This window comes from Arachis ipaensis, chromosome B7 (assembly GCF_059453495.1).
Source record: "Arachis ipaensis isolate K30076 ecotype BB chromosome B7, ASM5945349v1, whole genome shotgun sequence".
Lineage (NCBI taxonomy): Eukaryota > Viridiplantae > Streptophyta > Magnoliopsida > Fabales > Fabaceae > Arachis > Arachis ipaensis.
Genome location: NC_142442.1, coordinates 81,143,215 through 81,215,303, shown reverse-complemented (window position 1 = coordinate 81,215,303; position 72,089 = coordinate 81,143,215). Strand labels below are relative to the sequence as shown.

Below are 72,089 nucleotides of genomic sequence, written 5' to 3'. Positions count from 1 at the left end.
ATCTCAGTTCCTCCCGAATGGTGTTGATCAAGAGAGTTGTGAAGGATAGAGCCCCATTTCTAATGCCCATGATTCCCCTTCCGAGGCTCACACAAGCATTCAACAGATTCAAACCCCCTTTCGGAGTGAATGAATCTCAATCAACCCAGAGGATATCCTATAGCTACCCAAGCGGATTGAGAAGAAGAAGAAGTTCATTAATCCATTAGAATCACAATAGAGCTCCTCCCCCTAATGAATTGGGGTTTAGTGAATCATAGCTCTAAGAACACTCGCATGAAATTTAAATTGCGTGAAAGTAAATCAAGCTCAATATGAACGGAAATGTAAAATTGGCAGAAAGGTAGAAGTGCAGGAAATTGAAATTGCATAAAAGTAAATTTGAATTCAGTACAAACTTAAAGAAGAAAGTGCAAAAAGTAAAATGGGTACAAAAGAGAAATTCTACACTAAGCTCTCTGGAGTCTCTAATCCTCTAAGAGAGCTCTGGAGTCTCTAATCCTCCAGCCTCTACTCCTATGAGAGCCCCTAAGCTCTGCTCCCCCTCCTTTTGTCTTCAAGCATTCTTCTATTTATACTCTTCTTCTCATCTCAAAATGGGTCTTTAATGTACTTGGATATTGGCCTTGGCCTTGATTGAAGCAAACTTGGAGTGGCTCTTTAGTAACGTTGACAAGAACGTTGGCTAGCTAACGTTCATAACTTGTATGGTGCCAATTTGTATTGAAGTTGGCCTTAACGTTGGTGGCAACGTTTGTGTATAAACGTTGGGTCAAACATTAATTGAAAAAGGATTTCTGGGCGTTGCCAGCAACTAGGGGTGTCCATGGATCGGATCGTATCCGCAGATCCGCGGTATTTATCCGCATCCGATCCGATAATTGCGGATACGATTTGATCCGCACCTGTTAAGGATCGGATCGCGAATTTTTGTGCTGTATCCGCGTATCCGATCCAGGGATCCGCAGATCTGCACAAAATAATTAAAAAGAAATAAAATATATATATATATATATATGTTAGTTTCGCAGCCACCTAACCTAATCCTAATCTCACTTGTTATTAGTCGTTAAACTTGTTAAACATGTATGTTTTAGTTAGTAGTCGTTAAACTTGTTATTTATATATTGTATTATTTTATTTTTGTTATTTAGGAAAAATTTGATTAAAATTACTTTAGGAACAAATAGGTTTAAAAGTGTGAAAGAAACATTTTTATTAAATTTTTAACATAAAAATATAATTAAAAAGTGAGCTTAATGCGGATATATCCGCAATCCGATCCGATCCGACACTCAAAGACACGGATATTGTATCCGATCTGATCCGATGAAAATTGTGCAGATCGGATCGAATTTTCGGCCATATCCGATCCGATCCGATCCGATCTGCGGACACCCCTACCAGCAACATTTGACTCAATGTTGGTGCACCAACGTTCGCTTAGTCACGCGTGCGCGTGGCCCACGCGTACGCGTGAATGGTCGATTTTGCCATTCCACGCGTGCGCGTCGCCCACGCGTGCGCGTCGATGCAATTTTTCCAACTTCACTTTTTAAAAATCATCGAGCACGTTGGACTCAACGTTGGACCACCAACGTTTGCCTATTCATGCGTACGCGTCGTTGCACATTTTTTTAGTCTCCAAAACTTGAAATTTGTTGAGCACGTTGGAGGTAATGTTGGACCACAAATGTTCCCTCCAACGTTGGCACATCTCTACCTCAACGTTGGACCCATAGTTGGAGTCCAACTTTGGCTCCAACTATGGTCTCTTGATTTGAAGTTTGAGGCATAGTTGGAGTCTAACTTTGGCTCCAACTATGCACCTCTTCTCTCCGTCAATGTTTGAGGTAACGTTGGACCACCAACATTGGCTCCAACGTTACTGATGAGCGGATATTTTATACGCTTTTTGGGGTTAAATTCATGTAGTTTTTAGTATGTTTTAGTTAGTTTTTAGTATATTTTCATTAGTTTCTAGGTAAAATTCATATTTCTGGACTTTACTATGAGTTTGTGTGTTTTTCTGTAATTTCAGGTATTTTCTGGCTGAAATTGAGGGAGCTGAGCAAAAATCTGATTCAGGCTGAGAAAGAACTGCTGATGCTGTTGGATTCTGACCTCTCTGCACTCGGAATGGATTTTCTGGAGCTACAGAAGTGCGCTCCCAATTGCGTTGGAAAGTAGACATCCAGGGCTTTCCAGGAATATATAATAGTCCATACTTTGCTCAAGGATAGACGATGTAAACTGGCGTTCAACGCCAGTTTCATGTTGCAGTCTGGCGTTCAGCGCCAGAAACAGGTTACAAGTTGGAGTTCAACGCCAGAAACAGGTTACAACCTGGTGTTCAACTCCAGAAACAGCCCAGGCACGTGAGAAGCTTAAGTCTCAGCCCCGGCACACACCAAGTGGGCCCCAGAAGTGGATTTCTGCACTATCTATCATAGTTTACTCATTTCTGTAAACCTAGGTTACTAGTTTAGTATTTAAAAAACTTTTAGAAATTTATTTTATATCTCATGACATTTTTAGATCTGAACTTTATACCTTTTGACGGCATGAGTCTCTAAACTCCATTGTTGGGGGTGAGGAACTCTGCAGCGTCTCGATGAATTAATGCAATTATTTCTGTTTTCTATTCAAACACGTTTGTTTCTATCTAAGATGTTCATTCGTGCTTCACTATGAAGAAGGTGATGATCCGTGACACTCATCACCTTCCTCAATCCATGAACGTGTGCCTAACAACAACCTCCGTTCTAAATCAGATTGAATGAGTATCTCTTAGATTTCTTAATCAGAATCTTCGTGGTATAAGCTAGGATTGATGGCGGCATTCATGAGAATCCGAAAAGTCTAAACCTTGTCTGTGGTATTCCGAGTAGGATTCAAGGATTGAATGGCTGTGACGAGCTTCAAACTCGCGATTGCTGAGCGTAGTGACAGACGCAAAAGGATCAATGGATCTTATTCCAACATGATCGAGAACCAACAGATGATTAGCCGTGCTGTGACAGAGCATTTGGACCATTTTCACTGAGAGGATGGGAAGTAGCCATTGACAACGGTGACACCCTACATACAGCTTGCCATAGAAGGAGCCTTGCGTGTGTGAAGAGGAGTACAAGAGAAAAGCTAAAATTCAGATGACAAAGCATCTCCAAAACTCCAACATATTCTCCATTATTGCACAATAAGTATTTATTTTATGCCTTTTTGCTTTTCACAATTGAACTTACAAAACACTGTTGTTGGTATCCTGACTAAGAATAATAAGATAACCATAACTTGCTTCAAGCCAACAATCTCCATGGGATTCGACCCTTACTCACGTAAGGTATTACTTGGACGACCCAGTGCACTTGCTGGTTAGTTGTGCGAATTTGTGAGAAATAGTAATATTGACATTGACATACACATTTTCGTGCACCGGTTCATCTTGTTGCTTAGATTAGGAAGATTTTGTCTTTTGGGTCAGAGTCTTTTACTTTTTTTTCAAAAATATTTCAAAATTTTTTATTTTTTTTTATTAATCTGTGATTTGTCTTTGAGTCTTTTATTGTTGTTCTTGTTAAAATTTTAGAATCCTTATTTTCTTTTTCAAAAATTTTTCTTCGAAATTTTTTTTTTATAATTGAGTTTTTCTAATTGAGTTTAGTTTTATGTTTTAAGTTTGGTGTTTTCTTGCTAATTTTTCTTTAGTTTTCGAAAATTTTATTTTGGTTTTCTAAAAATTTTAAGTTTGGTGTTCTATCTTCATGTTCTTGTTGTTCTTGTGAGTCTTCAAGGTGTTCTTGAGTTTTCCTTGTGTCTTGATCTTAAAATTTTTAAGTTTGGTGTTCCTTGGTGTTTTTCCTCCGAAAATTTCGAAAACAAGGAGCATTAGATCTAAAAATTTTTAAATCTTGTGCTATTTTATTGTTTTTCTCTTTTCTTATTAAATTCAAAAATATCTTTTATCTCTATTTTAAAGCAAACTTTCGAAAATTACTTTTAAAATTCAGATTTTTTTTTTTATTTCAAAATTTAAACTCCTTTTCAAAAACCATATCCAAAATTTCTCAAATCTTCTTAATTAAGTAATTATTTTAGTTTTAAATTTTTTGTTCTTAATTTTCGAAATCTATATTTAATTTCTAATTATCTTATTTGATTTTTGAAATTTTATCTTTTTTTTATTTATTCTTTTTTTTAATAAAAGAAAAAAAATAAAAATAAAAATATATTCTATTTGCTATTCATATCAATTCCCTTTTCTCCATCATGGACCTAAGTGGAAATGAACAGTCCAGAAGGACTCTAGGGTCATATGCTAATCCCACTACTGCTTCATATGGGAGTAGTATCTGTATACCCTCCATCGGAGTCAGTAGCTTTGAGTTGAATCCTCAGCTCATTATCATGGTGCAGCAAAGTTGCCAGTATTCCGGTCTTCCTCAGGAAGAACCTACAGAGTTTCTGGCACAATTTTTATAAATTGCTGACACGGTACATGATAAGGAAGTAGATCAGGATGTCTACAGATTATTACTGTTTCCATTTGTTGTAAAAGACCAAGCTAAGAGGTGGTTAAATAACCAACCTAAGGCTAGCATAAGGACATGGAAACAGTTGTCAGAAAAATTTCTGAATCAATTCTTCCCTCCAAAACGGATGACACAGCTAAGGCTGGACATCCAAGGCTTTAAACAAGGAGATAATGAATCTCTTTATGATGCCTGGGAGAGATATAGAGAGATGCTAAGAAAATGCCCCTCTGAAATGTTTTCAGAGTGGGTGCAGTTAGACATCTTCTATTATGGGCTTACAGAAAGAGCTCAGATTTTTCTAGACTACTCAGCTGGTGGATCTATCCACATGAGAAAGACAATTAAAGAAGCTCAAGAACTCATTGATACAGTTGCCAGAAATCAGCATCTATACCTAAACAATGAACCTTTCATGAAAGAAGAGGCTAAAACAGTGACTACTGAACTCAGTCCTGCAGAACAAGCCACTGAATTCAATCAGCAATTGGATTTTCTAACAAAATAGTTAGCCGAATTCAAGGAGAGACTACAAGAGACAAGAATGGCTAATATAAATATGGAAGTACAATTAAAGCAAACGAAACAGCAGCTGTCAAAACAAATAACAGAAGAATGTTAAGCAGTTCAATTAAAAAGTGGGAAAATATTAGATGCCTCACCTCAAGGTAGCAGGAAGCCAAGAAATGAGCAAACCACCCAAAATCCATCTGAGGACAGTAAGAGCCTGGAGAGGAATAATTTTGGAACTCAAACGCCAGAAATTGGGTGGAAAGCTGGCGTTGAACACCCAAACCATGCTCAGTCCTGGCGTTTAATGCCAGAAACAAGCAAGGAATTGGCGTTGAACGCCCAAAGGAAGCACAGTTCTGGCGTTCAGTCGCCAGGAACAGGTGAGGAGTTGGCGTCTAACGTCACTCCAGCTTCCACTCCTGGCATTCAAATGCCAGTGAGGGATCAGACATACACAAGTGCTGATAACAACCCCTCTAAAAAGGCTTCTCCAACCACCTCTGTAGGAAATAAACCTGCAGCAACTAAGGTTGAGGAATATAAAGCCAAGATACCTTATCCTTAAAAACTCTGCCGAGAGGAGCAGGATAAGCAATTTGCTCGCTTTGTAGATTATCTCAGGACTCTTGAAATAAAGATTCCGTTTGCAGAGGCACTTGAGCAAATACCTTCTTGTGCCAAGTTCATGAAAGAGATCTTGAGTCATAAGAAGGATTGGAGAGAAACTGAAAGAGTTCTCCTCACTGAAGAATGCAGTGCAGTCATTCTGAAAAGCTTTCCAGAAAAGCTTAAAGATCCCGGGAGCTTTCTGATACCATGCATATTAGAGGGTAATTGCACCAGGACAGCTTTATGCGATCTTGGGGCAAGAATCAATCTAATACCTGCATCCACTATCAGAAAGCTTGGTTTAACTGAAGAAGTTAAACCAACCCGGATATGTCTCCAACTTGCTGATGGCTCCATTAAATACCCATCAGGCGTGATTGAGGACATGATTGTCAGGGTTGGGCCATTCGCCTTTCCCACTGACTTTGTAGTGCTGGAAATGGAGGAGCACAGGAGTGCTACTCTCATTCTAGGAAGACCTTTCCTAGCAACTGGACGAACTCTCATTGATGTCCAAAAGGGGGAAGTAACCCTAAGAGTCAATGAGGATGAGTTTAAGTTAAATGCTGTCAAGGCCATGCAGCATCCAGACACACCAAAAGACTGCATGAAAGTTGATCTTATTGACTCTTTGGTAGAGGAGGTCAGCATGGCTGAGAGTCTCGAATCCGAGCTAGAAGACATCTTTAAAGATGTTCAGCCTGATTTGGAGGATTCAGAGGAATTGAAAGAGCCTCTGAAACTTCCTCAGGAAGAGGAAAAACCTCCTAAACCCGAGCTCAAACCATTACCACCATCCCTGAAATATGCATTTCTGGGAGAAGGTGACACTTTTCTAGTGATCATAAGCTCTACTTTAAATCCACAGGAAGAGGAAGCACTAATTCAGGTGCTAAGGACACATAAGACAGCTCTTGGGTGGTCCATAGGTGACCTTAAGGGTATAAGCCCAGCTAGATGCATGCATAAGATCCTATTGGAGGATGATGCTAAGCCAGTGGTTCAACCACAGAGGCAGCTAAATCCAGCCATGAAGGAAGTGGTGTAAAAAGAGGTCACCAAATTACTGGAGGATGGGATTATTTATCCTATTTCTGATAGTTCCTGGGTGAGCCCTGTCCAAGTTGTCCCCAAAAAGGGAGGCATGACAGTAGTTCATAATGAAAAAAATGAACTGGTTCCTACAAGAACAGTTATAGGGTGGCGCATGTGTATTGACTACAGAAGGCTCAATACAGCCACCAGAAAGGATCATTTTCCTTTACCATTCATAAACCAGATGCTAGAAAGACTAGCAGGTCATGATTATTACTGCTTTTTGGATGGCTATTCAGGCTACAACCAAATTGCAGTAGATCCCCAGGATCAAGAGAAAACAGCATTCACATGTCCATCTGGAGTGTTCGCTTACAGAAGGATGCCATTTGGGTTGTGTAATGCGCCTGCAACCGTTCAGAGATGCATGCTCTCTATTTTCTCTGATATGGTGGAAAAATTTATGGAAGTCTTCATGGATGACTTCTCAGTATATGGAGACTTATTCAGCTCCTGTCTTGATCACCTGACACTGGTTCTGAAAAGATGCCAAGAGACCAACCTTGTTTTAAACTGGGAAAAATGTCACTTTATGGTGACTGAAGGAATGGTCCTTGGGCATAAAATTTCGAACAAAGGAATAGAGGTGGATCAAGCTAAGGTAGAGGTGATTGAAAAATTACCACCACCTGCCAATGTTAAGGCAATCAGAAGCTTTCTGGGGCATGCATGATTCTACAGGAGGTTTATAAAAGATTTTTCAAAAATCACAAAACTCCTGAGCAATCTGCTAGCTGCTGACACGCCATTTGTGTTTGACACAGAGTGTCTGCAAGCGTTTGAGACCCTGAAAGCTAAGCTGGTGACAGCACCAGTCATTTCTGCACCAAACTGGACATTACCATTCGAACTAATGTGTGATGCCAGTGACCACGCCATTGGTGCAGTACTGGGGTAGAGGCATGACAAGCTTCTGCAGGTCATTTATTATGCTAGCCGTGTTTTAAATGATGCCCAGAAAAATTACACAACCACAGAAAAGGAATTACTTGTAGTGGTTTATGCCATTGACAAGTTTAGATCTTACTTAGTGGGATCAAAGGTGATTGTGTACACTGACCATGCTGCTCTTAAATATCTACTCACAAAGCAGGATTCAAAACCCAGGCTCATAAGATGGGTGTTGCTTCTGCAAGAGTTTGATATAGAAATAAGAGACAGAAAAGGGACAGAGAACCAAGTGGCTGATCATCTGTCCCGGATAGAACCAGTAGAAGGGGAGTTTCCCCCCTCTATTGAGATCTCTGAGACCTTTTCGGATGAGCATTTGTTTGCCATTCAGGAAACACCATGGTTTGCAGACATTGCAAACTATAAAGCTGCAAGGTTCATACCCAAGGAGTACAGCAGGCAGCAAAAGAAAAAATTAATCACTGATGCAAAGTACTACTTGTGGGATGAACCATATCTCTTTAAGAGATGTGCAGACAGAATAATCCGTAGGTGTGTGCCTAGAGAAGAAGCTCAGAGGATCTTATGGCATTGCCATGGATCACAATATGGAGGCCATTTCGGAGGTGAGCGAACAGCCACCAAGGTCCTCCAATGTGGCTTCTACTGGCCTACCCTCTATAGAGATTCCCGAGAGTTTGTACGTAACTGTGACAGTTGCCAAAGAGCTGGTAATCTGCCCCATGGTTACGCCATGCCTCAACAAGGGATCCTGGAGATTGAGTTATTTGACGTATAGGGAATTGACTTCATGGGCCCTTTCCCACCATCATACTCAAACACTTACATTTTGGTGGCAGTTGACTATGTATCCAAATGGGTAGAGGCCATTGCCACACCCACTAATGATACTAAGACAGTGCTGAAGTTCCTCCAGAAATATATCTTCAGCAGGTTTGGTGTCCCTAGAGTACTAATCAGTGATGGGGGCACTCACTTCTGCAACAAACAGCTTTACTCTGCCATGGTCCGATATGGGATTAGCCACAAGGTGGCAACTCCATATCATCCACAGACAAATGGGCAAGCTGAAGTCTCTAACAGAGAACTAAAAAGAATCCTGGAACGGACTGTAAGTACCAGTAGAAAGGATTGGACAAGAAGCTTGGATGATGCTCTGTGGGCTTACAGAACAGCATTCAAGACTCCTATAGGGACCTTTCCATACCAGCTTGTGTATGGTAAGGCCTGTCATTTGCCCGTGGAACTGGAACATAAGGCCTACTGGGCAACCAGATTCCTGAACTTTGATGCCAAATTAGCCGGAGAAAAAAGATTACTCCAGCTAAATGAGCTAGAGGAATTTAGACTCACTGCTTTCGAAAATGCCAAGCTTTATAAGGAGAAATCAAAAAGGTGGCATGACAGAAAGCTGTCATCAAGAGTCTTTGAACCAGGACAAAAGGTTCTGTTGTTTAACTTTAGGCTCAGACTATTCCCTGGGAAACTGAAATCTCGGTGGAGAGGACCATATGTGATTACAAGTGTATCACCATATGGTTATGTGGAGCTTCAAGACATTGATTCTGATAAGAAGTTCATTGTTAATGGACAGAGAATCAAACACTATCTTGAAGGCAATGTTGAGCAAGAGTGCTCAAGGCTGAGGCTAGTTTAAAAGCTCAGCAAAGTCCAGCTAAAGACAATAAAGAAGCGCTTGCTGGGAGGCAACCCAGCCATTAGCAAAACTCTTTTTGTTATTTTGCCTTATTCTTCATTTTATTTATTTTTAGAGCATATAAGTTCAATTTTAATATGGTAAAAAGTCAATTGCATAGGTTCACAGGGTTACAGAAGGATTCAGCATACAAAACAGAGAAAAAGAGCTCACTGGCAAGAAAACGCCAGTAAGAGGCACAACTGGGCGTTAAACGCCCAAAAGGAGCATCTACTGGGCGTTTAACGCCAGTAAAGATAGCCATCTGGGCGTTAAACGCCAGAAAGAAGCAGCTTCTGGGCATTTAACGCCAGATTTACAGCATCCTGGACGTTCAAAAAAATGCCTAGTGACAAAGGAGTTCCTGGCGTTCAACGCCAGAAAGAAGCAATAGCTGGGCGTTTAACGCCAGGATGGTGGGGAGGAGGTAAATTCGTTTTTTACTTCACATTTTTCATTTTAATTTTAATTTTCATGTTTCAATTCATGATTTCTTGCATAAACATGTTACAAACTCTCAATTCCAAAATTTTTTTTAACCCTAATTTCTAAAATCCCTATTTCAAAAATATCAAATGTATCTTAATCCATAAACACAAATATTTGTTTCAATCCAATCCAACTCTTTTTCAAATTTTTCAAAACTCAAAATCTTTTTCAAAATAAAAAAAAATTTCAGAATTATCTTTTCCAAATATCATCCACAAATTTTTATATCTTTTTCTTATCATACTTATCTTTTATAAATCATATCCTCTATCTTATCTTTTGAAAATTTTCGAAAACCCACCCCCTCCCTTTTAAAGCCACATTCGGCCTCCCTCCTCTCATCCACCATTCGACACTAGCTCTCCTTCTATCCTTCTCCTTTCTTTTCTTTTGCTTGAGGACAAGCAAACCTCTAAGTTTGGTATGTTTATCCGTGATCACTAAACCATAACCACTAAGATCATGGCTCCTAAAGGAAAACAACCCACTCCAAGAGGCAAGAAAGAGAGTATTCCAAAACCACTTTGGAATCAAGGGAAGTTCTTAACCAAAGAACATTCAGACCATTACTACAAAATAATGGGTCTAAGATCAGTGATCCCAGAAGTCAAATTCGATTTAAAACAAGATGAATATCCGGAGATACAAGAGCAAATTCGAAACAGGAACTGGAAAATCCTAGCTAATCCTGAAATAAAAGTGGAAAGGAATATGGTTCAGGAATTCTACGCTAATCTGTGGCAAACAGACAGGCAGAGAATATCTGGAACTATCCTCTATGACTATCGGACCTTGGTCAGAGGAAAGATTGTTCACATCCACCCTGACAAAATCAGGGAGATCTTTAAGCTACCTCAGCTGAAAGATGACCCAGACTCCTTCAATAGGAGAATGATGAGAATAAACAAGGGCCTGGACAAGATTCAAGAGGATATATGCATCCCTGGAGCCAGGTGGACCACCAGCAGCAAGGGCGTCCCAAATCAACTCAAGAGAGAAGATCTCAAACCAGTCGCCAGAGGATGGCTGGACTTCATTGGACGTTCTATATTGCCCACTAGCAACCGCTCTGAAGTCACCATTAAGAGAGCAGTGATGATCCATTGCATTATGTTGGGAAAAGAAGTGGAAGTTCATCAACTGATTTCATGTGAACTTTACATAATTGCAAACAAGAACTCCAAGGATGCAAGGTTGGCTTACCCAAGCTTAATCTCTATGCTCTACAAAGATGCTGGAGTGAGGATGGGAATAACAGAGTATATCTCAGTTGAGCAACCAATCACTAAAACCACAATGGAAAAACAGCAAGTGCAGGATAACCCCATTAAGAGGGGGCACAGGAATTCCTTCCGGAAATCCCTCAATTTGAATATTGGGAACATCTTGAAGCATATGTTACCAAGTTGCAAGAAGCTATAGATCAAATAAAGGAAGAACAGCAAAATCAAAACAGCATGCTCTGCAAACTGCTCAGAGAACAAGAAGAGCAAGGGCGTGAACTGAAGGAATTAAAGCGTCAGAAGCTATCTCTTGAAGGACCAAGCACTCCACAGACTAAAGAGGCATCCACTTCCCAAAGTCCAGGTTGTTAAGTTCTAATCTTAGCCTTAACTCTGTGATAATTGTTCTTATTTGAGTTTTACCTTAGAAGTTATATAGTAGTAATTAGTATCTATATTTTGATTTTATCTCCAATTAAGCTATAATTTATTTTTCTCATCATCATTAAACATGAATAAAATAGCAGATTTTCTTTAGAATAAGGAGGTAATATTTTTTGAGTTTTTAATAAGAAAAAATTCTAATTATTTACATATGGTGGCAATTCTTTTTGTCTTCTGAATGAATGCTTGAACAGTGCATAGGTCTTTTGAATTTGATGTTTATGAATGTTAAATATGTTGGATCGTGAAAGAATGATGAAAAAGGAGAAATATTATTTGATAATCTGAAAAATCAAAAACAAATTGATTCTTGAAGCAAGAAAAAGCAGTGGATATAAAAGCTTGCAGAAAAAAAAGAGAGAGAGAAAAAGAAAAATCAAGCAGAAAAATCCAATAGCCCTTAAAACCAAAAGGCAAGGGTAATAAAAAAAAAAGGATCCAAGGCTTTGAGCATCAGTGGATAGGAGGGCCTAAAGGAATCAAATCCTGGCCTAAGCGGCTAAACCAAGCTGTCCCTAACCATGTGCTTGTGGCGTGAAGGTGTCAAGTGAAAACTTGAGACTGAGAGGTTAAAGTCAAGGTCCAAAGCAAAAAGAAGAGTGTGCTTAAGAACCCTGGACACCTCTAATTGGGGACTCTAGCAAAGCTGAGTCACAATTTGAAAAGGTTCACCCAATTATGTGTCTGTGGCATTTATGTATCCGGTGGTAATACTGGAAAACAAAGTGCTTAGGGCCATGGCCAAGACTCATAAAGTAGCTGTGTTTAAGAATCAACATACTGAACTAGGAGACTCAATAACACTATCTGAATTCTAAGTTCCTATAGATGCCAATCATTCTGAGCTTCAATGGATAAAGTGAGATGCCAAAACTGTTCGGACGCAAAAAGCTACTAGTCCCGCTCATCTAATTAGAATCTGAGCTTCACTCAAAAACTCTGAGAAATTATTGCTTCTTGACTTATTTGTATTCTATTTTATTTGTCTAGTTGCTTGGGGACAAGCAACAGTTTAAGTTTGGTGTTGTGATGAGCGAATATTTTATACGCTTTTTGGGGTTAATTTCATGTAGTTTTTAGTATGTTTTAGTTAGTTTTTAGTATATTTTCATTAGTTTCTAGGCAAAATTCATATTTCTGGACTTTACTATGAGTTTGTGTATTTTTCTGTAATTTCAGGTATTTTCTGGCTGAAATTGAGAGAGCTGAGCAAAAATCTGATTCAGGCTGAAAAAGGACTGCTGATGCTATTGGATTCTGACCTCTCTGCACTCGGAATGAATTTTCTGGAGCTATAGAAGTCCAATTGGCGCGCTCTCAATTGCGTTGGAAAGTAGACATCCAGGGCTTTCCAGGAATATATAATAGTCTATACTTTGCTCAAGGATAGACGATGTAAACTGGCGTTCAACGCCAGTTCCATGTTGCAGTCTGGCGTTCAGCGCCAGAAACAGGTTACAAGTTGGAGTTCAACGCCAGAAACAGGTTACAACCTGGCGTTCAACTCCAAAAACAGCCCAGGCATGTGAAAAGCTTAAGTCTCAGCCCCAGCACACACCAAGTGGGCCCCAGAAGTAGATTTCTGCACTATCTATCATAGTTTACTCATTTTCTGTAAACCTAGGTTACTAGTTTAGTATTTAAACAACTTTTAGAAATTTATTTTGTATCTCATGACATTTTTAGATCTGAACTTTATACCTTTTGACGGCATGAGTCTCTAAACTCCATTGTTGGGGGTGAGGAGCTCTGCAGCGTCTCGATGAATTAATGCAATTATTTTTGTTTTCCATTCGAACACGCTTGTTCCTATCTAAGATGTTCATTCGCGCTTCACTATGAAGAAGGTGATGATCCGTGACACTCATCACCTTCCTCAATCCATGAACGTGTGCCTGACAACCACCTCCGTTCTACATCAGATTGAATGAGTATCTCTTAGATTTCTTAATCAGAATCTTCGTGGTATAAGCTAGGATTGATGGCGGCATTCATGAGAATCCGGAAAGTCTAAACCTTGTCTGTGGTATTCCGAGTAGGATTCAAGGATTGAATGGCTGTGACGAGCTTCAAACTCGTGATTGTTGAGCGTAGTGACATACGCAAAAGGAATAATGGATCTTATTCCAATATGATCGAGAACCAACAGATGATTAGTCATGCTATGGCAGAGCATTTGGACCATTTTCACTGAGAGGATGGGAAGTAGCCATTGACAACGGTGACACCCTACATACAGCTTGCCATGGAAGGAGCCTTGCGTGTGTGAAGAGGAGTACAAGAGAAAAGCTGAAATTCAGATGACAAAGCATCTCCAAAACTCCAACGTATTCTCCATTATTGCACAATAAGTATTTATTTTATGCCTTTTTGCTTTTCACAATTGAACTTACAACACACTGTTGTTGGTATCCTGACTAAGAATAATAAGATAACCATAGCTTGCTTCAAGCCAACAATCTCTGTGGGATTCGACCCTTACTCACGTAAGGTATTACTTGGACGACCCAGTGCACTTGCTGGTTAGTTGTACGAATTTGGAGGAAATAGTAATATTGACATTGACATACACATTTTCGTGCACCAGTTACCTTCTCTGCTTCTTCCTTGCCATTCCTCTGCTTCTTTTCACCTATCATCAACCAAACAAATGCATCAAAGCCTTGGCATAATCACTAGATTTTGCATCTTTCATAACATCAACTAAATCATGCAAAAATCTCATGAAAATGCACAAAATTAAGAATGTTTGATTGAATCAAGACAAGCATGAATTTCTCATCCAAACACTTACTTATTGCCTAAGAAATGCATAAAAATCAGGTAAAAACTAATGAAAAAGGCTTGTGAAACTAGCCTAAGATGACTTGTCATCAAGGGTGGAGGAGCAGCTAGTCCAGGAACTCCGCAACAACCCCCCCTCCCGCACTTTTCAGCTGTGGACTTGTATGCCATGAGACAGCAGGAAAAACCGCCTGGCAAAAAATCGGTAAAAAATTCGGTCGAACCGGCGGTTAACCGGTGAACTAGAAGAATCATCTGGTTTTTTAGCGGATTTTTGGTTAAAACCTCTGAATGGCGTCGTTTTGTCATTAAAAAAAAGGCTAAACGAACTAATGAGTGCTGAACCCTAATCCCAAATCACCCATCTTCGTACTCAGCAGCAACAGCAACTCATATCTCCTCTCTTCTCTTGTGCTTTTGCATTTTTAGTCTTGTTTCAAAGACGTATGTATGGAAAAATACTATATGTATATGCTGCATATTTATGCTTAGGTGCTCTACATATCTCTTTTCTTGAAGTTCTGCTCTTTATTATGTGAAATATTAAATTTTATTAAGTTAGAAATTACTGAATTTATATATTTAAAATTATTTTTAGACTTTTTAATAATTTTATTTAATATTTAATTAAACCGGTTGAACTCCAGTTGAATCTCGGTCAAACCAGTAAACCATTAAACCAATGACCTCACTGGTTCATTGACCGGTTCAGTTCTCGCAACCTTGGTTTACATGTCAATGTTGCAATTTAAAATATTTTTAATGTAATTTTTAATGTTTCAAAAATTTTGTGCATAATAATTAATTTTAATAAATAATAAATATTTATATCTTTGAAATTTATATATGTTATATTTATTTATCTAAAGATAAAAGATAATGTTGTTATTTACAATATTATATATTAAAAGCAGTTTATTTTAGATAATAAAATATTTTGTATTTATTAAAATGCCTACAAAATTTTTCTTTCATATTAAATTTTAATTTGTATTCAATAAAAAAATGGTGTATATTTATAACAATATATAATGGGAATATAGAGGATTTGGTATCCAATATTTTTTTTCCTATTTTACCCCTATTTTTATAATCTAAAACTACATCCTCAATCACGTACTCACATTCTGTAAATTCTGCATTAACCCACGATAGAATGATGTAACTGCTTCACTTAAAAAAATTGCTCAATCTCAATCGTAAGATTATAAAAATGGCTCCACTTACACTATAGTTTAAACAAGGTAATTTTTTTTAATTAAATGTACAAAGAATAATTTTTTTCTTTAAATTATTATCATACTATTTTAATATACTCTTGATGCTTATCTATAATATATAATGATAATTAGTGTCTAAATTTAAATTCCAATATTACTCTTAAAGAGAGGTTTATTATTAAAAAAATTCTTGTCAATTACGTTAAATAAAAAAATTTCTACCCATTTTTTTATAGTAACCTCATTAAGATATTCTTATTGGATGTAAATTATTGTTACAAATATTTTTATTTAGATATATTTTTAAGGAATAAAAGTAAAATAGTTCAATAAGGATAATTTTTTTAAAAAAATAAATTTACACTAATAATTTTTCTCTTCAAATTATTAACGTATTTTTCTAATATACTCTAAGTACCTACATAATATATAATATCAATTAGCGTTCAAATTTAAGTTTCAATATCTATAACAATATATAATGGCAAAACCTGTTTTGGTGTCCAAAACTTTTTTTTCATTTTTATCCTTCTTAATAACCTACCCCAAGTCAGTTATTTCGCATTACAATACTCTCACTACCTCATCTTCATTCACGTTCTCTCTTATTTTATAAATTCACGTAACTTCTATAATAATTATCTCTTTCTTCCCTTATTCTCTCTCACTTCACGTTGCTATTATTAGAAAAACTTCCTTCATTTCTCATCCATATTTTCATGCATCTTTCTCACTTCATCTAATATAATTTATTTTTCGTCATTAAATAAAAGTGTGAAACTATGTTTATATATTTGTTTTGATTAATTACCGTTGACAGGATACCAATGGAAGTGGTATTTGGCAAGACTATGCCAGGCGACGAACACAAAACATGAGCAAAGAAGAGAGGCAGCAATACCTCGCCAGGTATGCTAGTTAAGTTATACATCCCATTAATAAATTTACGTAGTTAGTATATCATTTAATATCACTACAACAAATTCGGGCTAAAGCAACCCTTTAAAAACGTTGCCTATAATAAGGAAAAGTGTTGCCTTTAATCAAAGACAACACTTTCTGACAAAATGCAATATTTTTTGGGGGATTAGCTATATGGCCGTTATCTTTGATCTAAGGCAACGTTTTTGTGTATCAAAGGGAACCCTTTTTATGGCAACCTTGAAAAAGCGTTGCCTTTTCTACAAAAAAAACAACTCCACAAAAGCGTTACCTAAAGCAATACTTTTTCAGATTTTTTTAAGTTACCTTCTTCATATACCTAAAGTAACCCTTATCTAAGTTTATTTGCAGTTATCTTTTTCTAATACCTAAAGCAACACCTTATTGAGTTTTTCTTATGTTCTATTTTTTTATATCTGAAGCAATATATTTTTTACTTTTGTTATATTTATGATATTTGAAGAATATATAGCAAACACTAATAATATTTAAATATTTAAATTCAATTTAATCAATATAGGAAGAATAAGCTAATAATATATATTGCATATATATAGAAAGGTCTTTCAAGTACCAATTAACATACTTGCTAAGTTACTAAGTCATATAAATAATAAACATAAGTAAACAAAATACTTGTTTTTCTCATGATGAACTTGAATAAAAAAAAAACTAGTTTTTTCATGTAAAATCAAGAAGACTTTGTGCTTCATTATTGTGCCAAGAATTGCCTTTATCTCTTCAGAAAACTTCATCCAACGATAAGCAAGCTGCAGTCAAATCTAAATGGATGAAAAAAATATAGTTAAAACATCAACCATGACAGCCATAAAACTTTTATAAATCTTAACCTTCCCTTCATTTTTAATTATTTCTATTATTATTTCTATAAAGTGTTACCCTTTTCCCAGTAACAAAAATAGCAACCAAAACAACCATAAAATAGCCACTAAAATAGCAACCATGACAGTCATAAAACAGCAACCAAAACACTTTTTTAACAGCCATAAAACAACAACTAAAACAGCAACCATCACAGCCATAAAAGAGCAACCAAAACAGCAACCATCACAGCCGTAAAATAGCAACCAAAACAGCCATAAAACAGCCTTAAAACAGCAACCAAGACAAGAAAATTATAAATTGTTTGCCTTTGGTGTCATAAGAAATTACAACACTTTGCACAAGGGGATAAGATTTCCTCTCCTAATTATTCATATATTTTTACTACTAATTAACCAAGCATGTAAATAATAATGTTCATGCATATTAAGTATATAAATTCATTAAATGTATATAAAGGTACAAAATATATTTATGAAAGCATACAAGTATAAGCAAGATAGAAAACTTACAGAGTCATAGCTCAACAAATTGCAATCTTCAAGTCCTAAAATGTCTACTAATGTTCTTCAAACTCCTCTGAAGCAATCTTTCTCTATAAAAGAGTAAAGAATAAACTTTACATTATTCTCTATTAACTATTTAACTCAATTAAAGTGGCTAACATAACAAACAAACAAAAAATAATAATTGATTCTATATGAAATAATTAACTCGGTGAATTATGAAAATTAATCATTCTTTAACTTACATTAAAAATGAAGAAATCAAAAGGAAAAAAAATATCAGAATCAATGTGGAGAACAAAAGAAAAAGTTAAAAAATTCATAATGCTTTATAGAAATAATAAAAAGGGAAAGTTGACATTCAAGTTACTAATTATATTTAATATCTCTATGGATATGATAACCAAGAAATTTAAGCCTCTGATTATGGGATAAGCGTAGAATACCATTACTCTCGTGAATAAACCAAATATACAAATATTTAATATTTGCATAGAGCCATATACTAAAATATTGAATTTAATTGATACAGCAAGAGCACTCTCATCAATCATCATCATATTATATATACTCCTACCTTATTTGGATACTCATATTAACTCCAAAAAAAGGGGCCTTACTCTGTTTTAGATAAACTTAAAGCCTTAAAAAAGTTCCCAAAAATTATAAATGAGAATTATAAAAAAAATTTAATTTTCTTTTCACAAGAATTATAAGTGATATCTAAAATTACTATTATTATGAACTTTGAGACAGACTTGAATATGTACAAATTTGTTATATGGGTTCGGGACAAACAAGGTTCAATAAATTTGTCATGCTATTACTTCTACTTTTAGGCAACACTTTTTTATTAGCAACACATGTGAGCATCTAAAATTGTTTGGAAGGAGCCATACACTAAAATACTGAATTTTAGTTTTTTCAGAGAACAGCACGTTAAAGAACAGCAACTCAAGATTTTTCAGAGAACAATAAATCACAGAACAGCAAATCAAAACACAGTTACATAAGTCCTATGTAAAATTTGCACATACCTCAAAAACATTAGAATACCTCAGAAGCTTTAGCACCCCATAAAAACACTCGCAGTTGAAATTGAGGCAAGCAATATGCTCCAGCGGCCAGAATTCCCAAACTACACCACATATTACATCAGCATCTCCCTACAAGACAACAATGATGATATATATGACATCAAATAGCACTCAAAAGAAAACTAAAGAAAAAAATAGACACACTGAACTCAAACAATTTTGTTTTTTTTTTAAGTTATTTGAGGGTAAAAATAATTGGTGGGAATATGATTAAAAGTTTTTTTCTAAAATTTTTAATTATAAATAATTTAGGTAATTTTTTATAAATGTTATATGTTAAATTTTTTTGACAACTCTTATAAAATGTATTTTTATTTAAAAATGTTGTCTTAAAGATTTTATATTGTAACATTTTGTAAATGTTGTTTTAGATATCAAAGACAACTATTTTTAGGGGTGACTAAAAATTTTGTTATCTTTGTCTTACTCAAAAGCAACTCATTAAAAATGTTGTCTTTGCCTATCTAAGACAAATTTTATTAGATGTTACTTCGAATAAGGGTTATCTCAAGCCAAAAATATTGTAGTGTATGAATTATCTTTTACAATAATTTTCATGCTAATAAAAATTTTTTTAAATATTCAGATACTAATAATAATAGTGAAGTTGGTCCAAATAATAGAACGAATGATCCAAATATAAATAAGAATCCTGTATATTTATTTAATTAATAATAATTTATTTTTTCTTAAGTTTTGCTCGACAGTCTTAGGCTATACAGCCTATACTAATTCTCCCCTCTCTAAAAAGTAAAAGTCGGTGTCGGCATAAACAAAAGTTTGAAAAGTCAGAAATAATGTCATGAGCCAATTATAATAGAACAACTCTCATTTTTAAACTAAGTTTTGTGTATATGTCTCTTAACAGACGAAGAGAAAAAAAAAATAGAAAACAAGATGTTTAAAACTATGGAAACAGACAAAAAAGTTATTAATAATGATTGTTTTTGTTATTTTGTATCATTTCAATAATTTATATATGTATTTTTCATATTTTATCTATTAGTATTTGATCTTGCCTGGGAAATAGGTCGGCCTCAACTCCTCGAGATCAGCCGAGCTATGTGCTGCGAGGTTAGACGTCTGCTCCTCTGAGTCCGAGTTCCTTATGTTCGTTGTAGATGTGAGGGTGCGAGCAATACAAAGGGGGTGGAGTGTACCTGCAAAGGCACTCCAATGCTTAAGTCAGTTATGGTGTCCAGTTCAGAATTGTGTATTAAAAAAGACACTTTACCTTTCTTTTATAGATATATGTTCGTCCGTTACATTCTAGGTGATAAAATTGATTTCGTAACCAATTTTATCTTTCCGTTTGGGACGTCGGTTATGATAATATTAACGCCACCGAGTTATAGCTCATAAGGGCCGAGCAATAACGGCAAATGGCGAGTTATGGTGACGGCCAGTAACGGCTATGAGGCCGAGTTATAGCTCGTGTTAATGGTGACCATATCACAGCCCCAAGCTTAGCCTGAGGAAAGTTTTTTAATGAAGCAGGTTGAGCTTTTGTAATGAGTTATAACTCGGTAAAGTGGGTTACTGAGTGAGCCCCCAGTTCAACGTACTTCGTTAAAGTAACTTCCCATCTGCGCCACGTGGGAAATTGTGCGCGCTTTTTATTCAGGAGAGAGAAGGAGTGGGTGCTTCATTAATGTGTTGATGGTTTCCAATGCTCCTTTCGTCGTTTGATGTGACTGAGGCAGGTTTGATATTTGGAACGTTTTTAGTTGCGATTAATTGTTTCTGCTGATTGGAATTTTGGCGTTTTTGGTTTTCTGCTTCTTGTTTTGGAGGATGAGCAAGAGAGGTATGGTCACGTTTGTGTTCTTCTAATCCGTTTCTTCTCTCATCTCTTTGTATTTCTTGGTTGCATGTTTGTTTACTGTTTCTGATGGGATTTGAGAAGGAGAAGAAAGGTGAAATAGACTGGTCTTATGACTGGGTTGGGGATGACGTGAGGTCTCGGGTGTCATTGTTCTGTGATGAAGCTGCTGTTAAGGAGGTGGATGCTAGTAGGGTGGTGAGGCAGGATTCTGGGATTGGGGTTGAGTTACTGTCCTGTAGTGTTAATGATAGGGTTTATCACCGGGGCAGAGGTTTTGAATTTTTCTATATGCACAGCTGTGTTCTTGAGGAGTTGAGAGTTAGATTACCTTTCACTGATTTCGAATGTCAGGTCCTGAGGCAGTTAAACTGCGCTCCGTCGCAGCTTCATCCAAATGGGTGGGCGTTTCTCCGTTCCTTTGAAATTTTAATGGAGTTTCTGGAAGTTGTGCCGTCTGTTGATCTTTTCTTTTCTTTATTTCAAGCCAAAGGGGTGTGGAAAGGTGGTTGGATAAACTTCAATAGCACCCCTAGTTTTGGCATTTTCAAATTGTACAAATCTTCTTTTAAAGATTTTAAAGAAATGTATTTAAAGGTTAGGGCTTTGGAAAAAGATTTTCCGTTTTTCGTGGATGAAAATCTGGCTGAGAAGTTCCCGTTGTATTGGTGCTCGGAACCTCAGAATATACTCGGTCCTGAGGTTATCTCCCCGAGGAATGTTTGTGTGATTGAGTTTCTTGTTGAAAATATCGGTCGGGGAGACCTAATTTCAATGTATGAGCTTCTGAAGTGGGAGGAGGATAAAGATGCTGTGGTAGCCTATTTGGGTGAGTTATAGGGTTTTTCTAAGGTGTTTATTGCTTCTTGTCGTATTTCTGATGTGTTTGTTGTTTTTGCAGGTGGTAAATATCCTGGTGTTTCAGCTGCGTCTCTGAGAACGCGCTTCAAGAATAAGAATCTGGAGAAGGAGGTATCGTCGTCTAATGCTGAGAAAGTTGCTGGTGTCGGCGAGGTTACTCAGCCTCGTCAAGGTCGGAGGAAGGTGATTGCGAAGAAGAGAAAGAAGTCCGACCTTGTTGATTTGTCAGATGATTCTGATGATAAGGAAATAGGGGTTCCTCTGGAAGAGATACAGGCTTTTATGGGAAATCAAAAAAGGCTTCATGAAATTTCGGAACAAAGTGAGGCATTTTCGGTGTGGGGAAAGGAGTATCCCTATATGGCTGTGGTGGACGAGTATTGCCAGTCGTCGGCTGATGTTACTCTTGCAAAGGAAGTCGGGGACATGGCAATTGGGCAGTATATGCAGGTAATGATTTTTAATGGTTTTTCCTTACTCTTCCTCTGGGAGTCTTATGAATTGTGGTTTTATTTCTTTCTTCAGGTTGTTGGCCTTCGTCTTGCAAGTCTTGGGCGTAGCCAAGAGTTGAAAAATAAGAGGGTTGCTGCAGAGAAAGGAGAGGTTTCTGTTTTGAAGGAGGAGTTGGTGAAGAGTAAGAGTGTTGCTGCTGAGCTTCAAGCCCGTTTGACTGAGACCGAGAAGTTGTTGAAGGAGACTAAAGAAAGTTACGCTAGAGATGTGGAAGATTTGAAGAAAAAGAAAAGTGATCTGGTGAACATACAAACTCGTTTGATTGAGCTTACTACTCAATTTAAGGAGTTGGAGAAGAAAAAGGCGGATGAGATATTAGATTCGTTTGTTGAAGGTTTTGAAAGGGCGAGGTTGCAGGTTAAGTTTTTGGTTCCAGATGCCGATCTCTCTGGTATGGATCCTGGAAAGATAGTTCGAGATGGTCAACTGATCGAAGATGATGGCGATGCAGAAGATGAAGCCGATAATGTTTAATGTGTTTTGTTAGAAACGTATTTGAATTTATTTTGCATATGTGATAGTTGGTTTGTTTTGTTTGAACTTTGTTGAATTTGACTTGTTTGAATTTTTAATGTGACGCTTTTTATAAAAGCTGTTTGTTATTCGTCAGAAAGTGTTCCGAGTTTATTGGTATTTTTGTTGGTGTTGTTATCTGATAATGGCAGGTTGTAGCTTAGACATGTATTGGGCTTTGTCTGAGTTGTATTGATAGAATTATATTTGATTGACAATATTAGTCGTATAGTTATCTGATAAAGAAGATAATATTTGTCTCCTACATATTCGGAGTTTTTATGAACCTTTTGAATACCAAGGTGCAGGTAGGCTAGCCTCGTTAAAACCTCTCCAAGCAAAATCCTTTGGGATAAAATCTTGGTAGTAGGAAAAAGAGTACAAGCCTGTCCCTGTCTTTTAACTATAAAATTTCTTTAAGGAAGACACATTCCATGTATTAGGCATAAGTTTACCATCTAGTGATTCTAGCTTGTATGCTCCTTGACCGAGTACTTTTGCTACTCGGTATGGGCCGTCCCAATTGGCTGCGAGCTTTCCATGTGTTGGTGGTTTCCGAGCAGTTTCGGTTTTGCGGAGGACTAAGTCTCCTTTGACGAATGATCTGCTTCTGACCGACTTGTTGTACTGTCGAGCAATTGCTTGCTGCGCTGCGCGTTGCTTCAAGGCGGCGATGTCTCTTATTTCTTCGATGATGTCCAGCTCGGATCTCCGAGCTTCGTCTTGGTTGTCGATGCAAGTTTGGATTGAGTTCTGGGAGATCTCCAGGGGGATCATGGCTTCCGATCCGTATACCAGCCTGAATGGCGTTTCTTTTGTTGATGTTTGTGGGGTGGTGTTGTATCCCCAAAGGACTTCAGGTATTAGTTCGGCCCAGAGTCCTTTGGCGTCATCTAGTTTCTTCTTGAGTGCATGCAGGATGACCTTATTTGCGGCCTCAGCTAGTCCGTTCGTTTGAGGATGTTCAACAGAGGCGAAGTGTTGGTTTATTTTGAGATTCTGTAAGAAAGATTGAAACTTTTGGTCGGTAAACTGGCGACCGTTGTCAGTTGTGATATGTTGAGGTATGCCGAAACGGCAAATAATGTTTTTCCAAACGAAGGAAATCATTTGTTGAGATGTTATTCTTGATAAAGGTTGGGCTTCCACCCATTTGGAGAAATAATCAATGCCGACAATAAGAAATTTTACCTGGCCCGGTGCCGTAGGGAACGGCCCGAGTATATCCAAACCCCATTGGTTAAATGGCCAGCTGATTTCTGAATGATGCATTTGCTCGGCAGGTATGTGTATCAGTGGTGCGTGTCTTTGGCAATTCTGGCATGACCTGATTTTTTGTTGGCTGTCCTGTTTCAACGTCGGCCAGAAGAATCCAGCTCGGAGGATCTTTGATGCTAGGCTCCGAGCTCCTGTATGTGTGCCACAGATTCCTTCATGTGTTTCTGCTAATGCTATGTCAGCTTCTGACTTGTTGAGGCATTTGAGTAGGGGGCGAGTATATCCTCGTCGATACAATGTTCCGTTGAGTATTGTGAAGGAAGATGCTTGCCGTCGGAACTTTTTATTGTTCTCTACCCCTTCTGGTATATTACCTGTTTGTAAATAGTGTATAAAGTCGTCCCTCCAATCTTTTACCTGTGTAACACTTAACACATTTGTCAGAGTAACAGTGGGTGATGCTATTGTGAACTGTTGCAGTGTGGATAACTCGGATTGTGTACTGCCGAGTTTAGATAAGATATTTGCCCTTTGATTTTGTTCACGTGGTATATGTTCTATTTCAAATTTGACAAATTTTTTTGATAATTTTTTTACTAATAACAGGTATTTAGAGAGTAGAGGATCTTTTACCTGAAAAAGGTCGTTTACCTGCTGTACTACTAACAAAGAATCACAATATACCTTGATCGTCGAGATTTGAAGATCTAAACAGAGTCGGAGTCCAGCGAGCAGTGCTTCATACTCGGATTGGTTATTGCTGGCTTTGAAGGCTAAGTGTATTGAGTGTTCAAGTATGAATCCGTCCTCGGCTTCCAGACGAATTCCTGCTCCACAGCCCCCATTATTGGAAGATCCGTCTACATATAAGATCCATTGTTTTGTATGATCTTCCTCGGATGGTGTAGTAAACTCGGCGATGAAATCTGCTAGAAATTGTGACTTGATCGGTCCCCTGGATTGGTATCTGATATCGAATTCAGACAGTTCGACTGCCCATTTTATGAGTCGTCCTGCGATTTCTGGTTTGTGTAACACTTGTCTCAGTGGGTGATCTGTTCTGACGTAGATAACGTGGCTCTGGAAGTAAGGCCGGAGACGTCGTGCCGAGAATATTAGTGCCAGTGCGAGCTTCTCAATCCTTGGGTAATTGAGTTCGGCATGTTGGAGAGTCTTACTGACAAAGTATATCGGATGCTGAACTTTGTTTCTTTCTGATACAAGGGCCGAACTTATCGCCCAATCAGTAACTAATAGATATAGAAATAAGTCTTCCCCTTGTAGGGGTTTTTGTAAAATTGGCGGTTGTGAGAGAGCTGTTTTTAATTTGGAAAAGGCTTTCTCACAATCGTCGTTCCATTCAAATTTGTTTTTCTTTTTAATTGTTTGGAAAAAAGGAATAGAAGTTGAAGCTAAACAGGGAACAAATCTGGAAAGTGCGGCAAGGCGTCCTGTGAGACGCTGAACTTCTTTTACTGTTTTAGGGCTGGCCATGTCCAGCACTGCTCGGCATTTGTCTGGGTTTGCCTCTATTCCCCTGCACGTTAGTAAAAAACCTAAAAACTTACCCCCTTGAACGGCGAAGGCACATTTCTCGGGGTTGAGGCGCATGTTGTACTGGCGGATCTGGCCGAATATTTCTGTGAGGTCGCTGATGTGATTATGTCCGGTTTTCGTTTTGGCGACCATATCATCGACATAAACTTCGATATTCCTGCCGATTTGTTTGGCGAACACTTTATCCATAAGGCGTTGGTAAGTTGCACCTGCGTTCTTTAATCCAAATGGCATAACTTTATAACAATAGTTACCAAAATCAGTGATAAAAGCTGTTTTATCTTGATCGGAGGGGTGCATGAGTATTTGATTATACCCTGAATACGCATCCATAAAACTTAAAGTAGCGTAGCCTGATGCATTGTCTACTAAAGAGTCTATGGATGGTAGGGGGTAAGAATCCTTTGGGCATGCTTTGTTTAGATCGGTGAAATCGACGCACATGCGCCACTTACCGTTTTGTTTTCTTACCATTACCACATTGGCTAGCCATGTAGTGAATCTGATCTCCTTGATAAATTCGGCGTTGATGAGCTTTTGTGTTTCTTCTAGTGATGCTCTCCTCTTTTCCTCGCCGAGTTTTCGTTTCTTCTATTGTACTGGTCGGACTGCCGAGTTTATTGCTAGTTTATGACTGATAATGTGTGGATCAATGCCGGGCATGTCTGCAGGTTTCCAGGCAAAAAGCTCGGCGTTTTCTTGTAGGAAGGTTTTTATGTCCTGTAACTCAGCTGGGTTGATTGATGTACCTACATATGTAAATTTGTTAGGGTCATTATTAAAATACACTTTTTGTAGGTCATCGGATGGTTTTGGGCGCTCGAGAAAATCGGCTCTTGGGTCGAGGTCGGCCAGTGTGTCTTCCTTTTGTTTGAGGTCGACATTGTTGACTTGTTGCATTGAGCGGTTTTGGAATTTCATGCTGGTGTTATAACACTGTCGTGCCTCTTTATGGTCTCCATGGATTGTTACAACCTGATCACCCTGCAATGGAAACTTTACGCAGAGATGGACGGTAGAAACAATGGCGCCGAACTTATTTAAAAAAGGTCGGCCAAGAATAAGGTTATATGGACTGAAACAGTCAACTACTAAATATTGAATATCATTAGTTTTTGAAAGAGGATGCTCACCCAGTGTGGTTTGTAACCACACTGACCCGAGTATTGGAACTCGTTCTCCTGAGAAGCCGACCAAATCTCCTCCTGTTGAATGCAGCATGTTGTCGCTGAGCTTCATCTTTTGAAATGTGGAGTAAAACAGAACGTCGGCGCTGCTCCCGGGGTCCAAGAGCACTTTTTTCACTAATAGATCTCCTAGCTGAAGGTTAATCACGGGGTCGTCCAAATTTTGCATACTGGAGTTGAAGTCGGCGTGGGTGAAAGTGACTTCGGGTTGTCGATTAGTGGTTGCAACGTCTTGTTGTGGTCCGTTTACCGAATATATGGCCCTGAACGATCTTTTCCTCGCCGAGCTTGAGTATCCTCCACTGGCATATCCTCCTGAAATACAATTGATTATACCTCGTGGTCTTTCATATTGGCTTGTAGATGCCTTCTCTTTTCCTCGGTTTTGGTCGGAGAGGTCGTTTGTTGTGGAACTAGTGCCGCGTTTTTGGATGTGACCACCAATGTATTTGTCTAGGTGTCCTTGTCTTGCTAGTCGTTCTAAAAGATCTTTGGCGACCACACAATCGTCGGTGTTGTGGCCGTGTTTCTGGTGGAAAGCGCAGTACTTCGATTTGTCCACGTTCTTTGCATCTTGGTACGTGCCGACCTTTCTCGGAGGTTTGATTAGTTTGGAGTTCAAGATCTCTTTGATTATGTCTTCCCTCCTCGTGTTAAACTGCGTATAAGAATCAAATCGAGGTGTTAGTTTAAAACTTTTCTTAATGGTTGAGCTCTTATCTTCTTCGCGGAAGTGTGACTTGTCAGATTTCCGAGCTTGTCTGAGTTCCTCGATATCAATTTGTCCTTTTGCTTTTTCCCGAAATTCTGCTAGAGTCATCGGTTTTGCTACTGCGATTGTCTCTTGGAACTTTCCAGGTCGGAGGCCACTTTTAATTGCGTGCAGATGGACCTCGGGGTGGAGATCTGGTATGCTGATCGCGACCTTTGTGAAGCAGGTCATGTATTCCTTTAAGCTTTCGTTTGATCCTTGCTTAATAGTGTTCAAGTAATCGGAATCGTGCAAGTATATCGCGGATCCGGCGAAATACTCTTCAAATAACTTCGCCAACTGATGAAAGCGCGAAATGGAACCTGCAGGCAAAGCACACAACCAATCAAGTGCAGGGCCGTCTAAATAATTCGGAAAACAACGACATAAGACTGTATCTGATGCACCATTGACGATCATTATTGATCGGAATTTCTTTAGAAACTTCCTCGGGTCTCCGAGTCCGTCATAAGGCGTGAGGGTCAGTGGCAAAGTGAACTTCTTCGGTAGTTCGAAGTTCATTACTTCTTCTGTGAAGGGGCCTACAGGGTCGTCGGACTCTTCTTTTTCATCTTCGGGTTGCTGATCCTCGTGTCGAGCAGTCTCCGAAACATGAGTGGGTTGGGATTGATGTTCCTCGTCTCCTGCTTGCTGACGATGAGCATCGTTGTGTTCAATCCGAGCATGATTTATTTCAGCAATTTGGGCAGCCATCATTTGGTTCTCGTCGGCCATTCGTTGATTGGCTTGTTGTAGCTCAACTACCATTTGCATAAGTTCGGATAGTGAAGGAGGCGGTGCTTCAGCCATGGATGTAGACGGAGGTAATGGGACCAAAAGAAAAAAATACGATTTTCTCGGCCCCACGGTGGGCGTCGGCCTCAACTCCTCGAGATCAGCCGAGCTATGTGCTGCGAGGTTAGACGTCCGCTCCTCTGAGTCCGAGTTCCTTATGTTCGTTGTAGATGTGAGGGTGCGAGCAATACAAAGGGGGTGGAGTGTACCTGCAAAGGCACTCCAATGCTTAAGTCAGTTATGGTATCCAGTTCAGAATTGTGTATTAAAAAAGACACTTTACCTTTCTTTTATAGATATATGTTCGTCCGTTACATTCTAGGTGATAAAATTGATTTCGTAACCGATTTTATCTTTCCGTTTGGGACGTCGGTTATGATAATATTAACGCCACCGAGTTATAGCTCATAAGGGCCGAGCAATAATGGCAAATGGCGAGTTATGGTGACGGCCAATAACGGTTACGAGGCCGAGTTATAGCTCGTGTTAATGGTGACCATATCAGTATTAATCATGAAGATATTAAATTTAATAGCTAAATTTTTTATTTTTTATTTGTTTCGTACATTATTAAAATTGTGATGAATTGTTTATTCAAAATTTTAATAATATTATCCAAAAATAAGTTTATTTTTTTTTCTAATCCAAATGTTAGATAACATAATTTAACACATTATAAAAAAAGTAATACTACATTAATTTATTTTTATTTAATTAATTAAATATATGAGATTATAATAGAGACTAAAATTTCTCCTTTCTATTATAAAAATACATTTTAGTTTATTTTTGTTGTTTATGACACAAAAGATTGTATAATTTTTTTTATAACAACTAGATCTAAATAAGAATCTGAGGGAATTCCTCATTAGAAATCCTCTTTTATTGAGGCGGCTTTATTCCCATGTAGTTTGTTTGATATCCTAAAAATGTTCGTGTTTCGAAATTATTTGATTTTTTAATTTATTTGTGGGCAATAAATATATTAATTATAATCACAAATTATGCTATTTTAAATTAAATAACTTAATCTCATTTATTGTTATAAATCCTAATTGAATAAGTCATTATTACTTTTGATTTGGAATTAAATGAGAATAAAACCGGATATTATCTTTTGTTTCTTAGATAATTATCTTTTTGGATTTTAGATATATTATCTTTTGGGTTTTAGATACTATTTTATTTGGGCTTAAGGGTTTAATGGGTGTCATGCTCAAATATAAATAGGCATTCAGGAAAGGTTTCCAATATACCAAAGCCGCCTTTATTTCTCTTTCCTCATCAAAAGAGTTACAGTTCAGTCACCTAGGAATAAGAACCACAAGATCCAAACTCTTCCAACAATTTCTGACTCTTATGAATAAAGGTACACTTTCGCATTATATTATATTTTTGGTGATTCAATATGGATGATTTGGGTTATTGAAATTAATTTATTCCAAAAGTTCGAATAATTCCTATTTAACATTAATATTTTCATTCGAAAAAGAAAATAGCATAATACATTAAATAATATAATTATTAGCTCATAATTATATTTTAATTAACTTTTTTGTGCTCAATTAAAATTATAAAATATTAATTAATTTATTATTCGTTGTATTTAAATTATTTGAATTAAGTAAAAAACTTATATAATTTTTTATTTTACTATATGAATATTACTTTAGGTCTTATTTAAATTTTATGATTTTATTAATTTTCCTTTTTTTACTTTAATTGTTAATAATTCACATCAATTCATGAAAATGTTTATGGAACAACTTTTATTATCTAATTTGAATAAAAAAATATTACATCAATGGACATAAAATTTATCTATCATCTTAGTTTAACTTTTTTGTTGCATAATTAATTTGTTTGGATATTATTGAATTATTATAATTTTTTTCGAATTATAAAAATCACATTAATACGGTTTGATATCATTTTTAAAAAATGTTTTTTAATTTTTTAAAAAATTATTGAAGAACTTTCGAAAAAGTAAAAAAAATATGATTTTTTTCGATTTCAAAAGATATTTTACTACTTTTATTTATTAAAAAATTAATTAAATTATTTATCTAAACACAAAATTATTTATTTATAAACTGATTTTAATTTAAATTCTTATATTTTAATTTTTTTTTAAATTTAATTAAGTTGTTTTTCGAAAATTGGCCTAAACAAATTGGATCTGATGAGGGAGACACAAAAAAAACTTGGATCTTATGGCAACACTAATGTTTTGGTATGACTTTTGCAAAGTGTATCCTATTTATTTCGTACCCGCCAAACACCAAAGGTTTTTGCGCCCATTTCTTTTCCCTTAATCACTTTTTTCAATTCTCGCTCATTGGTTTCCTGCTGCCTCTTCAACCGTAGACTTTACTTCCCACAGGCCACAATCCATCATCTCCTTCCTTCTCTCTCCAACCCGACGCACATTATCTTCAATTTTTTCTTCTTTCTCTCCCCCTCTAGCTCTCCTTGCTCGCTCCTATCTCTCTTATTTAAAATAAGTAAGCAGAGGAAGTGAAGGTTTTGAAAATTACAGCTGAATGCTTAGTGGGATCCAGCTTATTTGAGATAGGAGCAGGCACCAATGTCCATGGAGTATAACAGAGCAAATGATGGTATAGCAATGAACTTCGGAATGATAGGGGTGGCAACACTATCCGAACCCGTAGGTATCCACTCCGCCACTATCCGCTCGGGGCGGATAATTACCCACCCCCGCACCGGGACGGATTTTAACGGGGCGGGTTCTTGGGCGGGACGGGGCGGGGTCGGGTTTAGGTTAAACCCGTTCCTACCCGCCCCGGTATATATAATATATATGTAAATATATATATTTTTAATATATAATATATGTAACATATATAAAATAATTAGTAAAATAATTAATAATATTATATCATATATAAATTTTTACTTTAATTTATATTATATATGTAAATGGTGGTTATATAATTTTTAAAATTTAATTTTATTTGTTAGATTTAATAATTATAGGGGCGGGTAGGGGCGCGGCGGGTACCCGCAGGGGCGGATTAGGGTTTAACATTTTACAACCCGCGGGTAGGACGGGACGGGTTTGATGCGGGTTTTTTGTAGGGCAGGCAGGGTCGGGTAGAGCAAAAAACCGCTCCGTTGCCACCCCTACTCCTCCATCACACACCTACAATAATATAAATTTTCTATAATTGTCCTAAATAATATTGTTATAGATATTATTATAATATCTTAATGTACTTTAAATTAAATATCTATAACAATATATAAAGGGAATAGGAGAGTTTAATGTCTAATTTTCACTTTTCTATCTTAATTTTATTAATAAATAGTGTTTAATATAATTGTCGTCTTAAAATTTGGTGAAAAATGTAATTATTAGTTAATTTTCCTTTGTTCTTTGTACAGTTACTTTTTTATTCTACACATAACTTCTAGTCACGCTGTCTTTTTTTTTTTTTTTTATGGAGTACATGTAGTACTCTCTCACTATCTTTATTTCACTTGATTAAAAAAAATAATGATAAATACGTGTATGGAGAATGGTAAAAAATAATAAAAATGAAAATAAATTTTTTTTAAAAAATAATAAAACAAAAGATAATTTAACATATTGAATATAAAATAAAAAAAACAATTAAAATTATGTGAGAAAAAGAGTTCTTTAAATTTATATTTTTATATCTACTTCAAATTAAATAAGATTGAAAAAATAAATAAATTTATAAATATTTATAAATTATTATCTTAATTGTTACATATAAAAATAACATAATAATTTTAGTATCATACTTAAATTAATTTAAATTTTATTATTCTATACATTAAAAAAATAAATAACTTATAAAATGTTTATTTTTATGTTTATTGATTAATAATTTATTATTTATTAAAATTTTTATTTTCTATCTCAAATTTATAATTTAAAAATCATAAAAATTAATTTTCTAAAAATATTAGAAAAAATAACAATATAAAAATTACAATTTTGTTTTGAAATTAAATGAAATTTTAAAAAAATCTTAAAAAATTATTATTTAGAGACATAGAAGTTGACATATTAGATTTAGAGAAAGATTAAGAATTATTACAAATAAGTGTTAAGAATAGGAGATATATTTAACAATAATATAATATTTTTATATTCAATTGTATATGTTAATAGTAACTAAAATAGTAGTGTCCATATAATACTCTTTTAAGAAGATATAAAATATTTGATATTATTTTTTTATAATTATTGACAAATTTTATAATTTGATTAACAAAAAATCTGAATCGTTGATATCTTAAATTTTGTCTGAAAGCAATAAAATATGACTTAACAAGTAAGTCTGAAAAATAATAAGGATCTATATAATAGGTATGTATCTAGATATCTAAATCAAAGAAGAAAAAAAATTCCTTTAGCAAATTTGTAATACCTCAAAAGTTAACACCATGGTAGTTATAGATCAGAGTGATAAATAGAAATGAGAGTTGGAATAATGGTATGGTGATAATTAATTGTGATTGGGATGAATAGAAGAAGAAAAAATAAAATAAAACAAGGCAACATAATAATAATGATAAGAGAAACGAAAGTGTATAATATGATGAGATAATATAATCAAAATAAAAATTAATAATCTTAAAAAATAATAAAATTAAAGATAATTAAAGAGGTTCAAGATAAAATTGAAAAAATATATTTTTTTATCTATTAGAATTATGGATGGAAATAAAAAATATTTTAGATATAAATTTTTAAATTTACTTCTAATTAAATAGGATTGAAAAAATAAATAACTTTAATAACATTTATAAATAACTAATCTTTAAATAATATCAATAAATTTTTATATTAATTTTATTACACATAATAGCAAATTAACATTTTTTAATCTTATTTTTTAATTTAAATTTATTTTTTTAATATTTTACATGTTAAATAATTTAAGATATTTTATTTTTTTATAATTTATTTTTAATTATTATTAAATTTATAATTTTAAAATAAAAATATAAAATTAATTTCTTAAACTCAATAGAAAAGCGGCTCAACAGGCACGATAGTGCCTGGTGAGCCGCTAGTTGTTATTAACGAGAGAAGTTTATTATTTTTTAAAAAAATTTACACACAATAATTTTTGTATCAATATATCATGATTTATTTTAAAAATAATATTTATTCATCTAAGTCATAGAGTGTCATATTTAAATAATTTTTTTATCTTTTAACTATTTTATATTTTTAGATTCAAAACTTTGTATTTTTTTTTATTCAAGGTTTATTTTTATATTTTATTTTAATTTTGTTATTCAAAACTATTAATATGAATTTTAATTTTTAGGATAAATAAAAAGATGAGATTTTTTTATAAATTAAATTATTGAAAATTTACTTATTATAGAAGAAGTCAAAGTGTATTTCTTGATTATAAGAATACATATAATTCACTTTTGAATGTAATCAAAATAAATATAAATTTATTCAATTTTTTAAAATTTACATTAATTATTAAAATTATAATATAATGAATGTACTCCTATACAAATATAAAAACGATTTCATAACTATTTTTTTTGTTAATATATTAACGTGAGTTCATCTTTTTTAATTTTCTATTGACCCTTTGTTTTCTAAACTCTTTATTATTATGTGCACACTTACCAACCATTAATTAAAGTTTCAATTATACCTTTTTGGGATGCTACACGTGGGTTTTCAAGGTTGAAATGGATGGTGACGGTGTAATGAATGAGTGAGACAAGATATTTCATCTACTAAAATTCTAGTGAATTCGTTTCTTAAATCTGAAAGTATTTCATACACCATGAAGAGGAGAGTTTCAAATAATCACATGTCTGTTTGTGTAGAGGGTGAGTGTTACGTTGTATTTAGGGGACGGATATCCGGAATATACAACACTTGGGAGGCGGCAGAGACACACGTGAGCGGCTATCCGAAAAATCTATATCGCCGGTATTGGAGCTTTGAAGCGGGTTGGAGAGCATGGGTTGATTACATGCACGGACAATACAAGCGACCCATCTTCATCATGCCATAAATTCCACAGCAGACGCGGTGAGTGGTGGACCGCATCTTTGTGTTAACTCATCCTCGCATCAGGTGTAACTGGAGACACAGCCAACTTCCCCCAATGAAAGTGAAGACCACCTCCCGAATTCAGACGGTAAGTCCTTTTTATGATACGGTTGAAATTTTTCTATTTTAGACTATGAATAAAGAAGTTGGGTTTATTTTTGAGTAACCGATTGTTTATTGTGGTGTTGCATTAGCGCAGCAAGTGCCATTGCGCGACTTCAACATGCAGTCAGCAAGCTAGAGGGGCGTGTGTCTCAGCTAGAGGTAGAAAACAAGAAGCTTTTAATGCAGTTAACAGAGGCAATGGATCAGATGTCAAATTTGTTAAGGACGAAGACTCGCAGCAAGTAACAATTTTTCCTGAAAGTCGGTTGATTCTGATGTATGCTATGTTGGGCGATTCATAAGTAATTGACTAGTGAAAGCAATGCACATGGCCCCGCTATGTGTGAGTTCTTTTTGTTGGTCTCTAAAATGTAGTTGTGTTCGATTTTCTGTTATGTGTTTTACATCATCTGGATGTCATGTGTGTGCCACTGCGTTGTTGTATTGATGGAAATAGGTGTTGTTAAGTAGGAATGAATTGGATTTTCTTAACCTTGGTAACTTATTTGGTTCAATGATTCATTTTTGATTATCTATAACAATATATAATGGGAATATAGAGAGTTTGGTGTCCAATATTTTTTCTTATTTTATCCCTATTTTTATAATCTAAAACTACATCCTTAATCACGTACTCACGTTCTGTAAATTGCGCATTAACAGAATGATATAACTGCTTCACTTAAAAAAATTGCTCACACTCAATCGTAAGATTATAAAAATGACTCCACTTACACTATAGTTTAAACAAGGTAATTTTTTTAATTAAATGTACAAAGAATAATTGTTCTCTTTAAATTATTATCATACTATTTTAACATACTTTTGATGCTTATCTACAATATATAATGATAATTAGTGTCTAAATTTAAATTCCAATATTACTCTTAAAGAGAGGTTTATTATTAAAAAAAATTATTTTGTCAATTATGTTAAATAAAAAAATTTCTACCCATTTTTTTATAGTAATCTCATTAAGATATTCTTATTGGATGTAAATTATTGTTACAAATATTTTTATTAAGATATGTTTTACACTAATAATTTTTCTCTTCAAATTATTAACGTACTTTTCTAAATACTTAAGTACCTACACAATATATAATATCAAGTATCGTTCAAATTTAAGTTCCAATATTGTTATTAACGAGAGATGTTTATTATTTTTTAAAAAATTTACACACAATAATTTTTGTATCAATATATCATGATTTATTTTAAAAATAATATTTATTCATCTAAGTCATAGAGTGTCATATTTAAATAATTTTTTTATCTTTTAACTATTTTATATTTTTAGATTCAAAACTTTGTATTTTTTATATTCAAGGTTTATTTTTATATTTTATTTTAATTCTGTTATTCAAAATTATTAATATGAATTTTAATTTTTAGGATAAATAAAAAGATGAGATTTTTTTATAAATTAACTTATTGAAAAACTTACTTATTATAGAAGAAGTCAAGTGTATTTCTTGATTATAAGAATACATATAATTTACTTTTGAATGTAATCAAAATAAATATAAATTGATTCAATTTTTTAAAATTTATATTAATTATTAAATTATTATATAATGAATGTACTCCTATACAAATATAAAAACGATTTCATAAATATTTTTTTTTAGGAGAAAACATGACTTAGTAAGCATAAAGTCTAATTTAAACAACTATAGATAAGTAAAATAACTAACAAAAAATGAACATAAAATTTAATTTTTTTGTTATTTGGTATAAAAATAAATATAATAAAATAAATCATTATTCTCATACATAATGACATAAAATTTGACATTATCCCTTTATAGAACTATTTATTTTTTTAGTTTTTATTCTTATTTTTGTGCTTTATTTTAATTTTGTTAAACAAAAAAGTTCTAATATTATTTAACTTTAATTTTTAACTTTTACCACAAATAAAAATACATGACTTTGTGTGTATTAAATAATAAAAAAAAAAAATACTCGGAACAGAAAAAGTTAAGTTTACTCTTTCATTATATTTATAAGAGTGTAAATTATTCGCACAAGTGTTACAAGACCTTTTTTTTTTTTACTTTATTTTTAAATTAGTATTCACTTCTGATTGTAATAATTATGAATTAATACATGATGATAACTAATTGCGATTGTAGAGAAGATAGAAGGAGGAGAAGAGAGAACAAGCCAATATAAGCATGGGGATGAGCCAATGATAAATATGTAGATAGATAATGGTAAGAAAAAAAATAATGAAAACAAAAATTAAAAATTTTAAAAGAATAATAAAACTAAAGATAATTTGAAATGTTGAATATAAAATTATTAGAAATAAAAGTTTTTTAGCCATTAAAATTATACGAAAAAAAAGAGTGATTTAAATATAAATTTTTATATCTACTCTAGATTAAATAAAATTAAGAAATAAATAAATTTATAAATATTTATAATTTTTTATCTTCATTGTTACACATAATAACAACTTAATGATTTAAGTATTATACCTAAATTAATTTAAATTTAATTATTCTATATATTAAAAAAATTAAATAACTTATAGATTTTTTTATTTTTTATTTAATTATTTTATACAAAATTTTTGAATGCTTGATATCTTAAATTTTTTTTTAAAATGATAAAATATGATTTAACAACTCTAAAGTTAATATTATGGATAGTTATAGATCAAGGCGATGAACAAAAATGAGAGCTACTATAATAATATGGTGGTAATTGATTGCGGTTGGAGTTAATAGAAAAAGAAAACAAGAAAAGGGAATAAAACAAGGTTAATAGTGACGAGACAATAATAATTATTAATATAATTTTAATTTTAACAAAATATGATATAAATAAGATCACGTTAATATTAAAATAAAAGAATACTTATAAAATAAATTTAAAAAATGAATAATATATTAACAAAAAAATTAAAATTAATTTTTTAAAAACAATAGAAAAACGGCTGAACAGGCACTAACATGCCTATTGAGCTGCTAATTTTGAATAATACCGATGCAACTAACGAATTGTTGTTTATAAAATTTTTGTGCCCAGATCAACCAGCATCCTCCATTGTAATTTTAGGCAAATTCAGATAAGAATTCCCATTTTAAATAAATTAGTGACATAATTTTTGCTATAATTATTTTATATATTAAAAAACTAATATTTAAATACAAAATAAATTTCGAATTCAAATAACAGTGCAAATGATTACAAGCTCTATTCAAATCAAACACATAGCAGTGAAAAAAAAAATATAAAAAATTAATTTTTTACAACCTAGTTATATTTATCTTTGCCGTCAACGTCTTCTTATAGTAGAGTAGGGCCTATGTACTGCTCTCTCTTAACCATCAAGTTTTTGGGCGGTTGAGTCTCCTCTAACCATGTCATTTCAGATGCTTTATCTACCTCAACACCTTTTATTTAAAAATTAACACATTAGGATTTGGCTTTTTCTGTTAGGCTTATTATTATTAGGACAAGAAGGAGGAAGAGAAGTACTTGGAAGATCTTTGATAGGAGGAGACCTTCGGAAATGGGAGCAGTGTCTTCCATTTTCTGTTGAATATGGTGGGGAATGTTCAAAGTGCCGATGGTAAATTCCCGGTCAACTGATTTGATGACAGTACCCTTCAATGGTAATATTTCAGAAACAGATTTTAAGAAATAATTAAAATCAAGAAAAAATCATATCATTAAAGAGTATAAATGGAACAAAGGTCTTACAAGGTCTGCAAGTTGATCAGCTTCCCAAGTTCAGGTGGAACAACTCCAGAAAAATTGTTTGCTTCCAGCATCCTAATTAATGTTTTAAAACTACCATTTCAGTAAATATTGAAAAAGGCACACTATTGAATGAATACACTTAAAAGCTCAAAACATACAGGTATGTGAGAGTAGTAATATTTCCTAGATGCTTTGGAATTTCCCCTGACAAGCGATTCACAAGAGAGCTAAATCATGTTATATGAAATATGTAATCAAATATAAGAACAATATAATGACAAATTACGTTCATATTTTACGTTTTTGTATATGAATGTGCTACTGTCAATATCAATAGGCAAATCAATTGTTCATATTTTTCACAATTATATGAGGTTTTAAATTGAGTTAATACCAATTATCACATAAAAAAAATTAAAAGTAAAATCCTAGAGAAATACCATCGACTAGAAAAAATAATTAATAAACAGAGCCAAGTAGCACCTTCAATTCATCAACTGCAGCCCCAAACTTTGCCAGTGTGCTCACAGCACTGGCCCTAACAGTTGCAGTCTCAAGATGTACTCTGTTATAAATATAACAAATATATTTGCTGGGCTCTAATGTCTTCGGACCTTCAACTCCCAACAAGTGTAGTATCTAGGGTACAACAGAAAAATGACTGATGCCAAATGATAAAATTCCAAAACCAAATTGTAAAGAACAAAGCACAAAACAAGAGATAATACCTGTGTGGACAAATAAGTGAATTCACAATCTCCAATGAACTCACAAAGATGGAGCAACCACTTTCCTTAGCATCAGGGATATCTCAAATCAGAATCACAATTGAATCTACGATTGCTTTTTTGTAATCAAAACCACCTTCTTCTCTGAGAATGTTACTTAGGAAGTTCATCCTGAATAATAACATAATAGAACCTGGTAACTTAGACCACTTATCTAGAAAGATATTCATAAGAAAGATGTAACATCTGTGAAAAGAGACCAATAGAGTGACGCATATACTCACAGAGATCTATATGTTAAAGGGAACTTCAAGCACAATGATCTTATTGCTTCTACAACAACAATTTTGAATTCATCAGCAATATCAGACATGAAATTTGTAATCTGCTTCATAAGACGGTCTACACTTGATTCATTTCCTGTCTTTAAAAGAGTGGTAATAGCAAGTGTAGCAATGCTTCTGTTCTGGTCAGAAATTAAACTTTCCATGTCGATGTTGCAGTTAGTTACAGCCATTGGATGTGTCATTGCAACCTGCAAAGTTCAAAGCAATACTCATTAGGAATCAATGCTTAGAAATAATTCTGAGGCCAATATTTGATTCAAAATAAGCAAAGGTTAAATAAGCAAATACATTTCATTATTTAGGAATAATAGAAAATATATAGCATTAGTTATTTAGAAATAAAGAAAATTTGATCCACTAATAACCACCAAAATCATTAATGAAGATTTGCATATTTCCCCAAAGAACCTTATCTGTTTCAATTTGAGCTATTGGTTCATCAACAGCAACCCTGTCACCAGGCACTGTTCCCACCAAAACAGAACACATGGCGGTAAATTAACAAGAACTATTAAAAATAATTCGATCATGTCACCTATAATATAATACAAGAGGCAAGTTAGCATACTCTTTAAGAATTTGGCCAGGGTTCCATCAGCAATAGATTCAGCCAAAGGAGGGACCACAACATCAACATTATCTCCTTCATTACAAATATAAACAACATTAGATGTGGTAAAATAAGAGCATTCAAGGAGGGGGAAAATAAAAGCAAAAGCAAAAAACAAAACTGGATACTTAAAAGACAAAGCATTAAGACCTGCATTAAAAAACTCTTTCTTTCACAAAAAGGACCATGTTGGTCCTAGACATTAGATTCTCCCAAATTCCTTGAGATATGCCCAATTGACACAGTGCACAGAAACAAAACTACTCAGATGTTATATTAAGTAATGTACTTTAGGGTAAGAGAATAAGTGACTAATGAGTTCTTAAGAGTTGGGGGACTCTAGAATTGTTCCTAACCACTGCAATATAGTATTCACTAAATCAGTGCCATCATATCCCCCCCCCCCCCTTCTCTCTCTCTCTCTCTCTCAAAAGAATACTCCTCTTTACAGGTGCAGTTACCCACCACTAATAAAAGAAGCACAAACTATAGATGCAACTTAAATGAGAGAAACTGATAGTCACATAATCTCACCACTATTGATGAAAATGGACGCCTCCATGTTTGCATGGTAGCCTCTTGACAAAAAACCTCCCTACATAGCAACAAGTTAATCAGGACAGTTTCTATAACTATGAGAGGAAGGAAGCAGGGGAAAATAATCAAGTAGATGAACATTAAGATGTAAGACAAATACTTGAAATATGTTTTGGGAATAATAATCTGGCATGCATGAACAACATACAAGAAAGGGATGAATAAAACCAAGGAAAGCAAGGAAATTATTCCAGAGGCAGATTTACCATCACTCATAAGGAAAAATTAAGGCAATTTTGGTGTTGAAAAACAATGCCACACCTTCATCTTACAGAAATATTTTTTAATTGTCATTTTTTCCTGTTCTAAAAAAGTTTGTTCTGATAGGAAACAGAAAAGTTTCAAATTATTTTATTTTCATCCTAGCCTTTTCCCAAAAAGCATAAGAACGTTATTGATCTTCCAAAGGTTAATTGACTCGCCACCTTACATTTAGTCCCTGTAATAATCAAACCCTAAGTGCATGCCCAGTGTAGACTGCAGACTCATTTTTCTATTTCCAGCTTGACCTAATTTCCATCCACAAAATAGAATCTTAAAGCAATAATTAAAGCCTCTGAATAATAAATGAAGTCACTAACCTCAGGTTTTAAATTGACCCAGCAACCTGCAAAAGCAATAACATTGATGACACAAAATTTCAAATTTGAATAAATAATTTAAAATGACATCAGTTAAAGCATTTCCAAATATAAAATGCACCGAAACTTACCAAGTGTCATGTGAGAGAAGTTCCGGACATTCCCATAATGTCCTGAATAAAATGAAACCTGTTCAACAAAATTAAAAATAATAGTAAGAACCATCCAAGGATATAACTAATGAGCAAACAAACAATTAAGGCTCCAGGTAATAATGATTGCCCGAAAACAAAAAATCCACATTCTGTGAAGGTAAAAATTGCATAAAGAACACACCTTATCAATAAAAGGTAAATCACTCTACAATTATAGATTAGATGTTCAAAGAAATTTGTTTTGGGTAAAACTGTAAAAGTATAATTCAATCAATATAAGGGCAGATAGTAAAACATAACATTAATAATAAGACGTCCTACAAACTGAAGACGATTGATCAAAGAAATCAACACTTTGTAGTCTTTTAGTAAAATTCATGCTGGACAAAAATCATGCAGCTCAACTCAACAATAAAGGTATAAATCCACATGGAAATAGCAGACTTAACTGACTTTAATTCAGTAAGAACAAGTTTTCACCACACCTCATCAATATTGGACAACCATCTGTATATGCAATCATATTTTGGAAAAAATTCAGAGAACACAGAAGAGAACCAATTTTACAGAGAAGCAACTTAGCAACTATGATCTAATTCACAGTTCAAACTGTCCAAGAACCACAGAACAACACATGTACACAATTCTCAATATGAGGGACAAATTACCTCCTTTTCAACAATGGAGGAAATTCTGGCAGGAGCTGAGGAGCCAGAGCGGAATTTCCGTGCTGACTGGCTTAAAAGCTGAAGAAAAAAAATCACATCAGGTTTCACTTAAAATATCAACAGATCAACTACCTTCACATTTCACTCCATGTCTCCATTGAATTTGAAATTTCATTATAAGAGATTAGTAAGAGAAAAACTCACCATGGGATATGGGCTGCTAGAAGCAACGCTCCGCCTTATGACACCGAACATGATTCCGCGGCAACTTTAAAACCTAATTTCATACGCGCAAAAGGAAAAAAAAAAAGCCAACAATTTCAACAAACAAACTACAATATTCACTGGAATTTGTCCTTTAAGCTAAGAAAACAGAGCATTGAAGAAAAAATAACCAAGTAAAATTCAATAACAAAATATCAGATCTCATATACTTGTTATAAAAGCAACAACGACATGAGGTCCCCCCCCCCCCCAAAAAAAATTGCTAGCCATCTCTGTTTCAAGTTTTCTCTGTGCCTCATTAGCTGCTTCAAGATCTGACTTAAGAAGACTATTGTACCGCTGCAGATTCATATTGTACTCATCTAATCCTTTGTACATGTCATGATATAAATTTGCTTGCAAAACTCAACAGTTTCAAAAAATAAAAAATAAATAACAACGAGGGAATCACCAGGAATCAAATAACTGACTAGCAGTATTAAATCAATTGAGGAATAACCCAAGAGAGAAATATTTTTGCCTGACAGACCAGTTTATCAATGACTATCTTTTCTAGAATATAGCACAGTATTACCCCATTCGCTCGGCAGCTGATTTCTTGTCCTGAATCCGCTCAAGCTTAGCTGATTTCTCTTTACAAACTTTCTCAGCCGCATTCCTTGCTTCCTTTTCTTCTCTAACGATTATCTGCTTCCTGGTTTCAAATCCAAGAAAACTTAGGCCATTAAGCAAGAGGGGAAAAAAAATAGACTCTTCAGTTGGGATATTCAACTAGGCATTCTTACCAACTTATCTGATTCTTCCTTTGCAATTCTCTCTTCTAAATCAGAGATTCTCTTGTTCAATTCCTCTATCATATTCTTCAACGCAATCTCTGAGAAAAACATGAGTATTTAATGAATAAATGGTTGGTCTAGTGGTATCAATTTCTTATAACATGTCAAAGGAAATGTAAGTTCTATGTAGCCTTTTAGAAACAGCAGCCAACGCAACAAGGTAGAAAAATTGAAGCTTTCTTCAACATCAAATTGTTAGGAATTTGAAATCATTAGACAGTTACACTAAAGAAAGACATCCCTATCGTCCGCACAGAGAGTACCAGCCATCGCAAATCACAATCTTTTAAAATTAAAAACAATCCAACCGTGTCAATCTCAGTAATCGTGGAATTGGACACGAATTTCATTTAGTGTTGGAACTGTATAGAAATACACACAAACCAATTAAATTAAACTTCAACACTCTTTTGTTATCTGGTTTGATTACAGAGTATAATAAATAGGGTTTACCTGATCTCAAAACCAGCAATGAAGCATCAATGGAAGGGCCCCTGGACGAGGAAGGGAGCGGCGCCAGAGAGAGAGGCAGCGAAGGGGTTAGGGGATAGCAGCGACGGAAGGGAGCGGCAGCGGAGGGAGCATTCACGGAGGATTTGCGACGGCAAGTGACCGGAGGGAGTCACCGCCAGAGAGAGTCACTGCAGAAGGAGGGTTAGGGGTGCCGGCGGGGGCATTGCGAGCGCGGCGACATTCTTCGCGGAGTGCCGTGGTACTTCGTGCAGAGCTGGGCTTCTTCGGAGTACTGTCGTCGCCGGTGATTGGAGTGCTGGGATTCTTCGTGGGTGAGGCACAATGAATATTGAATAGAGGGTGAGTTCATTGAACGAGTTAGTGTGTGTTTGGATTGTGGTTGGTCAAACTGGAATTTGAATAAAAGTAATTTTATAGAATTGATTTTGGATAGAACTAAGTTTGTGTCAATATAATTTATGTTTGGCAATTTTTTACCAAAATTGATTTTGATAAAATAAATATTATTTGGATAATATTAGTTAAAATTACTTTTAGATAAATAATTACTTAAAAGGATATGACATTAAATTATAATATTATTTTTTTATACATGTTTAATTTTTTTATACTTTTTTTCTTATATGTTTTTTATATAGTATATTTTTAATATTCGTAGTACTCTTTTTTAGTACATTATAATTTTTAACTATTATTATTATATATGATTAATTTTTTTATTTAATTTATTTTACTTAATGGGATCAATAAATTCTATTATAAAAAGATAATAATAAATATAATACACAAAAATTATAACTATAAAAATATATAATGTCAAATAAAAAAATTAATAAAAAATATAAATAATAAATAATAAAAAAAGAACTCATATAGAGAAGAATAATAAGAATTCTATAAATAATACAATAACATGTATAAAGGATAAAATTGGTAAAAAAAATAAATATTAAAGGTATTGGCTAAAAGCACGTTAGTGCAACGGAGAAGCTAGAAATTATTGCTTCTTGTAAACGTGATTTTATGAACAAAATCACTTGTGCGTTTGTAGAGAAAAAATTTAGCCAAACAAAAAAGTGAAGTTTTCAAGAAGTTCTAACGTGTTTTTTTTCTTCGAACGTGGTTACCAAACACACCCTGGTTTGAAGAAGGAGTTCTCTGAAAGAACTTCATGTGTGTTTGGATTTTAGTTTGTAAACAAGAGTTTGTGTAAAATTGATCTTGCAAACTTGATTTTTATGTAAACAAGTGAAATAACCTGTGCCATGCACGTGATAAATCTGAAATTATAATTTTAAATTATTCTATTAAATTTAATTTGAATTGTAATAATTTAATTAATAAATAAATAATATGATGTACATTTTTTTTTTTTACCAAAGATAGGAGACTTGAACCCGCAACCTCTTAATTGAGTATGGGGAGACTATGCCATTTGAGCTATTACTCATTGGCATTTGGAAAGATAGGAGACTCGAACCCGCAACCTCTTAATTGAGTATGAGGAGTCTATGCCATTTGAGCTATTACTCATTGGCAAATAATATGATGTACATTGTTCGTGTTTTTTTTTAAATATAGTATTAAATGTATTAACTCGAATGTAGCTATTAAATGTATAAAAAATTATGTTTGAATTATGAATTCTCTAAATGAAATTATCCCGTTTAAAATATTTAAATTATGATTTCAATCATAAATTATAATTATGATTTAAAAAAAATTTTGATATAATATTACATTTCTTTCTTCATTTTACTATTAATATGTTGATATTGCAAGTTTAAATTACAGTATTTTACTTAATCTTGACTGAAAAAGAAAATAGTTACGTGTTTCTATCATTTAATTTATTTAATACACAATGTGCTAACACTAACGATATTTTTAAAAAAAATATATTGATAAAAATAGATATAATATAATTACAAATATAACATAAATAAATAAAATATATAAATAAATGCGAAACCAATATGTTTACCAATGTCTTTGTTAAATTTTATAAATTAGAAAATAAATTATGTATTTGGTTGCTTGGTGATCACATAGATGATCAAGTAATTGGATTGTAAATTGATCTCATAGTGTACATCTTATTTTTTTCTCATTTTTGAATGAAAGCGAAAATTAAGGGAATAAGTAGTAATATATAAAGAAAAAAATTTGTACAACAACACATAATTATAACCTAAAGAAATATTCATATTAAAATTTTACATACTGCAATTTATGAAGATCAATCACAATGTACTGGTCACTTCTCTCTATTTTTGACCATGATATGAGTTTTTCTTTTCTAGTCAAGAATCTAATAACATCTAATTGAACAAAAAAAATGAATTAAAAGTACCAAATTAAGGACAAATGAGTGAATAATATAAGAAATTATAACTTTGAACGCGTATAAAATAAAAAGAATTTACTTATTTATTTTATATTAAATGATAAAACTAACAATAGTATATTAATAAAAGGATATACTTTTAAAAAAGGTCACAATATAATTTCAAATATTATACAATTTTTTAGCAAAACTTAAAATCAAAAGGAAAATAATTTTGTGTGGGTTAATATAAATTAATTACGTACCAAATAAGTAGAATCGTTCATTTGTTTGTTTCAATATATCAGCATAAACAAGCAAATTAAAATGATTATCCAGAATTTTACGATCATCGACCAAATGTACTATACCTGACTCCATCTTAAAAGATATTTTGCACGTGCGTACAGTCAGAAGATATATTCCGCTTGATTTTTCGATCTCAAAATTTGAGAAGACATAGACTTTCCTTTCTACCAATTCATTCTCAAATATTTTTGTCAAATAATTCTTGATTGAACAATGAATTTTATCGTATTGCAAAACAAATTAAATATAAAAGCTATTAGCATTTACAAAGCTATTAAAAAGAATTGTCTTTGACTTGATTGAACAATGAATTTTATCGTATTACAAAATAAATTAAATATAAAAGCTATTAGCATTTACAAAGTTATTAAAAAGAATTGTCTTTGACTTGTGAAATAGTGTACTTATAAAATTAACTTAAAATATGAACTACAAATATTTATAAGAATTTAATTTTGATGCACTGACAGTGTAAAGTAGTTTTACACGTGTATCCAATTACGTAATGACACATCAATAAAAATAAATACATTTCACATTGACCGCGTGAATAGTCATCCAAAAGAACGGATGTGATTGCACGACTATGTAAAACGCTTTACACTGTCAGTGCATCAAAATTAAACTCTATTTATAAATTGAACTTAGCATTACTTGAAAAAATTTAGTAAATGAATCAATTAATCTTATCATCTATTAGAACTATTTCTATGTAAATCATCTTACTCTTGTCAAACTTGAATAGAACTTTTTATAATCTTATAATTCTTGTCTTTATTTTTCATACTTTCTCTTCGTATAATCTACTATAGGTGATACTATTAATAGGATCGTAGTCAATAGTCATTAACTATGGAAAAAAAAATAGAATAAAAGCTATGTGAACATTATAAATTTTTAAAATAATAAACATGAAATAAAATTTACTGCTTATTATATATACTAATAATATGTCAATAATTTTAAAAATTTACTAATAATACTAATAGTTTAAAAATAATTTTACTATAGTTATAATAAATTTAGTTATTACTCTAAATAAATAAAATAAATAATATATTTAAAAACTAAAGAAAAAAATATTAATGGTAATCATATTTAAAATGTTCCCATGTTTTTTTTTTTATTTTTTTTTGCTTGATATTCTTTCCCTGACAAATCAAAATAATTCTAAATTTAAAATATAATAATAAATATATCATGTAATGAAAAAATAACAAACTATATATATATATTATTGCTATATAAGGAGTCAATGCACAAAGATATGTTATCGTAATAAAATATCACACTATAAATAATTATATTTGTCAAGTAAATTTATTTATACTCTATATCTATTATATTATTTTATGTAAAATTAAAATCTACTCTTCTAATTTAATATTATATATATTTACTTCTTATATTGTCTAAAATTAAATTGAAATTATGTCTAAAGGCTTAACATGGTAAACAGAATATAATTAATATCTAATATTTTAATAATTAAAAACCTAAAATAAGTTAATAGATAATAATAATTAATACCTAAAATATCATATATATATATATATATATATATATATATATATATATTTTTTTTTTGATATTGTCCAAAATTAAATTGAAATTATGTTCAAAGTCTTAATACCGTAATTGAGGTATAATTAATATCTAAAATTTTAATAAGTAAATACCTAAAATAAGTTAATTAAATAACAACAATTAATACCTAAATTATTGAAAAGAAATTTTTAATAAATGTGAGGAATAAAAATAAAAAAATTAATAAATAATATTAGTGTTTAAATGAAAGTGTTGATAAAGAATAATAATTATAAGTAAAAATAGTATTTTTATTTTGGAAAAAAAACACATGAGAAATTGTTTAATAATCCGTGCCATGTACATGATAATAAATTGTTCAATAATTCGTACTATGCACGTGATAAATTTAAAATTATAATTTTAAATTATTTTATTAAAATTAATTTAAACTGTAGTAATTGGGTTTATTTTTTCTTAACCTAGTGTTATGTGTATCAACTCTAATATAGTTATTAATCGTTTTTGTTAATCTACCTTTTTTTCTCTAAATTTATGATTTAAAATAACAATTATAAATACTAATAATTAAACAAATTATTATATTATAATTATTTACGTTTTATTCCCAAAATTGAAAACATACTATTTTTTTATTTAATGGTTTTTTATTTATACTACCAGTATATATTAATCGATTAGTCAATGATTTTTTTATTTATAGGATATATTTATTTATTTTGTTTAAATAATTTTAAATCTTTCCTTATTTAAGTACACATATATTAAGTCACATATATTAATTATTTTTTGATTTTTTATCATAAATAATTTGTTTAGCCTACAATAATTATACTGATTTTGTTATTTCATTAATACCATCATATACGTAATAATATTCATAAATAATACTAAACAATTGATATATATATATATTAATTGTATGTAAATATATTTAAATCATATATATTAATTAATTTTTTTTATCATAATTAATTTTTTTTGAGTCTACAATCATTCAATAATTTTTTTATTCTTTATTATTAATGTTATGTATGTGTAATTTTTATAAATTATAATAATTTTTTTATTTATCTATACATATATATTAATTGTACATATAAAAATTTAAGTCACATGTGTTAATTATTTTTTTGTTATGATTATTTTTTTATATATATATGATTATTTTTTATTCTACAATCGAGTAATAATTTTTTATTTTTTATATCCATGCATATTCTCCAATCACTTTTCATATGTATGATTAACAATAATTTTTAAATGGTGATATTTTAATTTTTTTTCTTTCACGTATTTTTATATATTAGCAAGAAAGCAAAACCACGTATTGTGATTTTTTTTTTCACGCCTTAATCTTAATTAATCAATTTTGTGTCCAAAACAGATGTTAGTTAATCTTAATTAAACTTTTAATCATTCTAATTTATTGATGAATTACATTTCTCTTAATAATTGCATTACTAATCTGAAATACAAAAAAAAAGTGATACATATATCAAAAAAGAAAACAAACTTAAAAAAAATTATATTAAAAAGTTTAAAAATAACATATCCATAAAGAATAGTCATAATATATAAATTGAGACAACAATTTAAATTTCTCTAAAACTAATTTAATCAACTACCAATATTAGAACTAAATTATTTAAATAATATTTAATCTATTCTAATCCTTAGATACATATAGATTAGAGTCATTCTCGTAACAACCAACCAAAATAACATCATAAGATCGAATACTTAGAATTGGTACAAATTCATATTATCTTCTTGTTAAAATTGTCAAATTAAATTGACTTTTATTCCCTTCAATGGCATTGCATTAATGCACCAAAAGACCGGTAGTTTCTGAAAAAAATACAATATGTTATAAAATTATTTTTAATACAAAAAGCTTAAGAGAAAAAAAATTTAAATATAGTACAAATCTTTGAATTGCATCTTCAAGGTTGGCACGAATTTTTCAAAATTGAACCTAAATTGAGAAAATTCGATCTCATTATATGCTCCACTTCGAATATTTTTCGACAAACGTAGAAAACGTAGAGGAGAAGTGACTTGAACTTGACCTACAAAGCTCCTTAGAAACAATTGCCCAATCAAAAAAGAATAACAGATTAGAAAAAAAATGCTTTAATTTTTAGATTTAGACTCACTAACCACAAAGAAACACTATATATAACTTTTACTAGTACAAAAATAATTATAGAAATTAATTATTGTAATATCAATTTACCACTATGAACGTTAGTATCATATTTATAGCAATTACAATTATAAATTTATGTTTAACTTTTTATATAATTATAATTAAGATATTTTTTAAATAAGTATAATTATGCATTATTCATTAAATGCTAATTGTAATATAATTATAATAAAGATATTTTTCTAAAAATAATTTTAGAAGAGAGAAGAGTGCTTTAATTACATGAAAATAGTACTTTCTAAAAAGGAAAAACTACCAAAAGTACCCATGAAGTTTACGAACGCTGACAAAAGTACCCATAAACTAAGAAAATTAACGTTGTACCCATGAAAGATGGGTTTCGTATGACAAAAGTATCCAAATCCTAATTTTTTGTTGATTTTTTAATAAAATCAACAAAAAATTAAGATTTGGATACTTTTGTCATACGGAACTCATCTTTCATGGGTACAACGTTAATTTTCATAGTTTATGGGTACTTTTGTTAGCGTTCATAAACTTCATGGATACTTTTGGTAGTTTTTCCTTCTAAAAATAAAGATATGTTCGTAAATTAGTATAATTATGTATTATTCATTAAATATTAATTATAATATAATTATAATAAATATATTTTTTATAAAATAATTTAGAATAGAGAATAGAAAAGTTCATTTTGGAGGGAAAATGGAGTCATGAGAGATCGACACGTCACCTTCATTAGTTGGGAGAAAACCCAGTTTTAGTATATTAAGTAGATATTGTTTGGATTACACTATTCAAAATTACTTTTAGATAAAAAATTACTCAAATAGACATAAACTTAAATAAACTTTTTATATTATTCTATCATTTTAATTTAGATATTTAAATAGATATTATTATTTAATTTTATAATAAAATTAATATTTACTTACTAAAATAAAAATAATATATAAAAATTGACAAAATATATTTTTATATCAAAAGAAAAAATAATATATGAAAAATATATCAAAATATATTTTATTAAAATATATTACTTATAATTCTTTTAATACTCTCGCTACTCTTTTATTTAATACTATTTTAAACTATAAATTTTAATTATTTATGATTTTATTCTTAGTTATAATTAATTTTTTATTTACTTTGTTCTTTTTAATGGGATCAATAATTTATATTATAATAAAATTATAATAATAAATTAATATACAAGAATTACACTTATAAATTTTAACAAAGCCAAACAAAAATATATTTTTTATACAAAATCAAAAGTAAAAATTTAATAAAAAAATATAGTTATATATTTAAAATATTTGAATACTAAAGAGACTACAAGCAAAGAAGTAAAGGGTAGAATTGGTAAAACAAAATAAATTCAATCCCAAAGGTGATTTTCTAAACGCAGAAGCTACAATTTCCAGCTTCTTTTATAAACGTACGTTACGAATAGGGGTGGCAACACTATCCGAACCCGCGGGTACCCACTCCGCCCCTACCCGCTCGGGGCGGATAATTACCCGCCCCCGCACCGGGGCGGGTTTTAACGGGGCGGGTTCTTGGGCGGGGCGGGGCGGGGTCGGGTTTAGGTTAAACCCGCCCCTACCTGCCCCGGTATATATAATATATGTAACATATATAAAATAATTAGTAAAATATTTAATAATATTATATCATATATAAATTTTTACTTTAATTTATATTATATATGTAAATGGTGGTTATATAATTTTTAAAATTTAATTTTATTTGTTAGATTTAATAATTATAGGGGCAGGTAGGGGCGGGGCGGGTACTCGCAGGAGCGGGTACCCGCAGGGGCGGGTTAGGGTTTAATATTTTACAACCCGCGGGTAGGGTGGGGCGGGTTTGATGCGGGTTTTTTGTAGGGTGGGGCGGGGTCGGGTAGAGCAAAAACCCGCCCCTACCCACCCGTTGCCACCCCTAGTTACGAACCTAAAATCAGGTTGGCGTTTAGAAAAAAAAATCCAAATAAAAAGAGGAAGCGTTCAATGTACTCAAACGTGCTTCTCTTCTTTCTAACGCAAAACCAAACACACCCTTAAAAGTGTGTTTCGACACCTTTAAATCATGGAATTAGAATTCAATTTCATCAAGAAATGAATTTCTAAAGAAATGGAATTCAATTCCATAATTTAGAACAACTAATTCATTTAATGAGATAGAATTGAATTCTATTGTTTGAAATGACTTATTGATGAATTACATTATTTTTCTAAGATATTTTTACCACTCAATAAATATTGAGTATAATTTTATTTATCAATTAAATTAGATAATATAATTATATAAATCACTTATAAGTAAAATTGGTCTAACACAACCTCACCAATTAGATCCATCTCACCCATGAAATCATGATAGGTGGAATTTTTTTAAAAATGAGAAATTTAAATTATTTTTTTTTAAAAAAAATCAATATCTCATAACTTTTTCATTTTTTTTCTATAATCTTATTTGTGTGTGATTATGACACTCATTTGATATGATCATGTTTTTGTTAAAAAACAATAAAATTAAAAATGAGATAACCCCATAAGCCATAAACATAACAAAGTTTAATTTAAAACAAAATACTCATAATCCATATCAATAAATCAACCTCTCATGACCCTCATAGAAGTTTTGAGTTTCCATCACGCTTGTTATGGCCTGGCCCAAGCAGTTTGCGGGCCGGCCCGACCCGAGCAGCACCCGACCCGAACGGTCGGGAGTGAGACGCTCAGATTCCGACCCGGACATGCGTCCCTGACAGCTTCACCACAGCTGTGCAAGGGAGGCCTCGAAGAAGGTGGGCTTGTCTCTGCAGGACCCACCTCTGACACGGTATATATGGGGAAGGACCTACCCTTCCCCCAAGGTACGTCACATACCAATCACCCCCTTTTTCGCCTGCACACTTCACTGACTTGGGCGTCGGAGTGTCTTTGCAGGTGACACCCGCCTTCCACATCTGAAGAGTTCGGGACCTCGCTTACCCCCTACCCGGAGACGTACGTCCAGACGATTTCCCCCTTTTTGACCGGGATACTCATCCGATCCGTCCGGTACCCGACATACCGAACATTGGCGCCGTCTGTGGGGACCGTCCATGGACTTCATACTGGTCCAAAGTGGAACAAGCCGCGAGGCCGAGCCCGGAGGGGACGCTACCGCGACTACTTCCCAGCAGCGTACAAGATCCCCTCCAAGGCGCACAACACAATCTCACGAGAGACTCCCCTTCGGGGAACTGGTGACAACCACGCCAGAATAATGCAAGAGCTACGCCACAAGATGCAAGACTTGGAACGCCGGCTAGCAGACAGGGAGCATGACCAGCCCACCCCAGAACAAAGCCACTCCTGCGCTCACTCTAGGAGCCACTCCAGATGCACGCCCAGCCCCCAGGTTGAGTCCGAGAGCGTTGGGGAAAGAGGACGCATGAGAAGACGCCATGACCCCGTCATTTATGCCAGACGTGAGAGGCGGCGTACTACAGATCACGGAACCGAAGACGCTCGTCGGGAGGATGACGAAGGGAGAACGACGAGAACGCGGGGACCCGTGATAATGGGGGCGACCCCATTTCATCGTTCCATACTCGAGGTCCGGCTACCAAAACATTTTGACAAGCCAACGGATATGAGGTATGACGGAACGCAAGACCCGCTGGAACACCTCACGGCCTTTGAGGCCAGGATGAACCTGGAGGGAGTGGGAGACGAGGTAAGGTGCCGCGCTTTCCCGGTCACCCTGGCGGGGCCTGCAATACGGTGGTTCAATAACCTCCCGCAGGGCTCGGTGACCGGCTTCGCGGACATCAGCCATGCCTTCTTAGCCCAATTCACGACCAGAATCACAAAGGCGAAGCACCCAATCAACTTGCTTGGGGTGACTCAGCGACCCGACGAGTCGACCAGGAAATACCTAGACAGATTCAACAATGAGTGCCTGGAAATCGACGGGCTGACAGACTCAGTCGCAAGCTTATGCTTGACGAACGGACTCCTGAATGAGGACTTCAGAAAGCACCTTACCACGAAACCGGTGTGGAGTATGCAGGAGATCCAATGTGTAGCTAACGAGTACATTAATGATGAGGAAGTCAGCCAGGTTGTGGCTGCCAACAAACGGCAACCCTCCTACAACCAAACCCGGCACCACGAGAGCAGAGAAAGACAAAAGGAACACGCCAGGGACGGCGGCCCGAGTAAGACACCAAGGCCATTTCCCCGAGTCAGAAAGTTCACCAATTACACCCCCCTCACAGCACCGATCATGGAAGTTTACCAACAAATAGCTGAGAAGGGAATACTGTCGAAACCCCGACCTCTGAAGGATCGAACAGGGGGAAACAAAAAGCCTTTATTGCGAATATCATAAGGGATACGGGCACAAGACCCAAGACTATTTCCACCTAAAGGATGCGCTAGAGCAAGCAATCAGGGACGGGAAGCTTGCTGAATTCTCCCACCTCATTAGAGAGTCGAGGAGACGAAATCGCGACCACGAGGGCGAGGACAGGTCCCGGGTGACAAGGCGACGCCAAGAACCAGAGGGAGACGACCACGGTCTGACGGTGGTGAACGTAGTAACGGCGAGGAATTCGGCCCCGAGGTCGAGATCGGCACAGAAGAAAGACGCCAAAGTCCTGGCAGTCTCCTCTTCATCTGCGAGAAGTTCCCAGAGGCTCCCATCCATCTCCCTTGGTCCAGAAGACCAATGGTTTGACGAGGTCCTAGAAAGTCCCCCCATGGTCATCACGGCCAGAGTCGGAATCGGTCTCGTCAAACGGATCCTCGTGGATACAGGGGCGGACTCAAACATCATGTTCCGCAATGTATTTGATGCCTTGGGATTGTGTGACTGGTGCACGAATTATGAATCACACTTTTCACACTCGTACCACTAACCAGCAAGTGCACTGGGTCGTCCAAGTAATACCTTACGTGAGTAAGGGTCGAATCCCACGGAGATTGTTGGTTTGAAGCAATCTATGGTTATCTTGCAATTCTTAGTCAGGAAGTCAATTATATTTATCAGTTGAGTTGCGAATAAACAAGAAAGCATGGATTAAAGGTTACTTGTTATGCAGTAATGGATAATATGTTGGAGTTTTGGAGATGCTTTGTCTTCATAATCACTGCTTTCCTCTGTCCTCTAAGTCAAGTACGCACGTCCTCCTATGGCAAGCTGTGTGTAGGTGGATCACCATTGTCAATGGCTACCATCCATCCTTCCAGTGAAAAGGGTCCAGGTGCGCTGTCACCGCACGGCTAATCATCTGCAGGTTCCCAGTCGTACCGGAATAGGATTTACTATCCTTTTGCGTCTGTCACTACGCCCAGCACTCGCGAGTTTGAAGTTCGTCACAGCCATCCAATCCCAGAATCCTACTCGGAATACCACAGACAAGGTTTAGACTTTCCGGATTCTCATGAATGCCGCCATCAATCTAGCTTATACCACGGAGATTCTGATTAGGGAATCTAAGAGATATTCATTCAATCTGATGTAGAACGGAAGTGATTGTCAGACACACGTTCATGGATTGAGGAAGGTGATGAGTGTCACTGATCATCACCTTCTCCATAGTTAGGCGCAAATGGATATCTTAGATAGGAACACGCATATTTGAATGGAAAACAGAAATACTTGCATTAATTCATCAAGACACAGCAGAGCTCCTCACCCCCAACAATGGAGTTTAGAGACTCATGCCATCAAAGGGTACAAAGTTCAGATCTAAAAATATCATGAGATACAAAATAAATCTCTAAAAGTTGTTTAAATACTAAACTAGTAACCTAGGTTTACAGAAAATGAGTAAACTATAACAGATAGTGCAGAAATCCACTTCTGGGACCCACTTGGTGTGTGCTGGGGCTGAGACTAAAACTTTCACGTGCCTGGGGCTGTTTTGGGTGTTCAACGCCAGCTTTGGATCCTTTTCTGGCGTTGAACTCCAACTTGTAACTTGTTTCTGGCGCTGGACGCCAGAATTGGGCAGAGAACTGGAGTTGAACACCAGTTTACGTCATCTATCCTTGAGCAAAGTATGAACTATTATATATTTATGGAAAGCCCTGGATGTCTACTTTCCAACGCAATTAGAAGCACGCCATTTGGAGTTCTGTAGCTCTAGAAAATCTATTTTGAGTGCAGGGAGGTCAGAATCCAACAGCATCAGCAGTCCTTTTTCAGCCTGAATCAGATTTTTGCTCAGCTCCCTCAATTTCAGCCAGAAAATACCTGAAATTATAGAAAAACACACAAACTCATAGTAAAGTCTAGAAATATGAATTTTGCCTAGAAACTAATGAAAATAAACTAAAAACCAACTAAAACATACTAAAATCTATATGAAATTAACCTCGAAAAGCGTATAAAATATCCGCTCATCAGTGACACCGACCTAGCGACCCACCAGCACGGTGTGGTAGGGTTGGGTGACCACTTCATCAAGTCGGATGAGATTATCTCCCTCCCGACCTCCGTGGGACAAGGACAGAAGCGAAGGACAATAATGGCAGATTTCGTAGTTTTGCGGGATTCCACAGCCTACAACATCATCCTGGGGAGGAAAACCATCAACGACCTTGGAGCAGCGATCAGTACGAAATTTCTTGTAATGAAGTTTGTTACTGATGACGGATCCGTAGGATCCATTAGAGGAGATTTGGAAACGGCAGTCGCCTGCGACCACGCCAGCCTCTCCTTGAGGAAAAAATCCAAAGAAGCATCAGGGGTGTTCCTCGCCGACCTGGATGCCAGAGTAGACGACAAGCCCAAGCCCGAGCCAGAAGGGGACCTGGAAAAATTTAGGGTTGGGGACACAGAGGAAAAGTTCACATTTATAAACAGAAATCTCCCTCATGAATTGAAGGAACCTTTGATGGAGATGATCAGAGCCAATGCCGACTTGTTCGCTTGGACGCCAGCCGACATGCCGGGGATAGATCCCCAACTCATGTCACATTGTCTGGCCGTCAAGCCGGAAGCCCAACCAGTGTCCCAAAGGAGAAGGAAGATGCCACAAGAAAGGGCAGAAGAGGTGGCCAGGCAGACGGCCAGCCTCCTCGAAGCAGGGTTCATCCGAGAACTAGACTACTCGACTTGGCTGTCGAATGTGGTCTTGGTGAAAAAGCACAATGGGAGATGGAGAATGTGTGTAGACTATTCCGACCTCAACAAGGCGTGCCCCAAGGACTACTATCCCCTTCCCAACATTGATGCGCTCGTCGACGCGGCGGCAGGATACCGGTATCTGAGCTTTATGGACGCTTACTCCGGGTACAATCAGATACCAATGCACCAGCCCGACGAGGATAAAACGGCGTTCATAACGCCAGGGGAGATCTATTGCTACAAGGTAATGCCATTCAGCCTGAAAAATGCTGGTGCCACGTACCAGAGGCTGATGAACAAGATATTCAGCGAGCTCATAGGCAAGACAGTGGAAGTCTACGTGGACGACATCCTCGCAAAAACCACACGGCCCGACGATCTCCTAAGCGACCTTGGGGGCGTGTTCGCGTCCCTCCGACAATACGGCATGAGGCTCAACCCGCTCAAGTGCGACTTTGCCATGGAGGCCGTGAAGTTCCTAGGGTTCATGATAACCCAAAGAGGGGTAGAAGCCAACCCTGAAAAGTGCCAAGCGATCCTCCGGATGAAGAGCCCAGATTGTATCAAAGACGTCCAGCGATTGGCAGGAAGGTTGACTGCGTTATCCCGTTTCCTCGGTGCATCGGCAGCAAAAGTCCTTCCTTTCTTCAATCTGATGAAAAAGGGGATAGCATTCGAATGGACTCCTGCATGTGAGGAAGCATTCAACCACTTCAAAGAAATCCTAGCAACACCTCCAGTGCTCGGGAAGCCTAAGGCCGGAGAACCACTCTACCTCTACCTAGCCGTAACGGAGGAAGCGCTTGCAGCGGTGCTGGTACGAGAAGAAGGGAAGGCTCAGCAACTGATCTACTTCGTAAGAAGGGCGCTACAAGGAGCAGAGCTGAGGTATAGCAAACTGGAGAAACTGGCGCTGACGCTCCTAACCTCCTCCCGAAGGCTGAGACAATACTTTTAGGGCCACCGTGTCGTCGTGAGAACGGACCAAGCGATTCGCCAAGTGCTCCAAAAACCTGATTTGGCAAGAAGGATGATGACCTGGGCCATCGAGCTCTCCCAATATGACTTGCAGTATGAGCCTCGACATGCGATCAAGGCGCAGGCGATGGCAGATTTCCTAGTAGAGGTAACAGGGGACCCACCCGAGGAAATGCGCACACGGTGGAGGCTCCATGTAGACGGGGCCTCCAACCAAACGTCCGGGGGTGCAGGGGTCATCTTAGAGAGCCCGACTGGGATCATATACGAGCAGTCGACCAAGTTTGAATTTCCCGTATCGAATAACCAAGCGGAATACGAAGCCCTCTTGGGTGGACTAGCCCTAGCCCGGGAAGTCGGGGAGACAAGGCTGGAAGTGTGCAGCGACTCACAGGTCATTACCTCACAAGTGAACGGAAGCTATCAAGCCAGAGACCCACTGCTGCAAAAGTATTTGGAAAAGGTTAGAGAATTGACCAGGCAGTTCTAGGAGGTAACGGTCCAAGACGTTCCGAGGGAGAAGAACACACGGGCAGACCTCCTATCTAAGCTAGCAAGCACAAAGCCGAGAGCGGGCAACCGGTCTCTCATCCAGGGCATGGTAAAGGAGCCAACGGTTGCCCTACATTTGGCGAAATCAAGCCCCTCTTGGTTGGACCCCATCACAAACTTCCTGGAACATGGCAAACTACCTGACGATGAGAAAGCAGCCAAAACGTTAAGGAGGAAGGCTGCCAAATATACGACCATACAGGGACAACTGTTCAGAAAGGGACTCAGCCAACCTCTATTAAAGTGCCTGCATCCCGATCAGACGGACTACGTACTTAAAGAAGTCCATGAGGGATGCTGCGGCTACTACATCGGGGGCAAAGCCCTAGCAAGGAAGCTCATCCGAGCTGGGTATTACTGGCCATCAATGATGAAAGACTCTAAGGAATTTGTGAGAAAATGTCACAAGTGTCAAGAGAACGCCAACAGACTTCTGCCACTATTTCTGGTGCTCCTCCCAACAAGAAACAAAAAACAATTGAGCCTTTAAACCTTGACGCTCTTGATTTTAATGCAATCGAGTTCGTAGATCAGCAAATCGGTCCCTACGGTGCCCTCACCATGGATGATGTATCAATCCTTCGCCATCTGGATTTTATGACCCGAAACAGTGTTAAAATGGCATATATGGGGGCTGCCCTGTACCGAACTGCTCAGAATCTTCCTCTCCATGCCACCAAAGAATTTATGGAGGAGGCTAAACAGGAGTTCGACCGGATGAAGGGCCTGAAGGAAGAGCTTGAGGTAAAGGTAGCCAAGTTGGAGAAGGATCTGGAGAACGAAAAGGCGAGTTCCCTTGCTCTGGCGGCTTCTGTGCGGTTGGCCGAGGACACGGCTTTGAGGCATAAGGACAGTTACGTTACATCTTATCGGGAGGTGGTGCGTCTGAGGGAGGAGCTGGAGTCTGCCCGAGTAGACTATTCCGAGCTTCAAGGTCACCTCGTCGGCAGCGTGAATGCTTCCTATGATAATCTAAAAGAGCAAGTTTAAGTTCTTGCTCCTGAGGTTGACCTTACTCTCTTTAGCTTGGACAGTGTTGTGAGGGATGGTAAGATTGTCCCCGACGACCAAGATGATGATAATGTTGATCCTCCCCCTGTGCTTTCTGCTAAGGTTCCCTCTTCTACGATTCCTCCGGTTGAGGTTGGTCATTCTGTTTCTGATCCGGACATTCAGATCTTGAACCGGGATGATGGTACCGTGGATGCTGTGCCTCTCCAGGCTCGCCCTCCTTCACCCCAGACTAATGCTGCTAAAAAGTCTTCTAATCTTTAGCTGAGTTTTCTTTGGATATTTCCGTAGTTGGCCCGGCTTGTGGGCTTTAAAACTCTTTATTTTGTATAGTTGAATATTTTGCTGACTGCTGGTACTCCTTTTGGTTGCTTGTTTAGCAACTTTTGTTTTAAAAAACAAGTAGTTTTCAAGCTTTTGGGCTTGACCCTAAAGCTTTATAGTATTGTATTCTATAGCATGCTTGTTTGCACTTGTCTTGGCACCTTTCCGGGTTTTAGAATATTGGAGCCTTGCTGCTCGGCCTCTTTGAACTGCTTTGTACTTGGAGGTCGTAGATGCGTGGATCCAATTCGTATTTGCTTGCTCTTACTTGTATTTTATCCGTAACCGATTTCTTTGCGTCGTCCTTTTCCAAGTTATTTTTGTAGTGGACCGGCTTCGTCATGTCGATCTCTTCTAAGTTATTTCGTAATCATCTTTCTTGGACCTTTGTTAGGTCTCTTTCAGGGATAACTTTTCGTAGGAGGTCGACTTCTTTACGTCGTTCTCTTTCTAAGTTATTTTTGTAATCCTCTTTCTTGGACCCTTGTCAGGTCTCTTTCAGGGATTACTTCTATAACTTTTCGTAGGAGGTCGACTTCTTTATGTCGTCCTCTTTCTAAGTTATTTTTGTAATCCTCTTTCTTGGACCCTTGTCAGGTCTCTTTCCGGGATTACTTTTATAACTTGTTTGTTGTAGGAGACCGACTTCTTTACGTCGATCTCTTCTAAGTTATTTTGTAATCCTCTTTCTTGGACCTTTGTCAGGTCTCTTTCAGGAATTACTTTTATAACTTGTTTTTTGTAGGAGACCGACTTCTTTATGTCGATCTCTTCTAAGTTATAGCAATTCCTCTTTTATAGGGTTGGCCAGACCTCTTTCCAGGGATTTGCTGATAACTTGGGTTGACTTGGTCTGACTTCTCAACGTCGGCCAGTATTTAAGTTATTATTTAGCAATCCATAAGACCTCGTCAGGTTCTTTTTTCGGATCACTTTCGATAACTTCTTGCATTATTCTGTGTTCATCTTTGCCGATTTGTAGAAGGTGGTTTCTGTCTTTCTTTGGTCGACCTTTAGATGAATCGTGTTTTCATCTTTATTGGTCTTTTATCGTGATCGTGTAGTGAATCTGTTTTTCACTTTCTGCCGATCTGTTGCTTTATAATCGGACGATGAATGCTTCAGATTAATGCGTCTTGAGAATTTGTAGAATATCTAAATTATTTTTTATTCAATAGAAAGTGCAAATATATACATGTTGGATTTTTTCATCCTTTTAAGTCGGATAATATCTGGATCTCAACTTGGTGCCTCATTAAAAAACCTTTTCAGGAAAAAGAGTGCATCCTATGATGAGATCTTTTACCTATTCTAGCTATAGTACCTTCTTAGGTTGCAGGCGTGCCACGATCTGGGAAGCTCTCGTCCATCGAGTTTGGACAGTTTGTAGTAGCCCTTCCCAAGTACTTCTATGACTCGGTAGGGTCCTTTCCAGTTTGCTGCCAACTTTCCTTCTCTGGGTCGAGTTGTTCCAATATCATTTTGGATTAGGATGAGATCATTCTCCGCGAAATCTCTTGGCACTACCTTTTGATTATATCTTGAAGCCATTCGGCGCTTTAGCGCTTCTTCCCTGATCCGAGCTCTTTCTTGGATTTCCGGAAGTAGGTCGAGTTCTTCTCTTTGAAGTTGAGAGTTGGCTTCTTCATTGTAGTGGACTACTCTAGGCGACCCTTCCTCAACCTCTACTAGGATTATTGCCTCCACTCCGTACGCTAATTGGAACGGTGATTCGTTTGTGGTGGAATGTGGCGTAGTTCGATATGCCCATAGGACCTGTGGAAGTTCTTCAGCCCAAGCTCCCTTCGCATCTTGCAGTCTCCGTTTCAACCCAGCCAATATGACTTTGTTGGCAGCTTCGGCTTGCCCATTGGCTTGAGGATGTTCGACGGAGGTGAACTGGTGCTTTATGTTCAAGTCGGCTACTAATTTCCTGAAGCCTGCATCTGTGAATTGAGTGCCATTGTCTGTGGTGATGGAGTATGAAACCCCGAACCTCGTGACAATGTTCCTATATAGGAATTTCCGGCTTCTTTGAGCAGTGGCGTTGGCTAGGGGCTCTGCCTCAATCCACTTTGTGAAATAGTCTACTCCGACTATGAGGAATTTGATTTGTCCTGATCCCTGGGAAAAGGGTCCAAGAAGATCGAGTCCCCATTTTGCAAATGGCCAAGGTGAAGTTACGCTGATGAGCTCTTCTGGCGGGGCGATGTGAAAGTTGGCATGTTTCTGGCATAGGGGACATGTATTTACAAATTTTGTAGCTTCTTTTTGTAGAGTTGGCCAGTAAAATCCCGCCCGAAGTACCTTTTTGGTGAGAGCTTGTGCCCCGAGATGATTGCCACAAATACCGCTGTGTACTTCCTCTAAAACTTCCCTTGTGTTAGAGGTCGGCACACATTTTAACAATGGTATTGAAATCCCTCTTTTGTATAGCGTGTTGTTTATGATGGTGTAGTACTGAGCCTCCCGTTTTAACCTCTTTGCTTCCTTCTCATTTGTGGGGAGTGTTTCTTTTTTGAGGTAATTAATTATGGGGGTCATCCATCCTTGATCCTGACTTGTTATAGCTAGGACTTTTTCTGCTTCCGAGATTGACGGGTTCTGTAGCATTTCCTGGATGAGGCTTCTATTGTTGCCCCCTGGTTTGGTGCTGGCTAGCTTTGAGAGTGCATCAGCTCGGGCATTTTGTTCGCGGAGTATGTGGCAGATCTTATATTTCCCGAATTATCCGAGCTGTTCCTTGGTTATATCCAAATACTTTTTCATGGTGGGATCTTTGGCTTGGTAACTCCCTGTTATCTGTGAGGTGACTACTTTTGAGTCGCTGAAGATGTTGAGTTTTTGAGCTCCAATCTCCTTAGCCAGCTTCAAACCAGCTAGTAACGCTTCATATTCTGCCTGGTTGTTTGAGGCCGAGAACCCAAATTTGAGGGAAAGCTCAACTTAGGTTCCTTGGTTGCTTTCTATTATCACACCTGCGCCACTTCCAGTCTTATTTGAAGACCCGTCCACGTAGAGATTCTATTCTGTGGGGGGTTTTCAGGTTATCTGTGAATTCTGCAATGAAGTCGGCCAAGTATTATGATTTGATGGCTGTTCGAGCTTCATATTGGAGGTCGAACTCGGATAACTCGACTGCCCATTGTAAAATTCTGCCTGCTAGATCTATTTTCTACAGTATCCCTTTTATGGGCTGGTCGGTCCGGACCTTAATGGTGTGAGCCTGGAAGTACGGGCGTAGTCGTCGAGATGTCAGTATGAGAGCATAGGCAAACTTTTCTATTTTTTTGGTAGTTCAGCTCGGATCCCTGCAGCGCTTTACTAATGAAGTATACAGGTTGTTGCCCTTTGTCGTCCTCTCGAACTAGTGCTGAGGCTACTGCCTGACTTCCTACCGCAAGGTACAATACGAGTGGCTCTTCCTTTCGTGGTCGAGTTAGGATAGGTGGTCGTCCCAGGAAACTTTTAAAATCCTGGAAGGCTTGCTCGCATTCCATTGTCCACTCGAAGTTCTTTCATTTCCTTAGAGTGGCATAGAAAGGAAGGGATCTTATCGCTGATCCCGCTAGGAACCTGGACAAGGCCGCTAACCTCCCGTTGAGTTGTTGTACTTCTTTGACACAAGTTGGGGTTTTCATGTTGAGTATGGCCTGGCATTTATCCGGATTTGCCTCAATTCCTCTTTGTGTGAGCATAAAACCCAAGAACTTGCCTTCTTCTGCTGCAAAAGTGCATTTTGCGGGATTGAGGCGCATGTCATGCTTCCTTATAGTGTCGAACACTTGGGCCAGGTCGGACAATAATGTCTCTTCACTTTGTGTCTTTATTAACATGTCGTCCACGTAGACTTCCATGATCTTTCCGATATGATCTGAAAAGACTTTATTCATTAGCCTTTGATACGTAGCTCCCGCATTCTTGAGACTGAAAGGCATTACAATGTAGCAGTAATTTACTTTTGGCATAAAAAACGAGGTCTTTTCTTGATCTGGTGGATACATGGGAATTTGGTTGTATCTGGAATATGCATCCATAAACGAGAGGTATCTATATCCGGATGAAGCATCTACCAGAGCGTCGATACTTGGGAGTGGGTAAGGATCTTTTGGGCAGGCTTTGTTGAGGTCGGTGTAGTCGGTGCACATTCGCCATTTCCCATTTGATTTTTTCACCAAGACGACGTTAGCTAGCCATAGTGGGTACTTGACTTCTCTTATGAATCCTGCCTCCAGTAATGCTTGTACCTGTTCTTCCACAGCTTGGGATCGTTCTGGCCCAATTTTTCTTCGTCTTTGCTGTATCGGCCGAGATCTTGGATAGACCGCCAACTTGTGACTCATTAGCTTGGGGTCTATGCCTGGCATGTCTGCAGCTTTCCATGCGAAGAGATCGACATTATCTCGTAAGAACTGTTCTAGTAATTCTTTTGTGTCTCCCTTCAGGATCATGCCAACATTAGTTGTTTTGTCCGAGGTATCCCCGATCTGAACTTTCTCTATTTCTCCTTCAGGTTATGGATGGAGTTCTTCACGTCTCTGAACTCCACCAAGCTCAATTGTATGGAACTCTTCTCCTCTACCTCTGAGGTTTAGACTTTCGTTATAACAGCGGCGTGCCATCTTTTGATCTGCTTTTATCGTAGCTATCCCTTCTGTAGTTGGGAATTTCATGCATAGATATGGAGTCGAAACTATTGCGCCGAGTTGGTTTAGTGTTGTCCGACCTATTAGGGCATTGTAGGCTGAACTCACGTCGATCACAATGTAGTCTATCTTGAGTGTTCTAGATTGGTTCCCTTTTCCGAAGGTTGTATGTAGTGACACGTATCCCATTGGTTGTACTGGGGTATCTCCTAGTCCGAACAGGCTGTTCGGGTATGCTCTAAGCTCTTTTTCTTCTAAGCCGAGTTTGTCGAAGGCAGTTTTGAATAAGATGTCGGCAGAACTCCCTTGGTCTATTAATGTGCGGTGGAGATTGGCGTTTTCCAGTATGATGGTGATGACCATGGGATCGTCGTGTCCTGAGATGATACCAGATGCATCTTCTTTGGTGAACGTGATTGCAGGGATGTCGGGTGCTTTCTCCTTCCCTTCGATATGATATACTTCTTTGAGGTATCTTTTGCGGGATGATTTGGAGATTCCACCTCCTGCAAATCCTCCGTGTATCATATGGACATGTTTTTCTGGCGTACGAGGTGATCGCTCAGCTCGTCCAGCATCTTCATCTCTTCGTCTTTTTCTTTGTTCTTCCAGATCCACGTGAATACTCTAACAATGCCATAATAAAAATAATTTAACAACCATAACGAAACTAACCTCGAAGTCGGCCGCCCCGGCATAATGTGTCGTCTCATTCAGCCTATTTATGTCCCCGTCATTCCCTACTGGACATGCCATCACCGGTTGGATCATAGGTATAGTCAGAAAGGGTTAAAAGAGAGGGGAAAGATGTCGAGAAAGTGAAACTGGGGCCTGGAAGTCGGCTGTAAACGACTTCTATATATAGGGGTATACGAATCATATATCGTTTACAGTGTTAACGAGATGGCATTGCACGTATCTCTTTTACACTGTAAACGAGATATACACGTGTCACGTTTACGTGTCATATCTCGTTTACAGTGTAAACGAGATACGTGCAATGCCATCTCGTTTACATGCAAGGGAATTTATTTCGGTAATTTCTTCCAATATTATTTATTTTGGTAAATTTAATATTTATTTTATTTATAAAAATAAAAAATCCCGTTTTATCCCTGGACTTTATTTATTACCCAAATTATCCGAAAACTTATATAATTATAATATTAAACTCAATATTTTCATAAAAATATATTTATATCCTCCAAAAATAATTCTTCATGGCTATTTCTTCTCTTCACAAAGAACCAAAACCCTTCTGATTTTCTTTTCAAAATATACATTTAAGTCTTAATCTGGTTTTGAGTTTTACGGTTACCGATTCGCCGTAACTTTTATGTAATCACTTAGCCACTTAAACCTCATCAAATTTTACTTAATTTTAAATATTGTAACAACCCAAATTTCATCAATGCATCACGATTTGGGCTGCTCTTACCTGACCGAACCATCATCAATCACCAATTATCAAAGTTTTATAAAAATTTAACATAATCTCAAGCAAATTCAATCAATAATCAATTATAATATCAATTTACTTATCAAATATAATATTTAATCGGTGAAAATTTACCTAAAGCTACCTCCATAAGAAATCAAAACAACAGAAATTGTCTGTGCCTCCTAGAACTCCAATTGGCCGAACTTAAAGAGAAGAGGAGCTACGTCACTATCAACTTTTGCCGAACAAAAGTGAAGCCAACATATAGAGAAAGAAGATACGAACACTTTTATCAAATTAGATTTTTTATAAATAACATTAGTAACTTAAGGATGAAAGATATTTGATGAGGCATTAGCAACTCTAAGCTCATCAAGAAATACCGATAATTACTAAAATCGATAAATATCGGACTTGATAATAATAATAATATTATTATCTAGGCTCTATTATAATTATAGCATATAAAATAAATTAATAACATAATAATAAAATTATATTATCATTTATTTTACTTCGAAACTCGGAATTGACTCATCGAAATAAAACTAATTACTGAAAATAACATTTTTTGAAAAATATCGCGTTGGAATAAAAATTCGGGTTGTTACAAAATGGTGGATTGATAGCCTATTATGGAAATTGGTATAAAAATTGGGCCGTAGGTCATAATAGGGTGAGATATCCCCTAGTTGGTAAGTTATGGTAAGTTAGTGACATTGCCATATTGTGATGTGTATATGTATGATTGAATTGATGAATGTTGTGTTTGATTGCCTATGAAGGGCTACGATATGAGAATTTAGGCCGGAGGCCATGATTGGATAAAGTACACCCTTATGGTAAGTTATGAGCCTCATTTAAGGTGTTGGAAAGGTAAAATTGTGATTGTGGAATTGTGTGAATTAGTTTGATTATGCTTTTGTTATGAATTGGTATGTGAAACATTGGTTGATGTTATTGTCAATTAATTAGAGGGTTAATTGAGTTGGAATTGGTGGTTTGGGTCTTGAATGGCTAGCATGTGATTTGGAATTGAGGATTGAGTGTAGAGGAGGTCTAAGAATTGGTCTATGAATAGTTTTAAATGAAGTAGGTTTGAGAATTTGCAAAATTAAATGAGGCAAAAAAATTTGGTAATTTAGTAATTTTGACCAACTTCAATGGGTAATAACTTGGCACTCAGAATTGAGCGAAACATATCTTAAATTAAAGATGATGATGAGAGCTTTAAAATCGTCCAAGAATAGAGGAAAATGGATAATTGTACAAAAAGTTATAAACATTTAAAAATTGGGGTTTGAAATTGAAAATAGCAGATTTTGCAGAGTTTGGAGCAGAGGGAGGTTCTGCGTGTACGGACCCTGGATTTGTGCATACGCACAAATGTTAATTTTCTCGAACCAGACTCATGTTCCACGTATACACACGAGGCATGCGTATGCACAACTACCCATTTTCAGCCAAAATACTATTTTTGAACTATTCAACCTCCCCAACATGTTTATAACCCCTATTTTTCCCTGGGTGAAGTTAAATAACTGATTATTAAGCCTTGAATACACTAGAAAGGATTATAATAAAATAAATTAAACTATTATCAGACTAAACGCATAGTTAACTGGAAGAAATGTTTGGAGATGATGGTTTTATCCCGCCCACGGTGAGGACGGTGGTTTTATCCCGCTCACTGAATAATGAGATTGAGTAGTTAATAAATGAACGGGGTTATGTTATGTTGAATCTTCCAAGAGTGGATGAAATTTTAAATTGATTTAAGATGTGACATTAATTTCTTGCCTGGCAAGGACGGTGGTATCATCCCATTTGCTTAGTGCGTAAACTATTATGCAGGGATAGTGATTTTATCCCACTCGTAGTGAGGATGGTAGTGTTATCCCACTCATGAGAGAATGAAATTCATAAATTGATAATGAATAGTGCAGTTGATAATTTATGAAATTGCTAAAAAGATATTGATATTGATTAATTGTGGCCTAAATGGTTAGATTGGCAAGGACGAAGGTTTGTCCCACTTGCGTGGCAAGGTCTGGGTGTTATCTTGCTTACGTGTTGATTTGATAATTATTTTGGCACCTGCACCGGACAAGGACGGTGGTTCCATCCCACTTGTTCGTGGTTACAGTGTGATGTGAGGATGGTAGTTTAATCTCACTCGTGAATTGGGGAGGTTGAGAATTTCCTCCAATTATACATATATCTGTATGTGAATGGGGTTATGATGAATTATGAAATTGGTTAAGGTTGTGGTTATGATTGAACCTGATTTTAAATTGTGATTACGATTATTCTAATTGGGAATCGATTAATGATTATTGATTAATTGCCTGGGCAAGATGCAAGGATTGTGGCTTTGTCCCACTTGTTCTGGGTTGAGATTGAAATACCTTGGTAAGAAGCAAGGGTTGTGGTTTATCTTACTTGCTCCGGGTTAAGCAGTTAGACAATGTGAGGATGAAGGATTTTCTCTCTTATTGTGATGGACTTGCAGGGTTGAGGGTTCCCTTTCTTGTTACATCAGAGAATTAGATAGAAGGTCAAGGATTCCCTTTTATTCGATTTTTGATTATGAAGTGTGGCGGGCACTATATTATGTCTTGTTCTTTCCGTGCCTACATGTTTAGTTATCGTGTATGAACGCTTCACATTTCGTAATTCTGCTTTATGCGACTTTGAGCTTTATTCCTTCATCGGGCTTCTAGTTATATCTATTTTTGGACATATATTATATATTATAAGCTTTAGAACTGTCGTGGCACTTTGTTATTCTTTGCTTTATGGTTAGAGGTAAGGCTTAGGGTAACAGGATGTTACATTTAGTGGTATCAGAGCAGTTCGTCCTTATAAGCCTGAGGGATGGACCGATTGTACTTCGTTGCACACTCTAGGTCATTTTTCTTTCATGCTAGTTAGGTTATCTGCTTGATATGCATAGCATGGTTGTTTGTGAGTACCTTTGGGGATAATTGAAGCACTGAGCTTGAGATATTGAGTCTGATCACCTTGGTATCAATTGTTTGGTGTGGAAAGGAAACCCGAATGACAAACTCACGGATGAGATCGATCACGTTAATGGAGAGGTAGTGAGGATTGACTAACCTAGCCTATGTGTTACGGGATCAGCATGTTCCGGAAAAACCAGTTCGTGGAATTTGCGGCATATCAGTTGATGGGTGAGGCTCAGCACTGGTGGCAAGAGAAGTGCCGACTGTTTCTTTTGCAATTTTATTTATGATTTTTAATTTCTAACCAGTATAGCCTTGAACCTTGTTGAAAAAGTTTTAAATTTTAGAATGATTTCGAAATTTGGTTTTGAAACTACGTTGGAAACTCTTGTTTTAAATGATACGGCTTAAAAGAAAAGTGAGTTTTATTTTATGATTTTGTTAATTTGTGCTTTTATTTTGTAATTTAACTCATCAAAAGGGATTCAAATTGAAAGGATATGATTTAAGGATTTTAACAGATTTAAGAAAAATCATGATTTAAAGTAATTGATTTAAAAATAAATGATTTTTGAGTCTTTTGAAAAAATTTTGACACTAAAAAGGTTTAGATTGAACTTGTTTTGAAGGTTTTGGAAAATGTTACAAATCAGTATTTGGTTTAAGGAAAAATCTCGGATCCTTAATGACGATAATCAAAGTGACGCAGCGGAAGGTGAGAGAGAACATTGACACGGTAGAACGCTTTGAGGAGGATATATCACGTAATTCGAATTTTCAAGGGCAAAAATTTTATTAGGAGGGGAGAATGTAAGAACTGGCATAACTATTTTAATAAAATAATAATTTTTAAGTGCTCGAAGTAGATTCAAAATTTAAAAGTTTTAATTTGAAAATATAAAGGTGAAATTTGAATTCAATAAATTCAAATGAGTTGGAAAATGTATCTTTTGCGGTAAATTTTTGTAAAAATGCGTATCGGTGCTTAAGCTGGCAGTACCGGCTCTAGTCTGTCTGGTACCGCGTATTTTGAAAAATAAGATTTTTGGAATTAAATTTATTGTTTTGAAATGACAAAAATAAATTTATAATTGAAAACCGGGCACTAATCTTAAAAGTTTTAGTCCAAAGTGGGCCAAACGGACCAAAAATACTAACGGGTTGGACCGGACCCAAACCAGACCCAAGGCCCAACATATATAAGTGCAATTAATGAGCTTTCAGCTCATTTTTCACCACAAAGAGAGCGAGAAACTCGGATTGAGAGAGGAGGGAAAAGAAACGGGGTGTCACTATTCATTGTCACCTTCCGGGAGCCATAACTTGAGCTACGGAGCTTCGATTGACAAGTCGTTTGCAGCCACACGATGCTATCATCGAGCTCTTTGTTTCTAGCTAGGATTTGTTTGTAATATTGCTAAAATTGCACTCCAGATTTCAGCCCTAGTATTTTCACATTTTTGAGTTCTTGTTTTTGGGTAGATTTTGTGATTTTGTTTGTTTAGGGGTGATCTAGCATTGGAATATTGTTGGATTTTATCCCTAATGGTTAAGGTAAGGTTTCACTAAACCCTCGTATTTAGTTATTTTGTGAACATTAGGGTTGATGTTGGCATGTTTTATGATGCTAGATTAAGTTTTGGTTCTTTGTCGGAGTTGGGTTGAGGCTTTGGATCGAGCTTGGTGGCTTCGTTTTGATGTTTGATGCATTCTGGAAATCGGTCAAGGTATGGTCTCAGTTTCTTTTATGTAATATGTAATGTTTATGGACACTAAGGCTAGTGAACTGATGAGCGGATATTTTATACACTTTTTGCCATCATTTTCATATAGTTTTAGTATGTTTTGTTTGAGTTTTATTATGTCTTCATAGGTTTTAGTGAAAAATTCACATTTTTGGATTCTACTTTGAGTTTGTGTGTTTTTATGCAATTTCAGGAATTTTCTGGCTAAAATTGAGGAGCTGGAGCAAAAGTCTGATTCAAAGATAGAGAAAGCACTGCAGATGCTGTATGGATCTGACCTCCTTACATTCAAAAGAGATTTTATAGAGCTATGGAAGTCCAAATGGAACGTTCTCAATGGTTATGGAAAGCTAATATCCAAAGCTTTCCAGAAATATATAATAGTTCATACTTTGCTTCAAAATTTAAGGCCCAAAATTGGTGTTCAACGCCAGCCTCCTGCCCTATTCTGGTGTCCAGCGACCAAAGGAGAAGAGACCAGCGTCTAACGCCCATAAAGGACCCCCTAGCCAGCGGTCAATGCCCTAAAGGCCTCCTAGCACGTGGATCTCAATCAAGCTCAGCCCAAACACCCACCAAGTGGGTCCCAAAAGTGGATTTTAGCATTAGAAGACTGTTGTACCCTTCTTATGTAATCCTTAGTTATTAGTCTAGTATTTATTTGAGAACTTTTACACTTTTTACAACAGAGGAGACCTTATGCCATATTTTCAAATTCGATTGTATTTTTCTATCAGTATGAGTTTCTAAACCTCCTAGGTTGAGGGGAGGAGCTCTGCTGAGTTTTATGGATTAATAAAGTACTACTGTTCTATCTCAATACATGTTTGATTCTCTATTCTAAGATGTATATCCGTTATTCATCATCATGAATCCGTTGAACCAGTACAAGGTTATCTCGTTCTACAGGGGTTCAGAGTGAGTCTTTCATCAGACAATGATGAACCACCAGCTTGATTATACATCTCTTAGACGGCTAATCCATGACTTCGTTGGAGACTTCTCGAGACATCAGTTTAGCCGAGGTATGGGGAGATTAGAGTCTTTGTGGTAAAGGCTAGAACCAAAGGCACAACATCCTCTGATTCGGAAGATTCGACCTTGTCTGTGGTATTTTGAGTAGGATCACAAAAGAGAATGAACTGCAGAAGCTTCACCCTCAATCAGAATGGATCCGCACTAACCCTGGGGTTTAGATTTGGAGGAGCATTAGCGATCTTGTAATAAAGACGTTGATCACTTACAGCCTGCCATAGAAGAAATCATTCACAGTTGGAATAGACAGTAAGACCGGATTAATCCAGAAGAACAAAGCATCTCCAAGCCTTAACCGTCTTCCTATCATTGCAAACACATCAACCAAGTAACATTTTATTTATTTTACTTTCATGAGTTTTAAACAATCAACCAACTTCTCTATTTGCCTGACTAAGATCTACAAGATAACAATAGCTTGCTTCAAATCACAATCCTCGAGGGATTGACCCTGACTCACTCAGGTATTACTTGGACAACGCAGTGCACTTGCTGGTTCAGTTGTACGAAGTGTGGAAATTCGTGCACCAAGTTTTTGGCACTGTTGCCGGAGATTGTTAGTGTTTGGACAACTAACGGATTATCTTGTTGCTTAGATCAGGTACTTTTTACGTTTGTTTTGAATCTTTTATTTTTCTTTTCAAAAATTTT

General features: G+C 35.7%; 2 protein-coding genes across 2 annotated transcripts; one reads left to right on the top strand and one right to left on the bottom strand.

Moving 5' to 3' along the window:
• Window positions 1–20,796: 20,796 nt before the first annotated feature.
• LOC148553131 (uncharacterized) lies at window positions 20,797–22,575 on the top strand. The gene is made up of 3 exons (XM_088493087.1): window positions 20,797–21,556; window positions 21,629–22,038; window positions 22,114–22,575. The coding sequence occupies exons 1-3, from the start codon at window positions 20,797–20,799 to the stop codon at window positions 22,573–22,575; spliced, it is 1,632 nt and encodes a 543-aa protein (XP_088349213.1).
• Window positions 22,576–37,418: 14,843 nt separating this feature from the next.
• Window positions 37,419–43,631, bottom strand: LOC107609528 (dihydrolipoyllysine-residue succinyltransferase component of 2-oxoglutarate dehydrogenase complex 2, mitochondrial-like). The gene is made up of 17 exons (XM_088494343.1): window positions 43,230–43,631; window positions 42,726–42,814; window positions 42,515–42,634; window positions 41,920–41,992; window positions 41,716–41,793; window positions 41,024–41,081; window positions 40,893–40,918; window positions 40,249–40,309; window positions 39,673–39,747; window positions 39,513–39,568; window positions 39,042–39,292; window positions 38,758–38,928; window positions 38,513–38,668; window positions 38,188–38,233; window positions 38,030–38,101; window positions 37,805–37,933; window positions 37,419–37,719 (listed from the first exon to the last, which is right to left on the bottom strand). The coding sequence occupies exons 4-12, from the start codon at window positions 41,968–41,970 to the stop codon at window positions 38,841–38,843; spliced, it is 744 nt and encodes a 247-aa protein (XP_088350469.1). The 5' UTR covers window positions 41,971–41,992; window positions 42,515–42,634; window positions 42,726–42,814; window positions 43,230–43,631; the 3' UTR covers window positions 37,419–37,719; window positions 37,805–37,933; window positions 38,030–38,101; window positions 38,188–38,233; window positions 38,513–38,668; window positions 38,758–38,840.
• Window positions 43,632–72,089: the final 28,458 nt, after the last annotated feature.

What these genes read in the sequence shown, in the direction of transcription:
- LOC148553131 (XM_088493087.1), top strand. Translation starts at nt 20,797, where the DNA reads ATGGGATTTGAGAAGGAGAAGAAAGGTGAAATAGACTGGTCTTATGAC. An exon ending in TGCTGTGGTAGCCTATTTGG is followed by an intron (nt 21,557 to 21,628) that starts GTGAGTTATAGG and finishes TTGTTTTTGCAG; the next exon opens with GTGGTAAATATCCTGGTGTT. An exon ending in CAATTGGGCAGTATATGCAG is followed by an intron (nt 22,039 to 22,113) that starts GTAATGATTTTT and finishes TTCTTTCTTCAG; the next exon opens with GTTGTTGGCCTTCGTCTTGC.
- LOC107609528 (XM_088494343.1), bottom strand. Translation starts at nt 41,970, where the DNA reads ATGTTCGGTGTCATAAGGCGGAGCGTTGCTTCTAGCAGCCCATATCCC. An exon ending in GGGTCAATTTAAAACCTGAG is followed by an intron (nt 40,310 to 40,892) that starts GTTAGTGACTTC and finishes GTTGCTATGTAG; the next exon opens with GGAGGTTTTTTGTCAAGAGG. An exon ending in CTCAAATTGAAACAGATAAG is followed by an intron (nt 39,293 to 39,512) that starts GTTCTTTGGGGA and finishes TGAACTTTGCAG; the next exon opens with GTTGCAATGACACATCCAAT.